Source organism: Rhinolophus ferrumequinum, chromosome 17 (genome assembly GCF_004115265.2).
Source record: "Rhinolophus ferrumequinum isolate MPI-CBG mRhiFer1 chromosome 17, mRhiFer1_v1.p, whole genome shotgun sequence".
Taxonomy (NCBI): domain Eukaryota; kingdom Metazoa; phylum Chordata; class Mammalia; order Chiroptera; family Rhinolophidae; genus Rhinolophus; species Rhinolophus ferrumequinum.
Genome location: NC_046300.1, coordinates 63844126 through 63916214, shown reverse-complemented (window position 1 = coordinate 63916214; position 72089 = coordinate 63844126). Strand labels below are relative to the sequence as shown.

General features: G+C 37.9%; 1 protein-coding gene across 1 annotated transcript; it reads left to right on the top strand.

The window, feature by feature from the left end:
* Nucleotides 1-17014: 17014 nt before the first annotated feature.
* On the top strand, nucleotides 17015-62019 carry MDFIC2 (MyoD family inhibitor domain containing 2). The gene is made up of 4 exons (XM_033131780.1): nucleotides 17015-17138; nucleotides 22365-22403; nucleotides 50791-51012; nucleotides 59447-62019. The coding sequence occupies exons 1-4, from the start codon at nucleotides 17015-17017 to the stop codon at nucleotides 59704-59706; spliced, it is 645 nt and encodes a 214-aa protein (XP_032987671.1). The 3' UTR covers nucleotides 59707-62019.
* The last annotated feature ends 10070 nt before the right edge of the window (nucleotides 62020-72089 follow it).

The following is a 72089-nucleotide window of genomic DNA, read 5'->3' as shown; positions in this document are numbered from 1 at the left end:
TCCTACAGCAACACTGTAAGTGGCATTGTTTCTGTCAGCCAGATGAAGAAAAATAGGCCTTTGAGAGGTTACTTTCCAAGGCCACAGGGCTTATGTTTGCCTTATTCCAATGACCATGTTTTAATCACTGTCTTAGCCAGACTCTGTACATTTCAGGTGCTTGAGTGTAACAATTGCAAAACATTAAGGGTGATGATGGGATCACTACCAAAAGAAGAGGATTCAAATGTACATTAACAATTGGGAGGTAGAGAATGAAGCAATAGAAAATACAGTCACAACCATTAAGGGAAGTTGCATCTGAGATGCTGAAAGGCCACAGCTGATGGAGAGAGTGAATTTGCTGAAGTTTCAGGTGTAGCATGTGTTCCACCTGTACTGTTTTTGAAGCATAGCTGTTAGAGCATGATGAAGAAGGGACAAGCCAGCAGAACAGTCAGGAGAAAGCCACACTGTGCTGATTTCCTTGATTTGAAAGTAATAGTCACAGCCAGATCCTGCCTCTATACTTCAGAGTTACACTCAAAATATAATCTGTACTCATTTCTACTAGGATATGGCTCTCACTGCATTCATTAATTGATTCATTCAACAAAATTTTGTGAATTTGTTTTATGGAGCAGACAATATCTTTGGTATTGGTGGGATAGCCAACAGAATCAATCCTGTTACTTATTCATGCAGCTTACAGTTGTAGTTGGGGAAAAACAGCTACTACAGGATGATATGAAAAGTGAAGGTGAAAGCCTATTTATGACCTACAAGGCTTACATCACCTGCCGCTCCTTCCAGCTTCCTTCCCGATTGCAGTTCTTTTCCTCCTATCACTGCTCACTCTGGTCCATGTATACTTGTGTTCTTACTGTTCCTTTAACAAACCAGGGAGAATCTTGTCTCAGGGCCTTTGTATTTGCTGTAGCATTCTTGTAATGCTCTTTCACAGTCATGATACTATCTCTATTTAGGCATTGCTCAAATGTTATTTCCACAGAGAGCTCTTCTTTGATTCCCCACCCCCTACTCTATTGCCTGCTTTATTTGTCTTCAAAGAACCACTCATATCCATGTCAAACACACACACACACACACACACACACACACACACACACACACAGCTATGCACACATGCATGCACATTTGGAATTGACAATAAAGTCTTCCTCACATGAATATAAGTTTCATGAGATCAGGAATTTTGTTTTCTTACCTGCTATATCTCCAGGACATGCTACATGCTATTTTTTCCATTAATAGATTTTTAAACATCTTTATTGATGTATACATATGTTCAAATTTATCAAATTGTATATATTAAATATGTGCAGTTTTTTTGTATATCAACAAATAGTTTTTGAATGGATTATGAGTAAATAAAAGTATAAAGGGTGAAAAAAAAAAGCAAAAGTCATGGTTTTGATTTTCTGAATTAGGATTGACTCTTGTGAATGACTCAAAGTTTTGACCACTTTGAAATAAATTTCAAACAGTGCAAAAGAGAAATAAATTAAAATGTATTTTCCACTCATGAACATCTGAGTTTTGTGCTTTTATCCAAAATTAATGGAATTAAACTTTAAATATAAGTCTGAAATGCTTATGTTTTTACTGTTTGAATAACTCCTTCTGTAAGGTTTATTTGGTACCAAAGAGAATTTTTCAAGAGATCCACAAGTTCTGCAAATTTTATGACCATGAGAAAATCAGTGATCTTCTCTGGTCTTGGTTTATCTATCAAATGGGAGTATATGAGTCAAGGTCCCAGCAGGAAAAAGAAGGTACATTCTCTAACTGGAGAAAAGTTTCATAAATGTACTATTTTCAAAAGTGTGGGCAGATATCAGGGAAACCAGTAAGTGAGTGTAGCACCTTGGAGCTAGCAACAGTGGGGAAACGAGTCATTACTACCACTCTATCTGTAAATGAAAGGGGAGGAAGCAGTTACAAGCACCCAGGGGCCACATCTGGAGAGAAAAGCTGTAGGGGGGGGGGGAGTGGTCTGACAGAAGCTGTAACCTTTCCTGGAGAGATACGGTCCCAAGTGAACCTGAAAAGAAGATTGAGGAATAAACAAAATACCTATGCTCTCCTCCCACGCTTTATTATCATGAGTGGGTCTCCTTTCCACTGCCTTAACATAATCCAAAGGCAAAGGACAAGGAAACTGTTAGGAATTCACTTGTGTACCCTCAAGGATGTGTTAAGGTGTTAGTTCCCAGCATTTCAGAATGTGACCTCCTTTGGAAGCAGGAACATGCAGATGTAATTAGTTAAAAGGAGGTCATAGTGGAGTAGGGTGGGCCCCTAAATCCAATGTGACTGGCATCCTTATAAGAAGAGGGTCATGTAAAAACACAGAGACATGTGGGAAGAATGCCATATGATCAGGAGGACAGATATCAGGGTTATGCAGCCACAAGCCAGGGAATGCCAAAGATTGCAAATCACTAGAAGTTAGGAAGAGGCAAGGAAGGGTTCCCCTACAGATTTCAGAGGGAGTGTGGCTCTGCTGACACCTTGATTTTGGACTTCCAGCCTCCAGAACCATGAGACAATCAATTTATGTTCTTTTATGCCACCTAGCTCGTGGGACTTGGTTATGGCAGCCACAGGAAAGTAATGTGGGAGCCCACTGATGCAGTCCCTACACATCAGACTTTCAGCGTGCGGATAATAGAAAAGAAGAGAAAGTGAATCTGGTAAAGCAAATAAAAAATAACTGGCAGAGGCTATAATCTGGAAGTCTTGCCCAGCTGTAATTTCTGAGACAGCCATTCTACCCAGACAGGCCCCAGCCCTTCAAGTGCTTCCATACTACTTCCAACACAACCCAGACCTGAGTGAGCGTCTTGATTGATTCTTTTCTTTAGACTGATAAATAAAGGTCAGTTTTCTTGAAGGATAATGTGAAATTCCAACTCTTACTCTTTCTTGTGGGTTTTCAGCATTGACTAATATGGAGTGTATTCTGGGAAATGGTTATAGCTGAGGCTGTAGACTGGACAAAGGGCCACATAATAAAGGGCCTTATCTGCCACCCTAAGACATTTGGAATATAAACAGAACTGTTGGGAGTGACTGGATCATTTTAAGTAGGGACTGACCCGGTAAGTACATTATCTTAATCTAGTTAGCACTAACTTCCGGATCTTTATTATATCACTTGCAGGTTTCTTAATCTTTTTAGTTATTTCTCAATTTTACATGTAAACTTTAATTCTAATATAACAAGTTCACTGTTAGAATAAGCCTAAAATTTTTTAAAAGAAAAAAAGTCAACTATTACCATCACCCACTCTCAGCATTTTTTGTATGCTTCCTTCCAGTCTTATTTTGTTGGACAAATACCATTTTATTATAAGGTTTCAATTTCCTATTGATAGCTATTTATATAATTCCAAAGTTTTCATTATTTAAAACATGCATCAATGTACACTTTCATATATAAATCTTTGTCTACATAGTTTTAGTTTACTTTCTATAAATTTCCAGTAGTGTGAGAACTGGGTTAGAGCATATGCGTACTTTAAAAGATTGTGCCAATCAGTACTCTCCACCTGCAACTGATAGAAATTCATATTGTGCTAATTTAAAAAACGAGGGTCTATTGGCTGTTATGACTACTAGGTAGTCTAGGGTTTGATCTACCTTCAGTTATGGCTGCATCCAGAGTTTATAAGTATTTGGGTGTGTGTGTGTGTGTGTGTAAGTGTGTTCTCAATTGAAGTGCTTTGTCAAATAAATACACTGTAAATATTTTCTCCATATATGACTAACTTTTTTATTTTCTTAATGGTGTCTTTCAAAGAGCAGATATTTTTAATTTCAATAAGCTTAATTTATTAAGTTGTTTTACGGTTTGTACTTTTGATGTCCTAAGAAATCTTTGCCTGTCCTAAGATTCAAACTGAAAAGACTTTCTCCTATGATTTATTCTAGAAAATTATACTTTTTGCATTAATATTACATCTATGATCCATGTCAAGTTAATTTTATGTATATGATGTGAGATAAAAGTTGGGATTTATTTAATTTGTCCATGTGAATATCCAAATATCCTAGTATCAATTGTATAAGAGACTAACCATTTCACCCATTTAATTACCCTAGCACCCTTTTCAAGAATCAATTGACCATATATATATACATTTATTACTGAAGCCTTTGTTGTGTTTCATTGATCGATATGTCTATCCTTACACCAGTACCACATTGTCATGATTACTGAAGATTTATTGTAAATCTTGAAATCAGATAGTAAAAGTTTTCCCATTGTGTTCTCTTTCAAAATGGTTTAGGCTGTTCTAGGCCCATTGCATTTCTACCAATGCCTGCTGCTGGGATTTTGATTGGGATTGCATTGAATCCATAGGTCAGTTTGCAGAATATTGATATCTTAACAATGTCTTCTATTGGAGTCTTCCAATTCATCCATGAACATGGTATATGTCCCTATTTATTTGTGTAGTCTTCAATTTATCTCAGCAGTGTCTTGTAGGTTTTAGTGTACAGGTCTTACACATATTTCCTTAAATTTATTCCTCAGTTTTTATGGTTTTTGATGGTATTGTAAATGATATTTTCTTCAAATTTATTTTCCAATTCTCTCTCTCTCTCTCTCTCTCTCTCTCTTTCTCTCTCTCTCTCTCTCTCTCCACCTTAAAGTTCTGCTTGTCTATGATTCTTTTTTTTTGTCTCTTGGTCACATTCTCTCCTGCCATAGTTTCTCTCCGAGAGGAAATATGGCCACCGACATTCCTGAACCTAATTGTTTAAAGCTCATGATCAAAAAGGAAAAGATTCTTTCCTGTTAGCTCCATTAAGAAATTCCCAAAGAAGTCTATCCTTGCACTGCCTTGAGTGACTAGATGTACAAGGTTTTAACGAATTGGGAAGAGTCCGCCAAAGAAACCCCTTCCAAATACTAAGAAAGCCTACTGGGAAGACAAAAGCACAGTTAGCTAAGTCTTCTACAATAACCATGACATCTATTATCAAATTACTTTCTAGAAAAGTTGTGCTGATTTACCATTCTATACACTGTGCAAATATTCTCTTTTCTTTTACATAAACTGTGCTCTCGTGTTGATTTTCACCATCAAATCTCTGAATTATTATAATACCTACTAGATAATCTCCCCATCACTGGTCTTGCCCTTCTCTCATTTGCTTAGCTCACAAAGTCTCCCCTTTTTTTAGGCGTCACAGTGGGGACAAATTTTAATCCTTTTCTCAGGGAACTGACATTATCTCCTAAAATCCCAAGTCTAAATAAATTTGCTTAAGCTTCTCGTTGCCAGTGTAGGGGGAAACAGCCCATCTACTTTGAATTACAATATTGGTATGTTAAGCATAGAAAGCTTTTAACTTAGAAGTAAATGATTAACAGTGGAATTTCTTATAGTCAGAATAAACTAGAAGACTGATTATTATTATTATTTAACTCTTTCCAATGTTTCCTCATACTTCTGGAAAAGGAGGGGCATGTCTCCTAATCAGGCTTTCTTGTATAATGCATTAGTTAGTTTACTAAGGGAATAGAAAGTGTCAAAGGTTTTCCAATATTATATTAATATCTGTATAGTCTCTAGGGTTTCAATATACAAAACTCAGAAGAACTAATTAAACAATTGGGTTCTGAGATCCTCAAAGAGTTAATATCCCTCTTTAAAGTAAAATTGGGATACAAGTTTTATTAGTTACAGTTTACAGTCAGCATTCTTTCTTAAAGAAAGCGCAGAGATTAATTTATACAATGGATCATCACAAAGAAGGTCGATAACAAGGCCAAACCATGTCTCTCAAATAACGGGTATGTTTCTTTCTGTGTGTATGATTCAGAGAACCTGTAACATAGATACATGTTATCTCGATTCCCAGAAAGTCGCTTTATTTTTACTAGCAGCAGACAGCTTAGATTATAAGCATTTCTATCTGAATTAAAAGGACCCATCTTAAGGAGTTATTCCTTACCATGGGGAAACTAATAGATATTTAAAAAATTACTTGACTTTGTTGGTTCTTGCTCCATTACCTAGAACCCTGAATTCTCAGTATGTTATTACTTTATACTAAAAAAAAAGTTGGGTGGTATTATTACACCTGTGAATTGGTTCAGTTCTAGTGGGGAGAGAGGAAGGGATAATCCTGACTTTAAATTTAAAAATTTATTAATTCTCCATGTAATTAAGATTTGATTTGATAAAATATTCAGGATCCACAATTTATGTATAACCGAGGAGTTAAAGCAGTTTCCAAAGTGATAGAGGCTCCTTTGGCTTGGTGTGCTTGGCTACCCAATCCTCAGCGTTCACACGGTACTTAAGGCATAGTTGAGGAACAGGCCTAGATGACAGAACCTAATTTTTATATACTCCTGAATGAACCAACATGCTCATTCCATATCTGCTTATTATGAACCAAATGTCAAGAAGGACCCTGACTCATCTTTGGCCCTTTTATTCATATAATTGTGATGCCTATAAAATTACAAAATATTTTTCACAGTTTTATTTTGCAAAAATCTATCAGTCATTAGTACAATTTACTTTTTATCCTGTAGTTTACTAAGTATTTTAAATTTCTTTTACTTTTCTTTTAATAACATACCGCAAAAATAACTTCTTTGATACCAAAGAATCGGCCTTGTTTACCCATTGTCACCCCACCAAATTTTAATTGAAAAAAAAAGAACTTCACTTATTAACTGCTTTCATTAAGTGAACCATGCAGTTTTAATTGGCACATAATTTCAACTGCACTTCTCTCTTCCTCAGGCTGATTCTCTACTCGCTCCAAAAATCATTATAAACTTAAAGGAAACAATCTTAATATCCATCAGATTATTACTGGTCAAATTCATAGGAATATTACAAAAGCATTAAAGAGAAATGTTAAAGTGGAAAAAAATAAAGACCATTGCATATAATAAGCTCTCACTGTTTAAATAAAAACGGGGATGTTACATATGCATAAATCAGGTATAGAAGAATACACACAAAGTACCCACAGTTTACTCTGGGGAGGTGATTGAATACATCCATTGAGATGGAGTGGCTTAGTGATGATAGAACTTCTAATTTTCATTTTATAATCTCAAAGAAAAGACTGCCTTTTTGTATTACTGGGATAAACTTAAGTAATGAACTTTGTCATAAAAGAAAACTGCTTTCCATTTTTTGATTTCTAAGTGCAACTACTTTGTTACCTCACCATTAGGGAAAATGGATTTGTATTTACTGTTCCAAAGCCTTCTAAGTAAAAATTAATTTTCCCTAATGTTTAGTGAAAGCAAAGTTCCCAAAAAGTCTACATTTGCTTTTATATCCTTTGTATCCAAGATGGCTTACAGTATTTCAGTTTGTACTCATATCTGTTTATAATAATGGAAAACTTATATAAAACAAAATAATTGACAATAATTGCATAGTTGAATAAAAATAAACAATTTTTTAATGTTTCAGGCTGTGTTTTTTTAAAAAATATTCTTTTAAGTAGTAAAATGATTTAATATAGCCATTAAATTCAACAGAATTCGAATACAAACTTTACAGCTGTTAAAATCGTGAAACTGACACTAATATTTTATCATTACTATTTAGCATACAATTTCTTTTCTAATCGGAACTAGGTTTTGTTACATACAATTACCAAAAAAAATGATGTTCTGAAAAGAATATTAAAAATATAAATATACCTACTAAATACTTATTATTTGAATGAAATTATACAGTCATAACTGATCTTATGTCTGCATTTGTTAACCCCCCTTATTTTTTTCTGCTGAACTAGCTATATTATAACAATGACCGTAATAGAAAAGCTTCTGGATTTTGTTTTGCTTTTTTTTTAGACGTGATTGTACAGTTTTAATACATTTAAATCTTTTTATTTCTTGGAACAGAATTTTTTCTTTTCGATTTATTTGATGCAAGAGTTTCAAGCTTCTCTAAATGGTTTATGGTATAGTCCTCTTGGATGTTTTATGTTATCTTGCTTTTCTTTTGTATTTTCTCCTTTACACTACTTACTACACTCTAAAATACTTTTCATGGTACTTATTTGTTTTTCATGGTCTGCTTCATGAACTAGAATGTTAATTTGATGAAGAGTTCTGTTTGTTTTGTTTACTGTTGTATCTACAAAAACTAGAACAGCTCCTGGTGTATAGTACGTGCTCAAAAAAATTCTTTTAATACATTAAAGGCAATAGAGTGCTTAAATGAGAAAACCAATCGGAGCCAAATAGCTACCTCTTATAGCTGGGCGCATGTTGTCCAGTTTCCCGTGGATTCCCCATTCCTATTACCTGGCCCACTTCACTGATTTATGTTCTTTTTGCCTGATTTTGCTGAACTTTGGAGATTGTAAGCCTTGAATCATGCTCCCGACCTATTTCTCTTGAACTTATTTTACGAGAACTACTTAAGTCAACAATCCATTTGACAGATATCACTACAATATCTTACATCCTCAGTTGAGACCAGTCCCCCACTCCTCCACCACCTATTAAAAAAAAGGTCATACATTGATGCAAATGAAGTAACAGCTGTGAAAGGTTTATGGGACATGGTGTGCCCTACCATATCCCAGTGGGAAATCACAACATATAATACATAAACTTTAAGCTTAAGCGATATATAGGATAAGAATTCCACCCAGACTATGTGTATCTCCATTTCAAAAATTATTTTAAATTTGCAAAAACCTTCTATTTTGTTCTATTTCACCATTTAACAGGTTCAGGCACTGATCAGTCACGTAAGAGTCATACCTATTGAAACTTTGCGAATTCATATGAACTGAAGTCACAATGCAGCTTCAAAGATTTAATTAATAAAACCAAAAGACTTAATTAAGAACAGAGGAGATGCTTTCCTTTAGACTAGTGCCTCCTCACCTGTGCAGAATGTTGTTTTCAAAATACTGGTTAAGGAACTAGAATTGAGCACACTGTTAGTCAGATATTGCCATAAAAATGTTGTATAACAGACCACCCTAAATTTCAATGGCAAGGGACATTTATTTCTTACCTGCATATCTATGAGTCAGCTGCAGTTTGGCTCATCTAGGCTGGGTAGAGTAGGGCTTAGTTTAGAGCTGTAGGTTAGGTCCAGGTCTGCCCTTCATGTCTCCCATCTTTCCTGGAAAAGCAACTATTTAGGCATACTACTCTCAGTGCAAAGGGCAGGCGCCCAAATCTGCAAGTACACTGTTCTCATATTTTTTATCTTGGTCAAATCACAACACTAAACTCTCCAAAAAGAAACAGGGATGAGCCAGAGCAAGGGTGTGCAGGCAAAATAGTATTCAGGGAAGTGAAAATCTAAACCAATAAATCAATCTAATATACACCCACTATTTATTATATGCAACTGGACAGAGATCTGGTATATCTATAATCCCAGACCTCAGTATGCATGGTGAGATAAAATAAAATTCAGATGGCTCCCCTTTTTTGGCAAAGGTGAACTACCAAAACAGAATACGAAGACTGAAGACTGTGCTAAAGCACTCTACCTTCTGGACATGAAGTTCTAAGAATTTGGATATTAGAACTGAAACTACAAAGCACTGGCATCTCAAAATCTTGAGACAGCAATAACCACAGAACCTGAGGAGTCACTTTGTCTCCAAAGATGTGGGCAGAAACCACCTTTTTGCAATTTCTCTAATGGAATTACAATTAACCACAGGCTTGTTGTGGAATAAGGCTCCACTGGGTATTACAAGTTCTGCTTAATGAAAACAATTCAATAATCTTAGAGAATAGCATATTCTCTAAGTCTCTCTGGAAAGTTATTTAAATGGTGATTTCACAAAATATTACTTTTAATCAAATCACACTGGGACATGTCATTATTTTATAGTTCATTTTCCTCTAAATAGATTAAATTTTTATCTAAGATCACTTTTTCAGCCAAACATGCTATACAGTTTAGATGAAGCTTTCTTATTATTTGACAAACTGCCCATTAAACCTGGCTTCCCCTAAAAAGCACTGTGTGCCGAAGAAGAAATACATATGTTTATGTCTATAAATTCAAAGGGAACACAATGTTTTCTTGGTCCCAAATTGCAAGATTTTTCCAGGACAAACAAAGGATTGCCAGTGGAAACTCTGGATATTAGTATTTTAAGTGTGCTGGGGAAGCTGGAAATTTTTGTGAAATAAAAACATAAAGTAATTTGAAATTACACACATTCACAGAACAAACCTTTGCCAAACTGGCTGCTCAGAGACTATTTTTCCGCCCAAATAGTTTAATGGCTTTTCTTTCAAGTATTAGTTGAAAATATTTACCTACAAGCTCAAAGGAATGTCCTGCAGTCGATTGAAATTTGGTTGGAAAATATTCTTAGTTTTAAAAAATGACTCATTATGAAGAAAAATACAAAATGTTTTTTTGTCAATAACAATAAGATCTGAAACACAGGATGTGGCCTCTCCTCAATTACCTAAAAAATGTCATTGACAACAATCAAATTACAGGTAATTTACAGATTACATCCTAAGAAAATAGAATTAATAAATACAATGAGAGAGATTTATGGCTTTCACAACACCGGATGACAAGAATTAAAAGGCCCAACTCAAGAGGTTGCATGAAATTGTTAAAACTCCTAATTCCTCCAAATATTTATTGAACAGACAGAAATAACTAGCAACAGATTGAAAAAGAAATCCCTTGGCTTAAACCACTAAATAGAAGAGGGGACATAAAATTTGCACAACCTGACCACTCCCTTTGTTTAAAAACAATCATTTAATAAATAAGTCGAAGCCAGAAGTTCTCTCTTGATTTTCAATCAAAATAGCTCAACATCAGCTGGACTAGTGGATCTAATTATGTGCTGCAACGTAGGCCACTTGGCGTACTGTTCATGTTTTTGCCAGAAAACTCCCTCGCCCCCTCAAGAATGTTTTTTATTAGAGTTAGCAAATAAAGGAATTTTAGTTCTTTATTTTATGACCACTGGCATCAGTGGTTACAATTTGAAATAACTACTGTATCTTAGCAACTCTAATCTTAACAAAATAAATACAGCAAGGAGCAAACGGGCTTTACTCTACACTAGTGTCTCATCAACATCCAAAAAAGGGAAAGTGGGAAATAAGCGGATGATGAGTCTCATCGTGCTGGTACTCTGGATTTGGCAGCTCTCCCATAGCCAAAAACATTCCATTACTTTCCATTCTCACAGCCGGGGCACCTGCAATGATATACTTTAGGAAAAAATTCACTTAGACCAACAGGGCCAGACATTAAGGAGGGAGGAAAAGGGATGGTTTTTTGAAAAAAGAAAGATGTAAGGGGAAAAAGTGAAATTTAATTATTTTTGCTCTCTTTTCTCCTGGGACACAGTGGTCACAATAATGGGGTATCTGTTAGTTTTCTCCTGAACTGCACTGAAACCAATGTTCACACTTGCACAGCATGATAAGCGCCTTTCTTTAAACACTAAAGCCTGAGATAGCTCCAAATTATGACTAGAATAAGAAAGAAGGCACTAAATAAATATTTAGTGAATGAAAGAACGAATCTACTTCTGTCCTCTTAAGCTGGTTAGGAAATATTAAAGACACAAAGTTCTTAAAACCGACTTCACACCCCTGGATAGATTGCTTAAAGTGTCCCTAATGGAGAATTAAATTCTTGTTCAATACGGTCCAAACACCCACATCCGTCTGAGTCTATGTCGACCTGAGGCTATGCAATTTAAAAGAAAGATCAGGGACTTTGTGGTTAGATGGACTTCAGTAGAAACTGTTATGTCATATTTCCTAGCTCTGTGAACTTACAATATTATATTTAACATCTCTGAGCTTCAGTTTCTTTTTCAGCCAAATGGGATAAAACTCCCTAAGGAAAAGGATGGCGGTAAAGTTGTCAACTGGAATAATGCATATAAAGCTCTCTAGATCATTTCCTTGTAAGTAGATTTAGGATCAACAAAGTTAATTCACTTCCCTTCTCTTGATTTTCTTTCATCTGAGTCATAAAGGCCACTATCAGCAAACATGTCACATATGGCAGTCTACTCAATACTATCCAACCTTGTTGTGCGTTAACCAGGATTATCACCACTTCCCAGGATATTTAGCTGTTGAGATCTTTGGTTCATTAATTCTTGAATCTGTTTCATTCTGTCCATCTCCAATTACAAATTGGTATCTTGTTTAAGGCTTCATTAACTCTTGCCTGATTGCAAGAGCCCAAACATTGCTCGTCTAACCTGATCCTGTCCCTTCCAATCTGCTGCCAGCATTCTCTTTCTAAATTTGACCATGTGTTTTCCTGTTTTACATTTTCCTTTCTATAATATATGAGGCCTCCTATTTCTGAGCTCTCCCTATTTCTCAAGTTCCATGTCCTAGAATTCCTTCTATCCTGCACCCTACACTCCAGTCAAATCAATCTACTTCGTGCTGCTTCATGACTCAACACTTTGGCAACTGTTATACCATCTACATAAAATGCTTTTATGCCTCCTTGATAAACTCCTTCAGAACACAACTCTAGAATTATCTCCCCACTGAAGACATTCCTGCAATCTCTTTAGAAAGTTAATTAAGATCTACACAGGACCATGTCAGTATAACATAGTGTTTAATTACTATGCATTGTGATCATTGATTTCCTTGTGTGTCTCTTTCGTGAGCCCATGAGTCAGAGACATGAGGTCAGAGATTATGTTTTAGTATTCCCACTGCCTGTCACAGTGCATGCATGTAGTAGGTGCTCAATAAATGCTAATTCATCTCCTTCATCTCTCTCCTTCCTACCCTCCAAATAATAAAAGATGGATTAAATTAATTTGTTTGGACTTTTAGTTCAATCATCTTAACTGAAACTTATACTTCAATTGTTAATGTAATGTCTAATATAATCTCTAAAAGTAGAGTAAATCTCTTTACTATAGAAAACAGAAACCTACACTTAAGAAGAAAAATAATTTGATGTTTTTGTGTGCTTGATGAACACTTATGGTTTCTGTTTTCTTGATTACCATAATCCTATTTTGTGGTTTGTAACCTTGAGTCTTCCTTAAGTCTCTATATCACTTTGCTTCTCGCTAGTTTACTTCCATATTTATATTCTTCTTGCTTTATATTTCATTGGCAAATGCCCATAGCATATATACAATAGGAACAAAAAAACTAAGATAATAATGATGAAGATAAAAAGAATTACAATGTGCTATTAAAGAGTCACAAAATTCTGAATTTTAAAAGAAAAATAATGGTATATACTAAAATTTTAACACAATAGAGTTGCAGTTTGGGTCTCTAATTCAAAAGTTAGTACCCAAGATAAAAATTCTATATATTTAAAGCCACCTAAGAAAATTCTTGACTCCTTCATATGATAGATAATATACATTATGTAATAAAGAATACATGTGAAGTGCCCAAGAGTATGGTTAAATATCTTAAGATAAATGTCTCTTTAATTTTCCTCGTGGCCTTAAAAAAGTACTTCACTAATTTTCCCCATCTTCAGGAGAGTCACCCTCAACCATCCAGACTTAATCTAATCACATCCTTATTAGAAATACTGCCTATACCTTATTGCTAAAATGGTATGAAATTTCACCCTGTACATGCTGAAGAATATCTTGAAATAGAAACTATAGAGGGATTATTATCATTGTGTCTGAAAAAGAAATGAAATGACAAAAAGTCAGAAATAGGGAGAGAGAATAAATTCTACGGTCAGAGAACAAATTCATTCAAGCAACGTGGATTGAGCTCCTACCATCTGCTTGGCACTATTTCTGGGACTCAGGAAAATAAATTTAAAAAATTATCTGTCCTTCATGGGCAGTCAAGGAGAAACAGACACCCACCAATTATTATGACATGACCCAAGCTTTGTATTGTTCAAGAATATTCTGTCCAGGACCTTATTAATGAATTATTGAGCAAAGAGTCATGTCAAAATATAATATTATAAATTACCATTTTGTGAGGAGGAAAAAGGCTTACAAATTTTGAAGATGGTAAGGTTGTTTTAAGGATAACAACAAAAAAAATAAAGTTCTATTTTTTCTCTAAAACTTTCTACACCCCAATTATGATCTACTTTCTAAACAGTACACAAAGCCTTGCTTTTATAGTTAGAATTGCTAGATTAAATACAGGAGGCTCAGTTAAATTTAAATTTCAGATAAATGTATAATTTTTTAGTATTAAGTATTCCCACATATTGCATGGGACATACTCGTACTAAAACTAATGCATTTTTTATCTGGAACTCAACTTTAACTGAGCGTCCTGTATTTTTATTTACTAAATCTGGTGATCCTATTTATAGTGGTACTCGCCCATCATCAGATTCCCCACTTGAGCTTACTGTACGTAGTTTTAGTGGATGCAGTGGAGGGTACAATGGCTGAGGCACAGAGCGGCCTGCTTGTCTTGTGTTTACACCTGCATTGTTTTTCAAGCTAGACTAGGCAATTGTGTTCCCAGCTCTCCTTCGCAAACTGTTTCTGGTTTATCACAGAAGTAACTAAGTCTGACTTTTATCCTTTCCTCTTCCTGAAGAAAACAGTTTTTCTAAGGGGTAAAAATATCAGAAATAAAAAATGACTGAACTGTTCCAGAATCTTGAGGCTGTCAATACTTTATGCTTTTAAATAGTTGCCATGGTTCACCTCAGAAGCATCTGCATGTTTCTGTGGGTTTTTTCATGGTGTGTAGTGAACTTTGAGATCTTTGGGGAATAAAAGAGCTATCTGTCTATCTACACACACACACACACACACACACATATATATTTAACAATGCAAGTTATTGTTATAAAACGTAGGCTGTTGTCAATTTCAGTTCCCTGCCATATGAAAAGAACAAAGCAGGCAGGAAGAGCAAGAGGATGATCTAACATGCCTACGCTAATAACAAAGCCAGCGTCCTAAATTGGCAATGGCAGCCCTCTTCTGCGGAGATTGTTTTTAACACCATAAGTAGACATTTAAAAAAACTGGATGGTGACAGGAAGAGTACATTTTAAATTGTCAACCTTCATGATGTCCTTTTGAAGAATAGCAATTACATAACCAGGGAGCTTTATTTTGCATTTGAAAAAAATATGTATATAAAGCACTTTGCAGTGTTATGCAAGACTCAATATTCTGAATTCTTTGTAGAAATCACTTATTTTTTACTGTAATCTTTTTTCTCTTTATTACCCAATTACTAGTTAAGGTTGGCATCAATATTAAGTAAGAAGTGCAGAATTACAACTGTTTTCTATTTCAATTATTGACAAATTTATTTTAAAAGGCTATTATTGACCATATGTCATTTCTCCATCATATTGAAAGTCCAGTTTGTAATATTCCAAGGGTCACACATTTTTTTCATCTTTATGGCATTGAAATAATTTGTTAATATTCTAACACTTTGTTAAACTTCTAAGTCACCTCCTCTTAGGCAACGAGAGAGGGAAATGCTATCCAAAGTAATTTTATATCACCAAAATGTCATTCGGTCTTTTATTCTAATTCTCATCTCCTTTTCAAATAATTTTATATATATATATAAAAAAAACACAGTTTTTTAAAAATGCAGACTTAATTCCAAGAGAAACGCATTGTAAGTACCCTAAATAGTTAATGTATTTTCTAAATGAATGATTTAAAATAGCTATTATAGGAGAGGAAATGAGCTTAGGTTTCTAGTAATGACTTCTCTTCAAAATGAAATCTGTAAATCCCTGATCGCAATTCCAAATCCCTAAAGAACGGGCAGTTCTGGGACCAGGGCTCACTGACTTCACATCTAATAGTACCCAATGAATAGTATGTTCTTTATATATGTAATTTGGGACAATTTTCAGAATTTATAGTCCTGGAGACAATTTATGAATGAATTTCCTTTTTAAAGTACATTATTCTAGAAATCAACTTTTCCACCAAAATCGTAAGACGAGCACATAGGAATCTGCAAGGCATGGATATATACGTACAGCGGCATATGTAGATGCGCTTATATATGCATGCACACACATGCACAAAATATAAGTACCGTTTTATTCATAAAAGCATAATGACTCAGCCTGTGATTGTTAATAAAAATGCATTTCTAACCATCAAATTTGAGTCTATTATTCTAAGTTAATTGCATTTGCCCTAAAGAGACTTACAGCTGGCTGTCAGCCTGTTTGTGTCAGTTTCATTTTATTCATCAGTCAATCTTGTCTCCTCTTCTTTTTACATCCATATATTGATCAAATAGATTTGTGAGCATACCTCCACAGCTTTCACAGCATTTAAAAATATAAAAAATAATCTTGATATTATCATCAGATGCATTTGATTACTTCATTCATTTGTATGTTATCTTAATTGCTATTTCAGTAGCCAATAGATGCCCTTTTGACAGGCCCATAAGATTTCCATTAAATATAATAAATGCAGCTCACTCAAAAAGGCACTGAGTAAAAGTTAAACATGAAAAAGCCTACAGTGCAGTGGTTGGTGGCATCTCTGCTTTTGAGTTGAGACAGAGGATACTCATCAGGGTAAAGTTATTTCTTTACTGGAGTGCATTACAGAGGAGAAAGCATCTTGTTAAAATTCATCCTCAGAAGAGAATGTACTATTAGGTGGTGAATGGATTAAAGAAATAAATGGGCACCATGTTTCCATTTGAGCCAAAGAAAAACCAGTGGGGGAAATAGGAGAACAGGGAGGTTAGGGTAGAAAAGTAGTTAAGGTGGAAAATCGGAGAAGAATTAGAATCTTCTTTATGTGAGTCAAGTCGCATAGAGGGCAGATAAAAGGCATCACAGGGTGAGAAGATAATTAGCAAATCAGAAGCAAAGCAGTTAAAAGGTGACCCTTACCTCCTCTGTTACTCAGTCTAAGAAACTATAGACAATTACCACAGTATTTTCTCCAGGGATGTGTGATACACTTCCTCCACATATCCTCCAAGACACAAAGCTTTCTCAGCACTGTCACTTGCAGTGCTTGAGTTCAGTGCTTTTTATGGAAATTCCTGTACATCATGGCAGCCTTGCCTTTTAACCTTGCTTTTGATCGGAGATTCTCAAATGGGGTGATCTTACACACTCCCCCAGGGAACATTAGGAACGCCAAGAGACATTGTGGGAAGGTGCTGCTGGCATCTGGTGAGTAGAGGACAGGGAAACTGCCATATATCTGACCATGCAAAGGATAGCCCTCTCCCAAGATAAAGATTTACCCAGCCCCAAATGACAATTGTGCCGAAGTTAAGAAATCCTGCTTTATATGGATGACTGAAATGTATTTAAAGCTAAAAAACAAAACCTACATTACAGTTTGGTGGCAGTGCAGTGAGTAAAATTTAAGCAACTCTGAGAGAGAGCTGTACAGCTGCCGCACACAGAATTTCACTCTCACCTATTAAACAGTACCATTCATTACCTGGACCCCAGGAACAGTTGAGCAAAAAACAACCCCAATTTTGAGGAGAACAAAGAAAAATGAAAAATCATTGCTTGATAGAAGACGTTTCAAAAACCTCCAAGACAAACCAACTAAAAAATCCCCAATAAAAAGACTCAGCAAGAAAATTGTGCTACGGCCCCTAATCCTCAACAGACCTTAACAAGATGTTCATGAGCCAACGACTCACGTCTGCAGAAGACAAAAGACATAGGAAACAATATAGTCCAGAGAAGGATTATCCAAAGGAGGCAGGAGAAAGATAAAAAAGATTCCTCAACCTTACTATTAGAACTCCTGAAAAGAATAACCAGGAATGTGCTAAAAAACCATGTCACAATAACTGTTACATCGTTCTGCTCTTGAGAAATTAACATTTAGTTTAGGCCTGGGGCAATATTTGTAAAACCTATTTTTTTTTTTTTTGATGGATGCTTTTCACCCCACCTGACTAGACACCCCCGCCACAAAACCACTCCCTGGCACAGATGGCTAAGACATTTGCTTTTTCAAATACTCCATATTTCCACAGCCACCCACCAGACAAAAATTAGATTACCAATGCTTGTGTAAACTTTCCAATCTCTGACACAATAAGATTCCAGAAAATGTACATGCACAGCTAAAAGCAGCATTATACATAATGCACTGTAATTCCAACAGACAAGTTGCTATCTTTGATAGATATACACATTTTCCATGCCAAACACATGAACGTCAATACATTTTTCTCAAGTTAAAATGGAAACCATTTAACAGATATAATGGGCACAATGACTTTCATTTTGCATTACTAATGCAGCAGAGAAGGAGGGAAGCTTTGGCAAGGATTGCAGTGAGACCAAAAAAAAAAAAAAAAAAAAAAAGGAAACAACTTAGAAGCTATCACGGCTGCCCAGGCTATTACCTTCAAGCATGTTCATGGAACCCAAGGGCCACGAAAACTTCATGTTCTGCAAAGTCCAATTCCACATAATCATAGGTGATTATGAGAAAAACGTAAAAAATGGACACAATCGTCTTCACACTTTTGCAAAAAGATCAAGAGCATCACTGTGCGTTTTCCCCCGTTCCTGAAGAGATATTTATCGTGGCCAACTTAATTTCAGGGGAGATTAATTTGAGGTAAATGAATTAAATGATGTATCATGTAAAAGAGAGTTAGGAAAATAATCCAGGAGCCCAAATCCACACTCTCTACTTTCACCACTGGAAATACATATTCGCCAAGACTCCTTTTCATCACTCATATAAAAATGTCAAAAACAGCAATACACATCAATGGTCCTTACCCTTACCTCAGCTCTTTCCAGCATCTAAGATAGTTACTTCAGTAATTGCATACTGAAGATTTTTTTTCTTTTGGTGCTATTTACTAGATTTAGGCAATACATTTTAAAGCCCTAAACAAATGTTATTTTTTGTTTTGTTTCTAGGGTTTTGTGCACAGGATTATTGGAACCAGGCAGGCCTCACTTCAAAGCCCCTCTGCACTCCTTACGAACTGAGTGAGCTTGGGCAAATTATTTTATCAGTTTCAGTTTCTGCATCTATAATTTGAGTAAAACAAAAATAAAGATCTTAACAATTTCTAACATAAAGCTCATTACATATTAGCCATAATCATTCTTTCCATTATATTTACAAAGGGGAATAAACATCTTTAGTATAAGGCTCCAAAATAGTTGGTGAAAGTATCTCAACATGTAAATGCACTTTTAGAGACAGACTTAAGGAGCCAACTGGAGGAAGAGCATGAGAAGTCCTTCATTATATTTGTCAGGAGTTCCAGCCATGATTTGCCTTTCTCTGATTGTATTTTTGCCCTTAGAAAATAAAAACACATCTCTATCTAGCGAACTTTTCTAAGTGGAAATATGATAATATTCAGGAAGATCAGACCTAGCGATTCTTCCAAAATATTTCCACTCACAGCAACTGTTGACTTTTCTGGCTAATGTGCCATAGGTGGTACCTCATGTAAGTACAGAAGTCATATCATCACAGTCCAATGGCTAAAAACGCCTTGACAGCAAATGGGTTACAAGGTGCAAAAACTGGTTGACAGAAAAAAACGAAGAATATCTTTGACTGTGAAAGGTCAGGATGAGTTAGTAAACTATTAACTTGGCTCATTTTTCAAATAAGGAATCAACTTTTATGATAAATATTCAGTGTTATCCAACTGCTTATCAAGATCCTTACTCTGTTACCTTATAGACTTATTACTAAAATTTTGTGAACAAGACATATTTTTTGAAGTATTTTAATTGTTAAATTACAGTGATGTGCCCTGGAGTATGAAAATAATTCAAAATTTTAGCTTGTTTTGGTCTTCCCATGCAGAATACACTTTTCAAAATGAGGGGCTTCTAAGATGCGCCATGCTTACCCAATGAAAAATAAACCAGATAGGCTTGATAGTCAGCAGTAGAAAGAGAAACAAATTAAGTACTTACAATTAAAGCTTGAGGAATGAAAGAATTCACACTTTCTTAGAGCTATTATTTCAGACAGTCTGGTGTCAGAATGAAAAGCCAACCAGTGCATCTGTTTATATTGCCAAGGATTTTCACAGTAAGAAGGGCTAGGAAACACATATTTTTTAATTGGGGTCCAAATTCCAAAGAACACCAAAAAATAGTATGTCTAAAATATATGTTCTTGTGATTTGTATTGTCCAATGTCTAAACAAAGACAAAAAATTATGTTTCTTCTCCTTCACAAACACAAGTGAAAGGATTAAAAAATAAAGTAATTCTGTTGCTTTGGCCACAGACTCCTTTTTTTGTTATACTGCTTGCTTCTGGCTCAGCTACTGCTTTTCTTTCCCAGGATGAAATAATATAGGAAAGCCGATTAAGGAAGGCTTCATTCATACAGAAGGTTCACCAGGCTTCTCAGTCATGAAGCCTTAAAAGCTGAATTACAATGGCCACCTAAAATGAGTGTTTTACACGTTAAAGTACATCTTCTATTTTTCAAATCTGCTTATCTTAACTCTGCTTATCTTAAGCTTTGAATTAAAAGAAAGTCTTCTTCAAAGTCCATGCGGATACATAGAAGTTTGTAGTACTCAAATCTATTAACCTACTTTTACTTCTCACCTGCAAACTTAGAGGTATTTTCTGCAATTTCAAAGATAACTCTTTTGTTCAGTTGGGTGGGGCCGGGGGATAAGTAAATAAAGAAAAAGTAGTATTCTGCACATCAAAGTGAATCAACTTCATTCCTTCATTTATTTATTCAGCAAATATTAATCGATCATCTACCATTTCCCAGACATTGGGCTTGTTGTTGGGGATACTGAGATGGACGAGACATCACTGCATCTAACACAATCAAAACACAGGCGATAGGATCTCCAATAGGGGAAGTACGAGGTTCTAGTGAAGTGCCTACCAAGAGGAGAGTGCTGAAACAGACTGCAAAGATGATCAAGTTTCACATCTTTTATTTGACCAAGCAGGAAAATAAGATGTAAAAACGTTGAGCTCCATGATCAGAGGTCTTTAGTGAAAAAACGGAAAACAAAAAACAATCAAACAAACAAAAGAATCATAGGACTGGAGTTCTTGTCACCAAATTCAAGTCTCATACTCTCTAAATAGCAATATACTTCTTCCCAGAAAGTGGTTGTTTTTCCTCCCAAAACAATAATCACCAAGCCACGAATATCAAGACAGTTGACTAAATGTTGAGAACAGAACACAAAGCTAATATTCATTCCAGTTACATGGCATCATGGATGATGGAGAGGGAGGTTTTAGAAGTCACAGTCAACTGAATTCTAATTTCAAATCTACTATACCTAACCAGCTAGGTAATATTGGGCAAGAATGGAACTCTGAAAATCATTTGGATTACTAAAAATATTTCAAATTAGGATCACAATATGACAGGTGTAAATTTCATGAAATAGTTCAATTGAGTAGGTACTCAATATATGTAAATTCCTGCCCCCTCTTTCCCCTGACGTAAATAGAACTGATGAAAGACCAGGTCAGCAGAAATCACATCTCAGCTTTTATTACATCATTTTAGCATGCGATCCAGCCTTCAACTTTAAGCCATTTTTATAGATGTTTTGGCATACCTTCACAAAATAAAACATTTCTACTCTGTGAACATTTCGGGAGTTAGAAAGCAGAGACTAAACAATTAAATTTAGAGCATTTCTTCTTTCCTTCCTTCCTTCCTTCCTTCCTTCCTTCCTTCCTTCCTTCCCTCACTCCCTCCCTCCCTCCTTCCTTCCTTTCTTTTTTTAAGAGAGTTTCATCAGTATGTGTCCTCTCAGAAAAGATGGGAAGGATACAGAATCAGAAGAAATATTTAAAATTAATTAAACCTTCTATGTAATTCTGCAAGTCTCTTTCCATAGATCATAGAAACCCAACTAGCTTAGGTAAAGGGAATGTGTAGGCTCTCATACCTAGGATGTCCTGGAGTCGACAAGGTTCAGCAATGAGTAAATCCAGAGATCCAAAGGGTAAATTCAGTGCCCTGCCTTTACCTCCTCTACTTGGCTGTTTGGACCCCCTTTGTGGCTTTAGACTTTTTACACATGGCAGGAAAGATGGCTTCTGTCAGTCACAAGACTACGTTATCTTTCTATCTCACAAAAGAGGAAAGAACCCTCATCTCAGCATGCTGATCTCAAGCATCAGGAAATGCGCTGATTGGTACTACCTGATTCTCATAACCATTAACAAAAAAGCACGGCTGGAAATAGAGGACACAGGGTACCCTGTCTGTATGCATTGAGCAGGGGTGCAAGGTCATTCCACTTGAGCTGTATAGAACAGGTCCTCCACTGGAAAGTAGGGTTCTCTTTCCTGAAAAAAGGGGGGAAAGAGATCCTAGAAAGGAAAAACCAACAAATAGTGAATATTTGTGCAAATAATTCTTTTTAATTTCCCTTATTTTAGGATTTTCCAGTTCAATTCAAAATCCTCTTGGAGATCCTGGTAGGTACATCCCTATTTCTTTGTAATAGCTTCCTATATTGACTGATGGGCACTTTGAGTGCAATATGATAAGGGAAGAACTCCACCTTTGTCCACATTCACAATACAGGTCCATAGCGCTGGCATACAGTCATAAAACACCTACATTATTCAAGGTATGTTGAGATGCATTTTTGCCTTGAAGGTGCTTATTACTTATCTTTGCATACATATTAACTATTTTTAAGGTTAAAATGATGTATTCCTTTATGCGGTACCTGGTTCATAGTCTGTCCTACATAGGACCCTGTGCTTAACGCTGTGGGGTATGAAAACCTCGATCTCTGTCCTCAAAGGATTGAAGAGGAAGAGGAAGAGGTGTACAAGATCACTTTAAGCTGGAGTTGACATAGAAGACTCCAAGTGCAAGTTCCCATCCAAGCTGCGTTTTGGAGGATAAGTAGAAGTTTCACTGTAAGGAATAGAAGAACAGTCTGCACAACAGAATTGGATAAAAACCAGAATTCTACATTAAAGAAGTCAGGGACGAAGCTGTGGGCCTGACTAGCCATTATCAAGGAGGAGGGAAACTGATTAAAGATCATTGATTTGGTGATTAGAAAGTCATGTGCTCATTTGAGTATTTACTTAACAAATATTTATTAAGCATGCCTGCAGAGGGAGGACAGAGTGAAGAAAATTAGACTGAAAATACAGGGAAAGGGGATGACGGTGGATAAAGACACATCTTGTGGCTGGTGAAAGAGATAGAGATGTAAACTCCTGATGCAGAGGTTTACCTTTAAAAGGAGGAAGGCCCCTTCTCCTCTGATGGTGAATAGAAGAAAATGTACAGAAACAGATATTTTGCAGTAAAATGCAGAGGAAACTGGACCAAGAAATTTTATTTGTACCCTGTGGACAGTGGCTCACATCCCTGGTTACACATTAGAATCATCTTGGCAGTTGTTGCAAATTATGCACAGACTGCACTCCAGACCAATTAAATCAGAAAAAAATTCAGATTTCTTCAGGCTGAGGATGTCCAAGGCAGGCTTTAAAGAGAAGATGACAAGATTTGACTAGGTGGGGAAAAGGAGAGGCATTACATGTGAGAACAAATTGAGCAAAACTCAATCAAATCTGAAAACTTAGGAGCCAATAAAGAAGTTAATTTGAATAAAACAAAGGAAACAAGGAAGAAGTGGGGAAGAAAACAGAAAGGCTGGTCTGTAGGAAGATCACAAGTGATGCTTATAAATTTCCAAAATGCTGCAAAACAGATATATGTATATCCCATTCTTTATTACCATAAACTGTACCAAATTTAGGTACCTTACCATTACTGTATTTCCAGTCCCATCAAAATTCCTTGTACAGTTAGTAGATGTTCAATAAACATCCATTGAACTAATAGCTTAATAAGTAAACAAGTGTATAACCCAGATATCAGCCCAGCACTCTCTTCAAGGGTCTAGGACACCTGAGAAAAGTGCAATTGTCTCAGGCCCAATCCTAAGTCACTCATTGCAAATACGTTTCCACGTCTCACTCAGCTCTACCCGGACCTCAGCTGGCTTCATGGGCTATGTATGACTCCAATAAATCTCTTCCTTCTTACTACCATCAGTAATAGATTTTCACTAAAGTGTGAAAAAAGTGAAAAGTGAAGAAAACAAGGGAAGAAGGGCTTTGTCATCAAAGCACCAGCTAGCAAATGATTTAAAATTAGATATTCGATAACCACATTGTTCGCTGTGTCACTTGGCCGTTCTAATTGGCCATGATTCCATGCTGAGACCTTTCTTCCTGCCATCTTGCTGCACACCTATTTCCTTCAAGCTTTACCAGTACTACCCAAACCACACATTCCAGTTTTTTCTTAGATAGAGCAATTTAACTATGATTATCTCCTATACCAGGGCTTAGGGAAAACTCACTTTTAGTACCAGAAATGATTTTGCCAAACAAAAGGTCAGATATTAACCCCATCCCTTTCAGGGCCACAAACTTTTATAGCCAATTATGGTTTTAAATGTCAAATTTTTTTTGTTCTCTCTACACAAAAGAATGAACCACCCAGGGAAGACAAGTGGAAAACCTCCAACCCAATAACCAGTGAGGCCCCATGAGGGAACATTCGCATTGGACGTCCACGAAACAATATGTATTCATATTATTGTTGTGTATAACCCACATCCCCCCGTTAGGGACACTCAGAATCACTGTCTTTGTCTTAGAATGTCATCACCGTATCCAGTCACATGAGTGGTGGCGTGAATACAGTGGATGCTCGACACACGTGCACTAATCATGAGGATAAAGGGTAAAGATGAGATGCTCTCTGAGATTTTATACCTTATAATAATAGTGGTAATAATAGCTACTTTGTGTGTCCAAAGCTGTTGAAAAGCATTAACATTTCACATGGTGCCCATCCTGAGAAAGCAGATCAATATTTATTCTTTCAAGTGTGTCGACTATACAGCTGGGGCACCTCTAGGTGAAAGCATCACCCTGCCAGTGTCAGCCTCAGAACTTGGAAATCGCATCTCCCAGTTCATTATGTCAGAATAATCAAGTGACCCTGGCCAGTTGAACATATTCATTAATGGTTAGAGGGGAACAGGGTGGAAGGAGCAGACAAGAAGGCTCTGGGAGCTTAGAGTGCTAAAGAGCCGTCAAGAGAACAGGACTATTATTTAGTTCTGGAAGGGAAAAAGACACACACACACCCCCATAGCAGGCCTGTTTAGTCCTTCCAGAGGAGAATTTATTTTGTGACTTCTGGGCCAACTGATTTCATTGCCACTGAGGGAAAGTAGTGGGGACCCCCCTCTTCTCTCTCTCTCTCTCTCTCTCTCTCTCTCTCTCTCTCTCTCTCTCTCTTTCTCTCACTAATTAAGCAAATGAACCTTAATTAATAACTAACTAGAAAAAGACTGCAGGATTTAGTTAAGCAGCACCAAAATGACCATCGCCAGAGGTAATCATCCAGAACAACTAACGAGTCACTCAGACCATACTTCTGGAATTTGGCTCTTTTATTCCGTCAGTTGGAAGTGTGACTTGGTGATACAATTTAGAAGGGAGATCTTTCGGAGCTTTCACTCAGAAGGCGGTGGGAGCTCTGGGATAGGGCTAAGCTCAGGGAAAGGGAAAGAATGTAAGTTTGCCTTGACAGCTGGATCCCAGAGAGAGGCGGCTGGCTGCTCCTGTAAGCACCCAACGCCAGGTTGGGTGAGGCGAGCGCAGCGCAGGAGCCCTCGCTTGTGCAAACGAGGGAAGGAAAAATGCGCAGCAATGTTAAAAGAACAATTACCGTCCTGTGCACCGCTGGCTGTTGGTACTGCTGTTTCCTTCAATAAAACCCTATTCCACTTGCCAATTGGAGCCTGCCAGGCAATAATATTTTTCATGCACGATACACATACTAAAATGTCCCTGTGTGTTTTTAATACATTTACAGTTGGTAACAATGGGGCTGTTTTGTCAGGAAAGGTAAAAAAGTATTTCTTCCAAATGCAGAGCAACGGCAAGACAGCACATTCCTGTGCAGCAGTGCTTCCTGGCCGTAAGGGTCACGCCGGCTTCTACCAGCAGGGAAAAGGGGCAAAAGGTGGCCAGGCTGTGGTCTTTTTATTCAAATTGAAGTTTACTTTTTTAATAAAGACCTTTGTTCAGACAAGCAAGGTAGAGTGGGCACACAGCATCCTCATATTTAAATGTATCCTTGGCCATTGCATCTAAGTTATTATTATTTTTTTTCATCATGGAGCATTGTCTTCAAACTTCAAGTAGGAGGAAGGGATGGGATTAATTTTTCCATAGATAAACCACTACTTAGAAGAGGTATCCACCGAAAAACTAGAATCTTTGACTCATAAATTACAGCTGGCTGTTATCATAGGTCAATTTCTACCAGCCAATTTCAAGAGAGATTTCTGTTGTTATTCAAATATCCATTTGGCTAGTTTTACAAGGTGTGGATAGATGAGTCATCTATTATTTACCTAATGGTAACAATGAGTTGGTAGAGGTTTTGAGAACCAACTAATAGTTCTAGTGGTCAAAAATAAGGGTTTGATACCAACTCACAAATAAACACATATCTTTATGAAAGCACATACTGTTAAAAGAATTTCTGTTGTTATACTGGAGGTAAAATGGATCTCCTACATTATTCTACAGATTAAAGGGAATTTTACTAAACATAGTTGTTAAATTATATTTACCTTCTTGAAAGAAATAATATGAGATATTTGTTGCTCAACATATACTATGGTACCTACCAGTGGGAGACGATATAGAGTTAAGTAGACGGCTCTCTCATCTAATATGGATTCAAACCCTATTGTTAATTCTATGATCTTAAGTAAATGTCTACAATTCTCTGAGACCCAATTATTTAAACACTATAGTGGAGATACTAGTAATAGTTCCTATCTCATGGCATTTCTTATAGGGTAAAATTAGATAATAAATATGTTGTACTTTTGCATAAATCCTGAAATTCAATAAATAGTAAATATTCTTATTATTTTTCTATAATAAATACAGAGAACTATTTATTGCTTAATTCACATTTGAGTGGTATTCCATATTATGATATTATTAGCCAGATTTATTAACAGCAGATGCTGTGAAAAACAACCCCCAAGTTTCCATGGCAAATTAATAAAAGTTCATTCCTGGCCACCCAAAGCTCAATGCACATAAGTATTTTTGGGGTTGCTCTCCACCACATGATGACTCAGGGATCCAGCTTTTCTCCATCTGGTGCTTCTGCTATCCCCAAGGGTTTTTCTACTGCATTCTTTGCTTAAAGGTGTCCACTAAATACAGAACAAAATGTGGAGAATCATGTGGTACATTTTAGGTGACAAACCTGGAAGTGAGGCACATCATTTCTGTCCACATCCCTTTGGCCAGAACTATTTACACGACCCCATCTACATGAAAGTTGGCGGGGAAATGTAGTTTAACTGTGTGTCCAGAAAGAAGAAGCAGATTTGGCTCAGTACACAACCAACCAGTCTCTGTCATCAACATAAATTTTATGATCTAAAGATAATGTAATTGAGAGTAATTTCCTTAGCCATATTTGAAGCAGAGGATCCCCCAATATGTGCAAATAAGGAGCTTTCTGAATGTAGAATGTTCCTATTACATGCACTGGCACTGTTGACCACTAAATTCTTTTACACACTCACCTTCCTTGGCTTTCTCCAGGTTTTTCTTCTACGTCCTGACTGTTCCTCCTCAGTCTCCTTCGTCGGTTCACCTTCTAATGGGAATACCAGGATGCTGATGATTGAAAAAAAAATCTTTTCACAAAAAGTGTCACACTTTTTACAAAAGAAAACGTGCATCTTTCCTACTCTTCCTCAGATTCAGCTCTTGATCTATCTTCTCTGGGGAGACGTTTTCTGCTATGGAGCTTGAGCTGGGTGCTCCTCACTGGTATCTCTATAACTTCAAGTGTCAGCATTTGTTACATGGAATTCTCAGTGTCTCCTAATTGAACTTTGCTACTGTACTAGAAGCTATTTGAAAACTCACTTACATCTCTTTATCTGAGTTTCTCCTCATCTAGTTCAGTGTCTGTCTCATAGTAGACACTCAATACCGTTAGCTGAATGAATTAAGGAATTTCGAGGTATAACCCAACTGTACATCTTAGTAAGTAAAGCCAGAATACAAGTGAGACTTGAGTACTGCCTATCAAAGAATAAATCATTCATGAAAAAAATTAATGGGAGGAATATACATTTTCCATTATAAAGGTATAAAACTTTTGTATTTTTTTTGGTTTGCTTTTAGTTTTCAACATTTAGAACCATACTTACAAAAAGTAAACAACCTCGAGTGTTGCACCAATAAACTGACTTTGGAAACATTTTCATTTTTTACATGTATTCATTTACTGTAACTAGGAGAGAAATAGAACAAACTACTTAGAACAGGCACACGACAGATCCTTGTCCCAAAACTTTTGGGCTATATTAAAAATAATAATAATAACAGAGACTATCTCTGAATCTCTATTAGTGAAACATTTAAATTTTTTGGCAGCCTAACATCAGTTACAAGCCAAACAATTTCTTTTGAGAGGTAGTAAAGAATACTTATGCTGAAGATAGATTACTTTTCAAATTAAATTTTTACTAAAGATGTTTTTGTCAAGATTTTTCCATTCGCAGTGAAACACAAAATAATATAGTGTTGTATTGTATTTTTACATTATTGTAATACTTCAGATGTTATTGTAGATATTGACTTCCAAAAAATGTCTTTCTGCACATCAGAACTTCTACAACTTACAGGTACTATAGACTACTGTTAGCACCTTATCCATTTCAAAATATTGAACTATTTATCACATGTTATTATAATACCAGGGGTGACTAATTCAAACTGATGTCATTAAAGTTTCTCCTTTGTGTATAATTTATATTGCTTACTATGTTACTGTTATAATACTGTTATCAAATTATTTTATTACATGTACTAGGAATGTTATTTACCGATTAAGTCTACTTTATCAGAGGCAGTGCATAATAGTAGTTAAAAGTTCATCTTCTTTTCTGGAACTAGATTTCATGGGTTTCAATCCCAGCTCTGCCACTCATTGTCTGTAATTATAATTCACAATTTACATGATTTTTTTTGTGCCTCAGCCTCCTCACATGTAAAATGTGGATAATGATAGCCTTTAGCCCAGAGGGTAAAGGTGAGGATTTATATAAGCTTATACATTAAAAACTTCATAAAACATCTGGCACATCAAAAGCCTCTAGAAATATTTAGCTATTACTTATTGAGGCAGTAATATATTCAGCTTTTCTACTTTCTTACTTCTGCTTTCTCCCATTCACCTTACGTTAATCTGTCTTCTAGCTTTACCAATCTATTGAAATTGTTCTAACAGATGTCACCAAATTGCCAAATTCAGTGGTTTTTGTTTTGTTTTGTTTGGATTTGTTTTGTTTTTTCCTATCCTGAAGTATTCTTACCTTTTTTGTAGCATTTGGTCCTTTTAATCACAAACCCCAGCCTTTTTTTGTTTTTGAAATGTTCTCATCTCTAGGACAAGGAAAAGAAGTACAGACAAATTCAGAAACTGATAACACAGTAGCCCAGGGAAAAACAACGTAAAAAGGCTGTAATTGGTTCACAGGTTAATTTGAAGAAGAGTAGGAGAATAACTAGAATCCTGCACTTCAGTCTACTTTCCCTATAATTCATGCTCCATATTGAAATTTCTCACACAGAAATATGAACTTGTTTTATTCCTCCTTAAAACCTTTATTTCAGATTCTTAAACAGGAGTCAAGGGAACTTGAATATAGTTTGCATGTTTGGGGGCAAGGGGTGAGGAATCCGTATTGTATGGCTGCATATGGTTCATTTTCCTAAGGTGAGAACCCATATATTTCCTTGGGTCCATCCCCCTACCCCAAATCAAGAACTAGTACTCCAGTAGCTAAAGTTTAAAATCCATAGGTAAAGAGAAAAAGCTTCACCTTAACTCCCACCAGTACCTCTTCTCTCCTCTTTGTGTCCCCACCATGTTCTTACCATGTTCTGCTAAACACTGTTTTTCATACTTCCATATTTTACAAACTTGTTTCTTCTTCCTGGAATAGCCTTGCTCCTCACTGCTACCTGGCAGTTGAATACTAATTATTTGAGATCCTGTGAAAATTGCATCTCTTTTTGCACATTACACCAAGCATAACTGCAAATTCCTGAATTTTGCACTCACCTAACTGTGCACATAATCGCTATTATTCGTTTCTTGTACGCTATTGAAGTTATCTGAGTGGCTGTCACCCCACTGAAGCGTCAGCTCTGAAGGCAGGGCCAAGTCTTATCTTACTCAGTATTGGGTACCTACCAGTAGTTAGCACACTGCTGGGTACCAATGTAAAGAGTTCATAAATGTTTTCTGAATGAGTGAGTGAATTACTGATTATAGTCTTGCTTTGAATACATCTGTTAGGTAGAGTCATGGATGGATGGGATCTTTCTATAGTTATGTTATTTTTTGTAAATTTTGGTGAATTCACATGACTACCATACTGTTCCATACAGAGATGAATTCAGGAATAAGATGTGTGTTTTACACTTTTTCTAAATTCTTTTAGATCATGTAAGCATCAAATCAAGAAACAACTTGGTAGTTGGTGATGAAACGAAGATTTGCTACCATGGCTTTAAGTCTTAGGAGGCCACCACTCTTTCGACTAGAACATTGGTCTAAATGGGACTCACTGTAAAGTTAATTCAAGAATAGGACCACCATATATCTTGAACTGAAATATAGCATTACTGCAGTAAAAACCACATAAAGATGGATAAACTGAGGCAGAAACAAATGATATTTTTTGAAAGACGTAAATCTAAAATTCTTTTGTTCTTATCACTAAAATGTATTTTCATTTTATTGTTTCGTGTTCGTGGATTTAAGAAACACCAAACCTTTTCTGATACAGAAGAGAAACAAAATTTTCTTACAACTGTGTATATGCTTCTGGCATCTTCACTTTTTATGGAGAAGATGACTTTGAAGCAGGGGGAACATCTAAACAGTACACACTGACTCTTGACACGCCATCGCTTTCTTAAACTAGAATAATAAAAATTTGCAAATGAACAAAAGAGTGGGAGGCAGATATCTGATTTACAATGTTTTTGAGATAAAGAACACTATAAAAAAAGATCAATGTGAATAATAAAGCATTGTTAACTGAGTCATGACATCTCTATTCTAGAGACGACTGCAACAGCAGAACTGCAAATGAACACCTTGTGCCACTTTCAAAGTGGGAGGAAGACATGTAATTATAATTCTAACACTGACGAGGATTCAAGAAAATCTGGAGAGAAGTTTATTGAAAAACATATTGACATATCAGTATTATAAATTACTTTCTCTTATTAAATTAAAAAAAATTGTTTTGTTGGCTATCTCATCGTGGCACAGAGGTGTAAAAGCCTTCTCTTATATTGGAAAAATATCTGCCATATATTTATTCCGTATTTTTCTCGACACACAAGGTATATTCGAGAAATATATTTTCAAAATAGTTTTAACCTCCATTGTCTTGAGCACACGTATCGACATTGTCATGTCATTTATTGAAAATCCTTGTTGGAAACCTTGTATTTAGTCAAAACGAATGAATCTGTTTTAACACCGTTTGTGAAAGTAAAAGAAGATATAATATTACATTTTCACTTAACATACCTTTTTACCCATCTCCTTTTTTTGTTGGATGGTTGAGGGGAAAAATAACAGCAAAAATTACAGTGATGTTATGTATCAATGTTTTAATAGAGAACAGAACTGGAAATGGCATTTGCTGAGTGAACTTCTAAATGAATGAAAAAAAATACAGCAACAGAGAGGTGAAGTGTCAGAGGACAGACTTTTAAGTGTGGCAGGAAGCTCTCTGCCTGACCCCATTACTGCCTCTGGCACTCAGAAGGCAGAGGGACCATTGTAAAGTCAGGCACTGAGTGAGCGCTGTGGGAATTACAGTTTTGTGTGAACGTGTCCTCTGCACGGTGCCTTCCTATCTTCAGAGAACACACTCATTAAATGCTGCCAACAAGAAACCTAAGTGTTTTTCTTTATAAAAAGTGCCACCTTTTATGGAACATCTGGAGCCCATCCAAAGGGCTTCCAGAATAGCTGATAGAACATAATAAAGCAAAACGGCCCAACCACTGAGGTTTCAAATTCAGCTGAAGCATAGAGTCATTTCTACACATGCACCGAGGTTATATATCCGCCATTATGATGAGCTCGGGAGATGGAAGAAGAATGTACTGTGTCTGGCCCGTGTAGGGTTCGTAACTGGGACTTAGGAACAGTACGCAAAAGGCCTACTTTCAAACTTCGAAGAAACTGTATATTGGCTGTTTCTTGCAGTTTACTAATCCCATTTCATCCACAATCAGTTGTTTTCTCTCTACCTGTTATTGATAAAGATACACACAGGGATTTGGTTTTTACACTAACCTGGTGTTTCCTACAATGTCTGTTGTGATAAAGAACAAAGATTAAGCTTGTCGTGAGGGGCGGCCTGCAGGGTCTCTGCTCCCGCTCCCCACATAAGAACGCAGGATATGGTGAGGCCAAAAAGGAACACCATAGGTAACGGAGCCATAGGTAGGGGAGTCATACCACTGTAGTCGCTGGCAGCTGGGTTGGAGACACAGGAAGCAGGAGCCACACTGTCTGCAACCTGCTGTCCACTTCTCTGCAATCTGCAACCCGCACTCTGCCGTGCTAACTGCAATTCGCCCTTGCCAGCCACCATCTTCTTGCTAGCAACCATTTGCTGCTAGCGTAGCCACAGCAGTTATATCAGAGGCCAATAGCTCACTGGTTACAGCTGACGGCCAACTAGCCACAGCTGATGGCCATGCAATCACAGTTGATGGCCGTTTACTATCTGAGTCAGCATCTTTCTATGTGAGGCCGAGAGCCTGGAAACTGCTCTCTGGGGCTCTGTCCCCACAAAGCTACATGGGGAACTATATAAAGACTACAGATACTGAGCTCTTGTATATATCCAATGCAGATCAGGTTATAGCCAAGAAAGAAAGAAAACTACAAGGTAGGGGGTGGAAAGGATGATACAAAAGTCAGATTGACTAAGTGGTGTCAGCGAAAGAGCACAATAAAAGAAGACCAAAGATAAGGTCTACAAGAATAATAACAAATTCACCACTGAGAAAAAAACACACTAATAGAGCCCTAAAACAGCCTAATATTCATTTGTATGTGAATTAAATTGATTGCATAGGACCTTGTTGTTGAGCCTGGTTCTGTTCTAGAATGCTCTTAAAATTGGGTAGCATGTTGGGGAAAGAAATTTCTTAGACTTAAGTTCTGGAGATGAACCTGAGACGGGAACCAGGAAACAACCTTTATGATTCATTGTGAGAGGTCAGAGTACAAAAAATTGTCAACAGATTTCTCATTTTCTAGAAGAGAACTTCAGTCTTTCTGAACTGAAACACTCAACCAGTTTGCTTGAAATCTAGCAAAGTAACCTTTGCTCGGAAAGGAAAAGATGGAATCATTTTTAATTCTAACTCATAACTTTAAGTGTATGCGGGCCCAAAATACCGGACACAGTGTTTTACAGTGCTCTGCACCTATCTCAGTTGATTTTGCAGAATCTGTGCAGAGATAGATGGTAGCAAGAGACAGGACTTTGGAGTTAGACCAAACTGGGTTGGAGTTTTGCTGTGTGACCTCGGGAAAGTTGCTTCCTCTCTCAGTTTTATTTGCCTTATGGCTTTTAATAGGTGCGCAACGAATAAAATGTTTGAACAAAGTGTTGTTTTCACATATTAACATCCTGCTGTAAGTAGACTAAAAGGATAGTACAGAATAATGAGAATCATTTGAAGCAGGTGGCAGAAGTTTGGCCATGAGACATGCTAGGTTTCCCATCACTCTCTGCTTCATGTACATATTTTCAGTTCCCAGTTGGGAATCCGTGGACGCAGAGGGCCAGCTTACACTGTATGGGGATTTTTACCTGTGGGGGGGGGGGGCTGTTGGTGCTCCTAAGCCCCTCGCTGTTCAAAGGTCCATGGTAAGGCATTTGAAATTAGAAATCTGCCCATAGCTCAGACTTACAGAATCAGAAACTGAGATCGTAACACAGCAATCCATGTGACTCTGATGAATGCTAAAGTTTGAGAATCAATGTCCTAGGTATTATTATATTATATTATATTATATTATATTATATTATATTATATTATATTATATTATATTATAAAAGAAGGTTTAGGTGGGCTTGTGCCAACATGACATATAAATTATGCACATATACCAGTTGGACTCAACAAGCTGATCATCTGTAAAGGTATACCTCTCACAGGTCCCTGACAATAGCAAGTGCATTTCCTTTAAAACATCAGAAGAATCTTCTGATGACTTATATAAAGAGAAAAAGACTCTTTCTAGTCTGCCATAATTATTGAATTGGAATCACCTGGTATATTTATACTTGTTTGTATCACCAAGGGACAACTTCAAACAAAGTGTGGCTGGCTCATTTCAGGTTTAAATATTCCATTAGCTAAGTGGTAAGGAAGTTCATATAACCCAGGAGGCCCTCTGGTTCCATCTTAAGTATTATTCCTTTGGAGTTTCTGTCACCGTTTTCAACCTTTTGAGCTTCTGTAAATGTATTTGGCATTCAATTAAAGTGAGATTAATCCAAAGCAGATGTAGCTATAGTAAAGAAGTGCTTTGTTGAAACGCTACCCATCCAAAGTACTAAATTACAAGTACATGGACCAACAAATCCATAAATATCAATTATTTAAAATGATTTAAAATGCATAGTTTTATATAACTCATTTGAAAAAATACAAATGCCAATAAGCTCTTAACAGTGAGCTAAAATTACAAGTTTTGTCTTATGGCAACATAAGAACGTTTCTAGAAGTCAAGGACCTAGAATTTGAAAGAGTCTTCATGTCCAGTTGCCAAGAACAACTCAAAATTTTACCCGAATCTCTGACTCTCCATTTCATTGACTGTTCTCCTACCTTAGATCTTAGGTGTCCAGAGAAAGAAACCAGCAGAACTTATTTGTCCTGTAAGCTTGGAGGAGAGTGTGTGGGACATAAAAGCACCTTGAAAACTCTGGCGCCTAAAGCGTGGATGTGGTAATGGTTAATAGTGTTGTGATTTTCTAAGAGGGGTAGAACCAGAGCCCTCACCTATCAGACGCACGGGAGTTCAGCCAGGTCGGTTGTTCTTATGCTGTGACAACTGAATGGATAGAGGCTCTTAAAAGGGAACCAGGTGACTAATTGACCCAGCTGCTGGGACACTGACCAGCACTCACCACCTACCTTAGCAACACCCTGTAAATATGGAAGAACACCTTCACAGTGACAGCTTGACATCACCATGTGCATCAGAGTCCCAGGGAGTGGGACAAGGTAGCCAGACTGTCTTACCTCCCATCGTGTAAGATCCATCTCTTTGTCCTTCATTTGAACCTGGGCCTCGGAGGAATTCTAACCAGCCATTAGTCGGTAAGGAGAAATACACTGTTACAAAAATCAGGTTACCAATGGCACAGAAGGGAGGCCTGTGAACAACCTATGAGCTGACATGTTTGTCTCCTTTAAATAGACCACACAGTTCCCAAAGGCACAATTATACCCCACTTATCTTTGTATTTCTTACACATACCAAAGTGGTTAAGAGAAAGAACTATAGCCTTCAAATGCCTAAATTCAAATTCTTACTCCAATCTTTACCAGCTTAAGGATACAACAAAGAAAAAAGCACAGCCCCCTTCCACTCTAAGCTTCATTTCCTCACTAGGAAAACTGAACTTGTAATAACTTCCTCCTTGGGTTATTGTGAGGATTAAATGAGAATTCATTTAAAGCACTTAGCCAAAGCTTCTCATAGTGTGAAGCAAATGTTAGCTATCATTATTTTTATTATTATAGTAGGTGTGAAACAAATGAATGGATGGATGGATGAATTGGTGTGTGGGAGATGTAGCTGACATCTGTGGTTTATTCCACATCTAAAATTCTGTAATTCTATTCAGTTTCCACAGAAGTTCATATCTGAAAACTTCTTATTTGAAAACATTTCACCAGTGCCGGCTATCTGTGTTCTGGATGCAATATAATATAGGAGAAAATACATAGGACTAGTGCCAAAGAAGCAGAATTTAGACATTTCTTTACCTACCACTGAGTTGATACTTCTCTACATTCATTCAACTCTGATGCCAAGCATTGTGCTAAGCTCAGGAACAGCAGAGCAAGGGCCCCTTCCTTTGCAGTGGAAAATACATGCTTAGTATGTCATGGAAGAACAGAAATGACTTTTTTCACAAGGCCAGGAAGACTTCAGAAAAACTGAAATGTCCATGCAGGTGGGAAATGGGTTTCATCCATTCCATGTTCCCAGAACCTTGCAGGGTTTCCTAGTACAGTGGCAGTTGACAAATACTTGTTGACTAAGTAAACTATCATTTCTGCCAAGTCTTGGGTGATGGTTTGGACTCCAGTAAAATGAGACAAGAAGAAGGAAGTTCTAAGCAGGAAGGATGGCACTTGTGAAAGCATTCACAGAATTGGGAGCTGCAAATGTGTGTGTGTGGGAGGGAAGGAGTGCAGATGGAATGAGGTGGTGGCCATGAAAACCAGTGTGGATGGAAAGCTCTGCTCACAGCTGGATTATTATGGCACTGATCACCCTCGCCCTGACGCTTTGTCATCCCACATAGTTCGGAGATGGGCTCCTGACTCAAATATTCACCAGCTCCAGGGCCTTCTTCATTCTCTCTTTCTCCTTTCCTTCTGAAAATATTTTAGAGAATCATCAAAGAATAAAGACATATAATACTTGCCTTAATCATTCCTTTTATTATATAAAGAAAATACAATACTTTCCAAAGAAAAAAATTATCAGTGTAAGCATACTGACCATTTTAGCCACCAATGTTTCCATTTATCTCGGTTTCTAACCCATGTCATGACATTAGTACTTTACAGCACTCATTTTAAAGATTCTTATTTTTAATTTGTCATTTTGAAAAGGAATATTTCTTCAATGAGGGAATATATTTACTTAACTTTATGAAGGACTTTTGCATTGAAATGCTCATTTATGAAAACCTGAAAGATTCAGAAAATTTAGAAAACTCATGCTTATTACAAACATGTAGAAAATTCAGAGAATGCTTTTGTGAACGGAGGTTTTCTCAGAGAATCTTTATTATGTATACTTTCCAGGCTACTTCCATAATAAAGAATAAAAATTAATAATGAAAAGGTTTCCTTGCACATTACACCTGGATCCCATCCTAAAAGGAGACCCTGCACATCCGAGCATTCCTGGATTCTGGCTATGGGCATCTCCAGTCAGTTAGGTGTGAATGCAAAGTTCACCTCAATGCTTTCATTGTAATTTTGATTTTTGTACTAGTTGGTGGTTCCTCAGGACATTTATCATTTTTTCCTGTCACAGCTTTGCAAAACTTTGTTTTGTTCTTTCAGTGAGTGAAAATATGGCTTTAAATATTTTTTCAAAAAAGGGTTTTTTGTGTTTTTTTTTAAGCATAGTATATTTTCTTCTGACAATGTATCATGAAAATATCTTATTCTACCTTCACACAGAAGACAAGCTGATGGAGGATAAAATTATCAAGGAATATTCTTATTCCCTCAAAATCTCTAAAATGTTGCACCACTGTTTTCTGGCACTTAGTTTTGTGCAAGAACAATTTGGGGACAACCTCAGGACATTTCTTTCTTACATGACCAAGTTTTGCTTGTCTGCGTGCTTGAAAAAGATCTTCATTCTTGTAATTCAAAATACTTCCTAGGGCTGTGGGTCTCTTCTTACTAAATTTAAGGAGTGAGGTCCACAATCAAAAATTGTTTCTACTCAGGCAGGTACTTCAGGATGATCTTTGAACAAAGCTAATGTTTAAATTGTCTTAGTTTCTCTTTGTGAAACTATATCTCTTAAGTGAGATCTATGTGCTCTGATCTCTATATCTAGCATTGTTTTTATCATTATAACTTTAAATCTTTGTCTCTTACTTTTCAACTATGGGGAAGTTTTTATATATGCTCCCCACATTATGCTCGATATTTTCTGCAGCGCCAATTCTGTGTTTCACTGCCTCTAATGCAGATTTTAATTCTGTAATCACAACTTTGACTTCTTCAGAATCTCCCTTATTTCACAATGTCCCTTTGAATCTATTCTGTAAGCTTTTCATCTCTGTTTGTTTGATCCTTAAGATTATCTTCTCTTTTCTTCAGAGAGTTCTTCATGCAACATAATTATAATAAAACCTCAAAAATTTTTTGAAAATTTTCCTTTGTTTTTGTGACAAATCATATCTAGATTGGTTAGAGTGACAAAAAACTATAGCTCTCTGATCAGATCAAAAAGCACTCATCTTCAAAAGAGATGGAAGCCTAGTTTTCTGGTTGACACAAAGTACTGATGTCTGAACCAGGAACAGGAGAAACCAAGGTTGCTCATTCTACTCTCAGCAGAGCTAGCGTAAGTGCCAGACTGACTGGATTCTTCAGTTCAATTCTAATGGGTTGGTATGTAGAGAAAATTTTTCCCAGGACTATCAAATTTACAGTTTTCAGATTGTGAGCATTTTTCTTTTTCTGTATTGTCAGAGGTGTTTTAGAAGGAAGCCAGAAGAAAGTGTGTCAAGGATTGCTATAAAGACTATTTTAAATTTGGAAACCTTGTGCACAATGACTGTTGGGCTTTGGAAATAATTTTATAAAACTTATCATTATTAACAGATTCAAAAAATGAACACCCTTTTTTAAAGGAGACATTTTTTCTTGAAATGGCCCAAACAATTCATAGAATTGTCCTGTTGTTTTTAAGACCTGACATTTTAACCTAATTTTGTGCTAGCTTCTTTAACACTCTAAACTATATTCAGACTGGTCCACCTTGAAATGCTTGAGTGCTGAATATTTTATCCTCGGACAAAGAGCAAATTGTAGGTCTTTGGCCAAGTACAGTCACTGCGCTGGAGTATGGGTTACCAAAAACGCCGGAGAATTTTTTTTTTCTATTTATTGTTATAGCTCAAATCCTTGTCTCTGGTAGGCTTTAAGTGACATAAATATGCATTTCCATCTGCACATCCTTGTCAGGAATAGTTCTGCTGGGAGGTGTTATGCCACCCAAGTACTTCCAGAATAGAGTCTGTTAATCCTGTTACCACTATAGAAATTCAGAGAAAAAGTCTACTCAGGCCACTACTGCAGCTGCTGTGGCTGGAAGTGTACCAGCAACCACACCCTGGGTACCAACAGGAAGCATAAGCAAATTGAATCTCCTTCAGGGGGAGACGGATGTGGAGAGCTGATCTCAGTCCATTACTTAGACCAGTGGTCCCCAAAGTTTTTATTGTAAACTTTCATTAGTAAAAAAGGGGGAAATAGCAAGCCTACTGTGTGTGTGTGTGTGTGTCTGTATGTGTATACATGTATAAATACATGTATACATATGCATATATATATGCATACACACACAGTGGATACCTATGCTGCCATATTAACTGCTATGTACATTATAAAATATGTAAAAATAGCTATATTACCATGTAAAAAGAATCAATGTAAATAGATGCTCTAGCTCCATTAAATACGCTTGTACCTTCCCTAGGTATATATACTATATATATGCCACTTTGGAGGTCACTGGGCTAAACTCCCATCAGGTGGGCCACCAGAAAAATATATCTTAAGCCATCAATCAGGCCTTTGATAGATTCCATGATACATCGGGCACACACATGGGCAAAATGTGGTAGTGAAAAAGCATGTGATTTGCTTCTCCAATCCTCTTGTCCTTCCTTATAGCGTGGCTTGATTCCTGGCCTTTCCAGGACCTTGGTATAGATTGCATCCCATCCTATGTTTGTATACGTGTATCATGGATGGGTACTAAGCCGTCAAGTCCTAGAAGCTGGCAGAGAGCCTCCAGAATCTGTCAGAGCGCTCATGACACAAAGGCAAGAACCAGCTAAACAAACCCAATCCAATCATCAATCAGCCAATAAATATTTTCTATAAGATCTATATGATCTATACACACAGAAGGAGTGTTGTTAACTGCCTAATTCCGTATAATGCAGGAGATAACAGAATTACCCATGAATCAAGCTGTGGAACAAAAATTTCCCAGAAAGGCAGAAAATATGAATAAAACATCTACCTCTTGTGACAGTGAAAGACTATCTTTTCAGATGTTGAAAATTTGAGATTTGAATCAAAGCTCTTTTCAAGTTGATAAAAAAATAAATTACTTTATTGATAAAACATAGAATTGGTCAGAGAACAGCAGGCAAATCCAATCACTGTTGGCATGTGTACAAATTGACATTGTCTTTCTGGAAAGCAATTAGTAAATTATATGAGAAATTAGAGCTTTAGAAATTTGACCATTAATTCAATAAGTCCTTTCCTATGAATTCAACCTGTAAAAACAAATAGATATATGAAAATAATGTTTGAAAATATTTATTATAGCAAAAATTGGAAACAATCTACATTTTAACTGAATGGAGGAATTGTTAAATAATTTATGACATACCATCCAAGAAATGCTATTGATTCTTTGATTCCTTTTTTGTTAAGAACATACGATGTCCCAGGTACTGTTCTACAATATAGCAATTAATTAATACAAACTTTTCATAAAGTTGGTATTTTAGTCAAGGGTAGAAGACACATATACTTCATACGCAAGTAAACTAATACATAAACAAAACATTTTCAGAATACTGAAAAGCACTATGAAGACCACAAAACGGTAATGTCATAGAAGTGGCTGGTGGTAAGAGCTTGGAACCAGTGCTGAATATCACTACGGTCACCTTCGAAGTACTCCCCTTGGGAAGCTATGCACCGATGCCAGCACCTAGTCAGTCCTTCAAAGTAATTTTGGAACTCTTTTTCTGGAATGGCCATCAGAGCTGTGGTCGTTCTACCCCTGATGTCCTGAACATCATCAAAATGTCTTCCTTTCAATATTTCCTTTATGTTCAGGTAAAGAAAGAAGTCACTGAGGGCCAGATCAGGTGAGTAGGGAGGGTGTTCCAATACAGGTATTTGTGAAAGAAGTCACTGAGGGCCAGATCAGGTGAGTAGGGAGGGTGTTCCAATACAGGTATTTGTTTACCGGCTAAAAACTCCCTCACAGACAGTGCCATGTGAGCTGGTGCATTGTCGTGATGCAAGAGCCATGAATTGTTGGCGAAAAGTTTAGGCCGTCTAACTTTTTCCGCAGCCTTTTCAGCACTTCCAAATAGTAAACTTGGTTAACCCTCTAGTTGGTACAAATTCATAATGAATAAGCCCTCTGATATCAATAAAGATTAGCAACATCGGTGCAGCAAGGTCATGAACTTAATCGTCAGCCCTTGTAGAAGATTTCTCAGCCTTGGCACTATGACATTTGAAAGCATATTCTTTATGGGTTCGTTTGTGGTGAAGGGGAGGGGTTCCTGTGCACTACAGGGCGCTTAGCAGCTTCCCTGGCCTCTACTCACTAACTGCACCCACCCCAGTCAACACCATAAAAGATGTCTCCAGTCATTGCCAGATGTCCTGCGGAGGACAAAATCTGCCGGTTGAGAACCACTGCTTTAGATTTAGTGTAAGGGAGAGTGTCTCTGCCGAGGTAACATTTGAGCTGAGACTTGAGTATATTTTTAATAATCTTTAGGATGCAGGGAAAGGCTCATGATATAATGGTAACATAAACTATAGTATATTCAATGAAATCCCAATATTGCTTTTCTTTTTAAATCCCTATCTAGATAGAAATTATAGCACAATGGTTAGGAACATGAACCTGGAGCCAGGCTGCCTTAGTTAAGATCCCAGCTCCATCATTTCCCAGTTGTGTGACTTTGGGTAAGTTATTCTACATCACTGTGCTCTTGTGCCCTCATCCAAAAAATGGGATGACACTGGAAGTACCTACCACATAAGGTTACTGGGAGTACTAAATGAGTTAATATATGCAAAAGGACTTAAAAGAGTTAGTGGCATATCTTCGCAGCACTATATATATCTTATATACATAATGCATAGTTTATATGCATATTATATATAATTAGAGTGAGTGACACCTTGGAAGCATTTTGTGTGTGTGTGTGTACATATATATACACACAAACATGTATAATATATATCATATGTATCATATATATTATATGTGTATATAACATGATATATACATATAATATATATTAATATATTCCAATCTAATACATAATATATATAGTCCAGATTTCATATATACAAGGTCTGACAATTAAGTTTGCGAACTTGTTACAACGATGTTGCTAACCTTTTTTGAAATCAGAGGAATTATTCATTATGAATTTGTACCAACTGGACAAACAGTTAACCAAATTTACTATTTGGAAGTACTGAAAAGGCTGCGTGAAAAAGTTAGACGACCTGAACTTTTTCACCAACTATTCATGGCTCTTGCATCACGACAATGCACCAGCTCACACGGCACTGTCTGTGAGGGAGTTTTTTGCCAGTAAACAAATACCTGTATAGGAACACCCTCCCTACTCACCTGATATGGCCCCCAATGACTTCTTTCTTTACCTGAAGATAAAGGAAATATTGAAAGGGAGACATTCAAGACATCAAGGGTAATATGACAACAGCTCTGATGGCTATTGTAGAAAAAGAGTTCCAAAATTGCTTTGAAGGGTGAACTAGGCACTGGCGTCGGTGCATAGCTTCCCAAGGGGAGTACTTCGAAGGTGACCATAGTGATATTCAGCATTGAGGTATGTAGCACTTTTTCTAGGATGAGTTCACGAACTTAATTGCCTGACCTCACATATATATGTGTATAGATAGATAGATAGATAGATAGATAGATAGATAGATAGATATCTCCCCAATATTTCCATTGAATTTTTGTGAAACAAATACAATAATGTGTTAATAATGGTAGAATTATAGGGGGTTTTAGTTTCTTTGTCTTTAATATTTTTCACAGCTTTATAGGTACAAATGCAAATGTTGCTTTAAAATCAATATGTATTTTAGCACAAAAGAGAATTTTTAGACTTTCACCAGGATCAACTGGCATATCAAGAACGGGGGAGGAAGACCTATGGAAGATGTGCTCAGAAAATCTGTCCCAGGGAAAATGAGTCAATTATCAACTAACAGCCAAAATACCCCACATTCAATCTGTCAGTCAGTTGCAGTCTTCTAAAATTTATTTAACACTTGCTTTCTGCCAGACACTGTGGTAGGTGCTGGGAAATCAAAGATGAATGGAGATGCATTTCCTCAAGGAGTTCATAACAGAAAGGGAAGGGGAATACATCCACAATTAACCTTAGTACACAATAACTAAAGTAGGGGCTATCCTGCGTTTAGCAACCCAGGTCCCTGGGAGCTCCCAAAGGGAACAATTCACTTCAATTGGAGTGAAGGGCATTGCAGGAAGCTCCACATAGGAGATGACACTTGCATTGGGCTTTGAGGGGTAAATTTGGAAAATGCAATCAGTGGGAGTTCTGGTTTTGAGCATACACATAAAGTGCCTTCTAATCTAATAACGGCAAGATCAATTACCCTGGAGAGAGGAAAGTCAAAAGGGACAAAAGAGTTATACTTCAGAAAAGTAGCTGGCTCTCATATTGGCGTGCCTTGTTTCATAAAGCAATTTGTGAACATGAAGTTTGACTACTGTGGGAATTAGGAGACATCAGTTCAAGTAGTAGCTCTGCCCCATGCCAACTGGGTAACCTTGGGCAGACCGCTGAAATCTCTGACCCTCCGAGCACTTTCTCATTCACGTGATAGTGATAATAACACTTTGCAAAACCGTCATGAGCCTCAGATGAGATAATGCAAGTAAGAGACTTTAAGTGACATGCAAATAGTTGGGATGAATAAATTGTCATGGTTTTAACATAATAGAGAATATTTTGTATAATTATAGTTTCATTTTTAACATTTATATTTAAACACAGTTAAAAAATCAACTGTATGTGTAATACCAATTATGCATGAGTTTATAGCCTGATTGGCTTCATTTTTTTCAGAGCCCTAAACCTATTACTAATCCAAGTGAATCAAGCTATAAAAACTGCTAACCAATTTTTTTCTGAGATAACATAATCTTTATTTCTTGAGACATTTCATACAAATATTAAAGTGAAGGTAACTGCATAAAAATGAAATGGAGACTCATAATTGCAAACTGTTTTCATGTCTGAAGAAGATTTAACCACCTCCTAGGACTGAATTGCTCCTTGTTACAGCTTTGGAGCTAGCTATAAAAGTATATCACTTAGCCTGTGTCTGTCTACAGGTGTAACATATAGTGGAGAGCAAAAGACAGGTAATTATCTAGAAGAGTTAGGCCAAAAAACCCACTTCAGACCCAAAAGTCTGAAGTTCCTTTGCGGGGATCAAGGAAGTTTGGGGAGGGGACTGTCTTCAACCTCCTCTTAGTTCTTTCCACCGTTTAATGCTTTTCACCTTGCACACTCTCTGCTGTTATTTCTGGAGAAATAATGTTCTTCTGCTTTTTCTCTTTTTTGAAAAAAGAGATTTACCAGGACTGATTGAAAAGGCTTAAAATGTGCTCTCATCACAGCTTTTGATAAACATTTCACCTGAGGTTTTTTAAGGCACAGTTTTAGTCAAAGTGCTACAGAAGACAACACAAAGCAAGGATACGAGTGCTGCTTTACTGCGAAAGTCCTCAAAGGACATCTCCCAACCAGAGCTGGCCTCTGAAAATTAAAGAAAAAAATGTCCAACATATTTGTCTTATTTATTCCTCTTCCCGCTCCCTCCCCAATAAAACATTTAATGAATCCAAGATTTTATTTTGTTCAATTGAACTAATGGGATATAACAATGGAACACTCACTAATTAGTTATTTCCATTCATTCCAAAAAGGTGAGAATATTTTAGGAAGCCCTCATCTCTCAGCTTGAGAAAAATTATCCCACTCGGCTTTGAAAAAAGAAAACGTGTTTCTTTGAGTATGCTTTTGTCACTACCGAGGATTTTATCTCCCAATTTTCATTATGTCTTTAGCCATACATCAGTTCTCAAATTTTACTCCATACAATAATAGTGCTCTATATATGTAGAAAATGTGATTCCAGCTCTTTCTAATAATTTTCAGCATGTTCAATCATGTTGAATGCTTTACTGTATTTTGTGTTTTGTATTATTACCTACCAAGCTGGTGAGAATATAGTCCATATAGTCTAACAATAACAACAAAAATTCATTTCTGACATTTGTGTGAACTTTACAAACTTTACATACAAAGGAAAACATATTTTTTCCTATACAGTGTCACTTCAACTAACTACTTTTGCTAACCTTACTTACCTGTTAATGGTTTGGTAGTATATACCTTAAAATTTCACTTGTCTGCTTTGATCTGATTTCAACCACAGATAATTACAATATTTAAATTCAAATTTAAATAATTGAAATTCGAAATTATAGTTTAAATTCAAGGGAAAATATAATTCACCATTGTAACTTTAAACATGGTCCACACATTTGAAATACTAAATCACCTTAAATGTTTTGGTCTAGAATTAACATTAAAATCATTTCTTAAAAGTTTATCTAATAATTTTCATCTGGGCTTGTGGAGTTTACCATTCAGAAGAAAAATCTTAAGAAAAAGCTACCTTTTTCAGTGGGCGATTTGGCAATAGATTAGATACGTTAACTGAGAACAAGAGAATGTGAAAATATCCAGGTACTAATGAGCTATTAACACTTTTTGTCTGTGTGTTTTGTTTAGCTTTTTAAAATGAGTAATATAATCAGAAGAATATTGTTGAAAACATCATTTTGATGTCAGTGTAGGAGATGTTTTGGGGAGGGTTGTCACTACAGTTGACACTAATGACTCCTGAAACAGTCCAGATTTCAGAACACATGATTAAATCTGAGGTGTAGTTTGGGGAATGAAAACGCAGAGTTGGACTTGGGAGATATTTAGAAGGAAGGATAAATAAGAACTTGTAAATAAACAGTTGGAGGGATGGGACAAATCAAAGAGTATTTTTAAGTTTAGGAAATGGAAAAATAAAAAGAAATTGAATTGTGAACTCTTCAGTGATATACAGAGTTATCCAGTTTGGGAAAAAGAAGGAGGGGCTTAGTAGGAAGAGACATAATAATTGAAAGGATTTGGCTGATACATCAAATAAAATATCCCGTAGTCAGTTACAAGCGTGTGACTGAAATTTGTGATGCCTGCAGGCCTTGTGACCAGGACTATTCGTTTTTCTTACTCAGTTTCCCCAGCACTTAGCACAGGGCCAGGTGCACAGCTCCTGCCTAGGAAAGTGGCCGCTGGCTGGCTGGCACTCTGCGTAGAGATTTGGGGGCCAAGTTCACAAAGAAAATAATGAAGTTGTGAATACGAACAATACAATCTTGAAGGTTAGGGTACAAAGAAAGAAATTAAGAGGACAAAGTCTTGAAGGATAAATATAGTGGAGAGCTGGAGGGGAAGAAAAGGGAACCAGTAATAGAGACAGGGAAGGTTAGTAAAGAATTAAACCAAAAGAGAAGGGGAAGGGAGGGGAGGGGAGGAATAAACAAGAATAGAATCAGAGGAGCCAGGGAAAAGAGGTGTGTGTGTGTGTGTGTGTGTGTGTGTGTGTGTGTGCGCGCGCATAGATTTCAGGCTCACACTTATAACTGACCATTGGATAATTTATTTGACCTACTGGCCAAATCCTTACAATTATGTCTCTTTCTACTGAGCCCCTCATTCTTTTCCCCAAACTGGGTACCTCTCTCTCTCTCTCTCTCTCTCTCTCTCAACATATAGATATAGATATAGATATACAGAGAGAGAGAGAGATCTATATAGAGAGATATTCAAAGAATACATGGATGCAAATATTATAAAGTCACCTTTACTGAACAAAAATGAAAATCATTAAAATGTTCCCTTAATAACTTGAAGTAAATAAATTAGTAGTTTCTGTCACACTGATTCACCTATTGCATGTGGATATTCAATAAATTGTAATTGAATTAAGTTAATAACATTTGCTAAATGGTAATAAATAATTAACTGTATTTTTTGTTATTTATGTTTATACCCATTGGTTCTGCAATTACTTCTAGCCCAAAAATGAATTTTTTATTTAATTGACTTTATTTTTTTCCCTTAGAAATGCAGTTGAGCTTCTAATTGTGGTCCTAATTTTAGAGAAAAAAGTTATTTTCTCTGTTAATATCAAGACCTCTCTATAACATCCCTTATACAGTTTCACGTGTTCCCTGTTTAATTCCAAAAGTTTTCTCTGAAGAAGATGTGATACCACTTTTCATGTGTTTCTCCTTTTAGCTTATGCTCCTTTATAATACTTTGGGTACAGTGTCAAATAACATCACAAAATAAGGGATCTGGGAAAATCATTGTTAGCATGCTATCTATAAAAGACGGAAGATGTCAGAAACATTCACTGAAGATTGTGACTCACTTCAGATGTCAGGATTCTGGATTTAACAGACTGGGTTCTGAAGCGTGTGTATGTCAGATGATTTTCTAATGAGCAACAGCTAGTTCCCACTAAGGAGTGAAAAAATAAAAATATAAACAGACATATAGAATTAAAATAACTTTATGAATGGCAGTTTAACTTCTCCATAAAATTCTCTCAGTACAAGCCCAGTGTCTCCAAATGGTTGCTTAATGTAGCACACCACTAAGATTCAAATGATATACGAGTACTTAAAATTGCCACAAAATTAAAAAGAATCATACACCACTTGGCTGTATACAGTATTCCCTGCATGTTCGTACATACCAGTAACCTCCATCCAACTTTTTTTTTGTTGCTGAATTACTTTGTGCAAAAGCAATTTGAATTCCATGCAGCCTGACTACGTGTGATAATTTGAACTGATTGTTAATGAATTCTGTGAGTAAATAGCTGCTGCAATCTCCATACTCATCAAGCTTCCGTTATATATCAGCTCTTTCTGAGCCGCTCTGTGATGTACAGTAGTAAGTCGCTGTACGTGAAGGGTACGTACGGTTCCCTGAGTGTACGAGAAGGTAGTCTTGCTTTGCTAAGATGGCTCAGACGGCTCAGAGAGGGGCATGTTTGTAAAGGTGATTTTGAGGCTTGGTTTTGGGTAGGTGACACATCATGGGATTTAGGGTGAAAAGGGTTTTGCTTATGTGCCATCTTAGCAACTAGAGAGCAGAGATAAAAGCTAAGAACAAATTAGAGGAAATGCTGTATAAGGTAAAAGACAGGATAAGAGAAAACTTTTGGAATCCACCAGTCCTGGGTTCAAATCCCAGTTCTACCCTTTGCTAAAGAGGAACCCTTGGGCAACTCATCTAAATAAACTCTCTAAGCCTTGGTTACACTCATTCATCTGTTAACTAGGGATATGAATTCATTCAGTTCCCATCTGCTCAGGGAGACTGACAACACCTAGAGTGTTTTTTATGCTTAAGTTAAACAAGGTATGTAAGTGGTAACACAGAGCTGGACATAAATGCATGCAACTGTGTGTGTGTATAAGCCGTGGTTCGCTTTTCAACCTGGGCGATTTTGCCCCATAGGGGAAATTTGGCACTATCTACAGAACTTTTTGTTTGTCACAATCTAGGGCGATAGGGGCTGCTGGCATTTAGGAGATAGACGAGGACAGGGGTGCTGCTAAACATCCTACAGTCTCCCCAGGACAAAGAGAGACCCGGCCCCAAAAGTCAATGCTATCTGTTTGTGACATTAGCCGGTTACTGGACAGTTTGTACCCGAGTAAGAAAAATAAACTATTGTTATCATCACTTTATCATTAATTTGGGGAATCTCTTTTGGGTTATAGGAAGCGCAGAGCTTCCCAATCTGTTGAGCTAATTCTATCCATTTAATACTCTGTTAATTGTTATCAACAATAGTTGTTTTCCTAAACCCCTATTTCTGCCAATCCTTTTTAGGGTGAATCAAACTGCAACCACGAGATTTAAGGCCAGCAGCATAAGGGGTACAGAAAACAAATTAAACACTGTTGAAAGCCAAGGCTGTTTGGAGGCTCAGAAAGAGATGAAAGTGGCCTGAAACAATGTGTGCAGCGTCCCGGTGGCTCCCGTACCAGTTAGGCGTCATTGGAGAGCAGCTATCTCAAGACTGGTTTCTGAAAACCAGTGACGCACAGATCGGCGTGCTGTTCTCTCCCTTTCTCCTCTCCCCAAAGCAGAAGGCCCCTGTGGCAGTGGCTCCAAATTTGTCTGCATATTGAAGTCACCTGAAGTGCTTCAAAAATCCCCCAGGGACGGTGCGGGGCAGGGGATGTCTGAACTTCAAAAAATTCCAAACTTTTAAAAGTTTTCCTGGGTCATTTTACTCTGTAGCCAGGTCTGGGAAACACTGTCTTGCGAGGTAGGACCTAGTAGAGATTTCCATCTACCCCGAACTAAGAAGAAACTTTGGAAAGAATGATGAAAAGGGACTTAGCAAGAACCTATTTCTTGCACTGAGGTGCGTGAGCACAGTAAAATCAACTCAGGCTGCCAGCTGTATTCTTTATTCCAGTCACTCAATGAGCATTATTGAAGCAGGCATTGGGCCAGCAATGGAAACACAATGCTGTCACATTCACCTCACCACCTCCCCAAAGTGCCACCAAGTCACCAGGACTGTTGCTTGTTGAAGTCTTAAGATGTCCCCAGGAGTCAGCCTAGCTGCATGTTTGAGAATACTCTGTTTCGTGTTTTCTCTATCTTAGGATTCTTGTTTAATGCATCTAGATAAGTAATAATGTAAGTGCCCCACACCCAGTCTGCTTCTGTCTCTGAGAGGCTTCATGATATGCTTCTTTCTAATACCTTCTTCAATACTGTGACTTAAGCAGTTACTTTTTGCTAACTTGTTGGATGCTTGTGAGAGCCAGGAACCGTGCCTGTGTCATCACCACTGCATCCTCACTGCCCAGCCCACTACCTGTCACATAACAGACCCTCAATTATCATGTACGAAGGAATGACTAAATATGGCAGTTCTAAAATACCTGACGGCCCAAAGTCTTCTCAGCCTTCTCTATGCCTCTCCAAACCAGAATCTCAACCAAGCACTTTGCTAGAGGTTCCCTGAACATCTCCAGTAATTGTGCCCAGTGATTATATGGAAATACAGCATGTTTCCAAAAAGCACACTACAGCCCTCCCCCCAAGCCCTATAGACTTTCACCGGAATAGGGAACCTAAAAAACACCAAAGCAGAGAAAAGGGTAGCAACTTGGCGTCTTTGAGGGCAGGAGTAGAGATAAGCGTGTCAACTATTTCGTTATAACCACTTTTCTTACACAGGGGAGAAAACTGAGGTTTGTAGAAACAAAGAACTAAAACAACCTGATTGAGGTCACATCCCATTACTGAGAAGTGCTGCTCAGGATGGCGACCCCTTGACTGCGTCCCCAACCCATAAAACACAATGACAGTAAGCTGACAACACACTATCAGATTTTATTCATCCAAATGGACAAATTCCTTGATTCTCTCCACCTATCATTAGAAAACCCACAGTTGAAATAACTGTCACAAATTACTATGATAGGTAAAACTCGGAATGTGTGTAAAATTTTATAATTACTGCACTCTTTTATTCTTGTGTTTTCATTCACAATTTCCTGCTCAATAATGCTTCATTCTTTTTTTAAAAAGACTTTATTCTTATGAAAGTCTAGAATGTAAAATTTTCAAAAATGTCCATTCTTAGATTACTAGATTGTGTCAACTCTAGTGGGTTTGTGTATGTGTTTTCTTTTTTCATCTAGATACCCAACTTACAAATGAAAAACATGCAGAAGAGAAACCCATGAATGCTATCGTTATAAATTCCGTATCCGAATTCAATATCACAGATGGACCAGGCAAGGAAACTCCCAGTGAGAAAAAACTGTCAGAACGCAGCACATCACTGTCCTCCCTTGAAGAATGCCAGACGAGATTTTCTTACCTTCAAACTGATACTTCAGTTCATCAGAGAGAGACTGATGGTATGTTTCTCAGAATCAACCCATCTCTAAATAAAGCTCCCCAGCCCCCAACCCCTGTAAAATCATCACATATGCTGTTAGGGAAAAAAAGGCTTTATTAATATTAAAGAGGAAGACTTGGATTTGAAAACCCTGGTGAATGACACATGTCAAGGTCACTTTGCAATTACGAGGTACTTGGCAGATTGTTTGCTCTCAACGCTGGAAATCAGAGGCAATGTGTTTTAAATAGCTGGGGTGAGGTGTAATCATTCTTGCTATGGGGCTACGAAATGGATAAAGAAAAATGCAAACTTTCTTTTCTCAGGTCTGGGACTATTAGCACAAGACTCTAGGCAGAAAGGAGAAGGAGGCAGAGTGAATGCTATTGAAATGCTGGAAAGGTATAAATACAGACTATGTAAAATATCAAGATGCTTACTCAGCAACCTGTGACAAAGGGTTGGTTCCTCTCGGTGGTAGTATCACTTCCTAAGCTCTCTGATCAGTGCAAACCTACACCCAACCATCCCTGCATGTGACAGAAAAGCCAAGTTCCATTGTAACGCCAATTTCAAATTGGTTTAGCACTGAATGATCAGCATAGTCAAGTTCAAAGTCATGGACTCCATATAAATTTTACTCAGGCTAACTTCGCAGTGACCTTTACAGGAGACATAAACCATTCAAGAATTTTGAAGTGTTCAATATCTACATTTGCATTTAAATAAAGCTAGGAGGTGATTCTCAAAGGAAAATGTACTAGGGTATAGTTTCTGGTCTATGTTTAAATTCATATTTACTTTTTCAAAACAAGGAAAAAAAATTAAATAAACTCTGTATGAGAGAAACTTTGGAATCACATCAGTTTCAGTCCTGGCTCTGAAATGTATTAACTGTATAACACTGGGTACGTTTTTACCATCTCTGCATCTTAGCCTCTGAGTTATATGAGGGAGCTAGTCACACACCAGAGGGTGTTTTCAAGATCACATGAAATAACTAGTGTAAAGCAGCCAGTACACAACATGTCACATAATATATGTTCAATTTTTGCTTTTATTATGATCGCAGTTTTAGAAAGTGAGGGAGGAGAAGATTTCTAGCACATGTTACATACATACTGTCTTGTACAAGCGTTGTCATGGATTCTTTAGACCAGAAGCTGCAGACACAGTTGCCTGCGGTTGCCAGGAGACAACGTGAATAATGAAGTAAACGAGAAGTAACAATAGGGATTGGCGAGGGCTGTGGCCAGGTGAAGAGCCCTGCCTCTGCTCAGCTCCAGCTAACTGTTGCCGGAAGGAAATGTAGGCCCAAAGCTGCCAGATGTAGAGTGCTTTGTGAAATCTCTAAAATTTTAAGTGCTGCCAATAGTTCTATTTCTTTTATGAAGCCACAGACACCCCCAATTACACACAGCTTTGGGCCAACTCTGGCCTGTAGACTGCCGGGTTACAACCCCAAATCCAAGATGCTCATGTTTCTGGCTTTGTTAGAGTTTCACACCAATTAAGAAAATAGGCAAAAAAAAAAAAAAAAAAAAAAAATAGGCAATACAGGAGAGTTCTCTGAAAAACATTTTGATGCCAGAGCATTTTATCAGAAAGTATTATGCATGCTTGGATCTTACTGGTAATGGATCTTGGTTGTTTGATCCCAGAATTAGAAACCGCCATTGCACAGACTCACACCGTAGAACAGAATGCAGCTCCAGAACCACTCTGATCTGTCCTGGGAGGGGCCAGTGAGACAAGCGTGACACCTGAACCCTTATATTCTCAGGGAAGGGCCAAAGTGACTACTTCGTTAAAATAGCAACTGATACGCAGGACCCTCATTCAGGAAAAATAACCAATTATTCTTTCTTCAAAAGAGAAAAGGAGAATCATGAGGACAGTTGAATTAGATTATTTTCTAAAGGCCTGGACTAAGGCCAGTACGACACAGGAAATTCTGGTTTTAAGCTAACAGGATAGATAATAACCCACCCTTCCTTTACCACATTGTAAAAAAATCCTCCCATCGAGGTAAGAGCTTTTGGTACCTGGATAAAAAAGAGAATAAAAAACCCAGACTAAGGCCGCAAATAACGATGAGAAACTCTCATTCTCCTAAAAAATAAATATCAAGGAAATCAAGAGTTAAGTCAGACTCACTTGATTTCAGAGAATTTTTGATAGTAATTAATTTAAGGATGTAGAAATTGAGAGCTGGGGTCATTGTTTGTACTGAGATAAATACAGAAATATCTTTCAGGAACAGCAGGAGAAACAGAAGGGAAAAGAGAAGATTGCATCCACTTTCATGTAGTTTGTGGTTAATTTATTTTCAAATGTATAAATGAGTGCATAGGAATGGATGCTTAATTGCTAATATCTATTATTTATATACATTGCCCCACTTAAAGCAGGATGGAAAAGCCTCACACATGCAGATTTTGTAAAATGTGTTACATCCATTAGCACAGTTCATGGCGTGTGCTCTGATGGGAATTTAAAAGGATCTTTACTGCACATCACGCACTATATGCTGCAACATTACTTTATTATTAAATCGTGGCTCGTCCTGTGTGGTCCCTTTCCCAAATAAAATGGAAAAAGTCCAGAGCACTATTTGTGTCTCTGCTTCTGTTTCTGTGTTCTGATTGCAAAAGCATCCCCGTGGATAATAAAACCAGGGATACACATGATATGAGAAAACAGCCTCCTTAAGAAGGATCCTGAGAATATACTTAATTGATGTATAATTTTGAATTTGAGACATCTCATCCAGGTGGAAGAGGGAAATCATAAATACAAGATACCTCAAAAGAATAGTCTTAATTACACCATGGACTACTGAATAAAATGATTACATTTTCTACACAGTAAATTTCATACAATTAAATGCAGTAGTGTCACCTTATAAAATGTTTCAATTTTATAATTATTTCAGTTCATTTGCTCAGAAAAAAACATAAGCACAAATTTACTAAGTATCACCCAAATCTAGTCATTCTAGATCTAAAGAACTGACTTGAATGTTAGTTGTGCTTGTCTGAATTTAAATACATCTTGACATATTTAAGTAGCTATTAAAATTGATAACATCAGGGGTGATACCCCAGCTAGAAAATGACATTCAGTCATACTTCATTTATTCGCATTCTACATTACAGATTCAAAAAAAAAAAAAAAAAAAAAAAACTTAACGTTAGAGTGGGAACCAATTTTTATACTTTTTAACCAAAAACTTTTTGTAGTCAGAGACATTTTATCATGAATCTATTATTATGCCAAATTCTCTGTGATAGCACATTAACTGTTAATTAGAATACTGGATTTGGACCAGGCTCATTTTGCCTTTTTTTCTTACTTTGTCTTGGGAGGAGGAGAAGATGGGTGGTTGTTGTCTATCTGGAGTCATTCTGAAAGAACTATATTCTTGCTTCTTTGGATAATGATTCTCAAAGTAGCAGGTAGTTTATTTCTGGAATTGAGGAAAGCTACAAGAACTACAGTTCGCACTAAAGCTGCCTCTTCTTGCTCCCTCCCCAAATCCTGGGCATCCTGGTGGCAAGACAAAAGCTGGGAGGGCAGACTCAGGAAGCACAGGGCCAGGACCACCAGGCTGATATTTGCAGAAACTACTTGTCTTGTGGACTTTTCCACTATAATTAAACATGATTCTTTCTCATGAGGCAGGTTCTCCCTCGTAATTATCTAATCCCCAGTTGTACATTTAGCACCTGTGGAGCCTGCATTAGTCCTTCAGCATCGTTAGGGTATCATTTAGCACATTACTGCTTTGATGTCCTAAAAGTACCCTAGGGGTGTGGAAAGGAAATGACACAACCCTGAGAGGGCTTTTGTCATGGCTTCTAGTTCACAGCTAAATACCAGCGTGGCTGTAAGAAGGTAAGACATGGAGCAGTGCAATGGGCACTCTGAGAGCAGTGATCCGAGACCTATGCCAGGACACGAGGTGGCTCAATAAAGGAAATGTAATATACACGGACTGTGGTACAAAGGCTCTAGGAGAGCTGAAGAGCCAAGTGAGGGGACAGTGAGGCCACCCAGAACTTAGACAAAACATGAAGGCTCTGCCACCTCTTCTCTTGGTCCCTCCAGGCCACCAGGAGGCCACCAGCACCAGCATAAGCTCATAGGCCACTACTCACTAGTTATCACACAGACCACTAGTAAGTGGAGTTAGCAGGAACCACAGAGAGATGGGCATTCAGAAAGAGAGAAAACCAGGAGAAGATATGAACACTGCTTGACGCCACTCAAAGCCGAGCACGAGAAGGGGAAATACCCCAGGCTTTTCCTTTTTCCACCCTCCCATTTCCCATCACTGCCCCCTATTGGCTGAAACTAGCCAGCAGCCTCTTAACAGAACCTGGACAAAGGAACCTACCGGTCTTGGAAATACAGAGCAGAGCAGGGTAAGAGCAAGAGAGCAGGCCATCAGTGCTCAGTAAGTGCATGCTCAAACATGACAGAAGGAAGGTTAGAGTATTTTGAAGGGCAGGCCAGGCTTCAGAGTTAAGAGCCCTGAAGGAGACAGTCTGGATGCAAATGACAGCCCCACCATTTCCTATGTTTCTCAAACTCCCTGAGCCACAGTTTCCTCATCTATAAAACAAGAATAATGGTACTCAACTCAGGGTTACTTCAAGACCTATGTGAGATGTGCATAAAGTGTAGAGGACTGCAACTTTCCTTTATGTTAAACAGTAGACACATATAATAATGGGGAAGAGAGAGCATGGACTTTGGGTCCAAAGAGACTTAGATTTGAATCTCTGCTCCACAACCTTACAGTTGAGAGATTTAGGAGTCAGTGACGACTTCTGAGCCTTAGTCCTTCCATCTAAAAAATGGGGACTACTTTATTTATCCCTTATTATTCATTTATTCATTCATTCAACAGAAATAAACTTTCTTGTAACTTAGGTTCTAGTAGGGGAGAAACTAATTAACAGAATAATTAGTTTCGTATTATCCTGTGGTTAGTGCTATGAAGAAAAAATAAAGCAGGGTGCTATGAGAGTTTCAGCAAGGATGTGATTTAAGATGCTTTAAGCTAAAGATGCAAAGGTTGAGTAGGAGTTAGGTAGGGTTGTGAGGGGAGAGTATGCAACATAGGCCAACGGGCGGGCATGTGCAAAGGCCCTGAGTTGGGCGCATCCCAGGAACTAAACTTTTTCCAGTGTGGCTGGAGTGCAGTGAATAAGAAGGAGAGCAGGACTGGCAGTCAGAGAAATAGGCAGGAACCTGATCACGCAGGGGCTTGTAGGCCGTCGCAAGGATTTGGCACTTTAAAGAGAGAGTTGTTCTCATTTAAGACTAAAAAGATCATAGTCACTGATGAATTTGAGGTGGGCTCATGAAAGTAGTGTCCTCCATAGGAGACTGTCACTGTTGATGTGGTGGTGGCTGGTGGTGGCTCGAACTAAGATGACGACACTAGATGTGCACAAGGCTGATGGGTTTCAAGTATGAGTTTGAGATCGAATCAGCAGGGCTCAGTGAGGAATCGTTGGGAGAGTCCGATCACGAAGAAGAAAATGACATGAATGTGTCCCAAGTTTCTTCTGAAGTCATAGGAGTGTCCAGCAGCCATTCACAAGAGAAAGCTGGAGGAGGGACAGGCTTTGGAATGGGGGCAAGAGGGAGGTCCATGACACAGCTTGGCCTTGGTACGCGTGAGGCGTCTTGAAGACACTGTAGAAGAGATGCGAAGCAGGCGGTTGTTGCGTGGCAGACTCTTTAGGACGGGCTGAGGGGCGGGGCTATGGTCGTGGGCTATGGCTTTGACTACCATGTTCATTAAACATGTTTATTAACCATATTTATGCCCCAATAAATAGTGTAGGGAAAGAAAACACACCCATTCAGGAGAAGGGGAAGCCCCACTCTCTTTTCAAAGAGTTGTACATTTTCCTCTGAATTGCTTATGTTACTTTTGTGCAAACAAAAAGTGGCCATATGCAAAACAGTTTAGCCTGCTCATGTAGAATTATTTAATATGCCTTTTAGGAAAAGTGTGGAACACACTTGAAAGTTGGGAAAAATCTGTTTTCAATTCATTAATGTTGCCGTGTTTTTTTGGGCAACAGTCACCGCCTTTTATAACCAAATAAAAAGGACTGACTTAGAAAAAATGGACTCTATTCTCAAGTGCAAAATAGAAGGGTGGAAGGAAACAAATGCCAATTTGGCCAATGGATTAGGCCAAAACATTTTTTTTATAAATAAAATTTACGGTAGACATCAGAAGCAGAGAACTCCAGAGTCTGCCAACTTGCAAAGACATTGGCAAGAGGAATTGAACCAAAGGTTATGTGCCCTCAGGAAATTATAAGGCGCTTTTACAAACAAGTTCTTCACACTCTGATAGGAAACACCAGCTCCTATCTTCACAAGTCACCCTGCACCCAACCCGACTTACCTCCATGCCGAACTTGCAACATTGCATCTACAAATGACAGGATCTAGTGGGATCCTTTTTCTATGGTCATGGCTGAGTAAGTCTCTTGAGCCTCCAGCCTACGGGATCATGGAGCATTTGCCTAGAATATTTTCCACCGAGAGGCTCTTCTTTGCCAGGGATTGCGGTAGCAGCAGTCTTGGCATTGGTAAAACCTGATGAGGTTTTATGCCCCAGATCTCTGACCGCCAGCACGCCCTGCTCAGAAATGCATACGCAAAATAGAGTCTATGTACTATGCTAACTTACTCCTGACTTTTTGTGGGTGGTTTGTGGTGACTTACAAGATATGGGTGAGCTGGCCACATGCTAGAAGCTGGCTCGAAGTGAATTAAAATACACCCAGTCTGGCAAAGAGAGGAGAACGGACACCATAGAGGTATTATGGAATCTGCTGCCTGAACTATAAATATTAAGTAATGGCCACAGCACCTGCAACAATATATGGCAATTAAAGTAGTCGTAAAAGTCATGATGTGGTTCTTTACCACCGGCTTATTGAGAAGAAAGGAAAGGAGGGCGGGAAGGAGGGGCTGGGATGCAGGGAGGGAGGGGCAGAGGGAAGAGGAAGACTTCTGTTCGCCCATATGCAGGACTCCCTCCCTTTAGACATTGATACAGTGTTTTCAAAAAGAAATTAAGATGGCTCTCTTTAAAATATTTGTTCTCTTTCAGAGCAAGTTTCCGTGTGCTTTCTTCTCTCTTAAAGATTAACAAGTATATGAACAGTAAAAGAAAGAAGTTTTCTGAAAACTATTGTTACAATTAAATGAATGAGACTCTAAGAACTTAGAAAAGTCTCGCAGACGACTCAGACAGCAACGTCTCTCCTGCAGGCTTGTACAGGCTCAGTCGAGAGAAGTCCGTAAACCAACAATTATTACATTCTTATTGGGAAAAAAATAAATCCTTAAGAAAGTCTAACTTTAATGGATTGATAAGCCCATCAGGAGTGGGACATTTTTCTCCAATTTATGCTAGAATGCTACTTTCAACCATCAACAATTTTCAGGACACTGATTTTTAAATAATTGGATATGTCATGTGAACACTTACATAGGTTTTACAAAACCCTCACATGTTTTTGACTTTAAAAAAAAAGGAAAGAAAAGTTATAATTTTAACAAGAGAACTGCTACATCTTCTAACTAATTCCCTTTATGGAAACAAAAAATATAATAATCTATAACCCATCACAGCTGTTTGGCAAGAATTACCAATTACCTTCAATTCCTTAGAGATATTTTTTCAGATTTTTACAAGTCTGAGTAGTAAATTTTTAAACTGATTTTCTTAAAGAGGATTGATAAGATTTATACCCTTTTAGGAATATAATGACGTATTTCATCTAACCTGGATGTAAAACCAAGGTTTTATATAACTGGAGGAAAAAGGAGACAGGGATTAAAACTAAACTACAACCAAGAAAAAACTGTGACTATTTAAAAAATTATTTATATTAGGTTTTGAAATGTGTTTTTTTCACTTGAATTTGAATATGGGTGTGGCAAATTTATGGGACTCCACATCAAACCAACAAGAAAGCCTTGTGACAAGAAGTTAGAAATCTGTAGTCTCTCCTTGTCTCCTTGCTCCTGAATGCTCCTGCGCATGGGGAGGACCTGCTATTTTTCTGACAGTTGAGAAGTTTCCAGATGCACAGCTAATTCTGGGGCTTCCCAGCCCCTCTGCAGACAAAGTAAAAAAAGGAGTTTAGAAAAGTGACAGCCCTTTAAATAACCATATTATGTGGAATCAATAGGAAATGCTCAAGAAGTTAATAAAGCAATTACTTAAATAGAGTGAGTACTGCATGGGGGTTGGGGCATGGGAGAGAATATGGCGCACATTACTCCTAATGTGGATGAATAATTAAGAGCTGGCGATAAAGCTATCACGCACACCACTGCACATGCCTACCTTTCATAGCTGAGCCCACATGCGCCACTAGTAATTGTCTTTCTTCTTCTTTAAACAGAGGAGTGTGCCTCCCTTATCCTCACCTGTCTGTTTTGCCAGTTTTGGGATTGTCTCCTGATGCTCCCTGACACCTGCGAAACAGTGTGCACCAACCTGTGCTGCCCCTCTCACAGGTACCACCACACCTCGGACGAAAGCCATTCTCGGAATGATTGCAACTGCAACTGTGACATGGATTGCAGCCTTTTTGAATCTTGCCACGAGACCAGTGAGTGTCTGGAGCTGGCCATGGAGATTTCAGAAATCTGTTATCGCTAATGCAGTGAAGTAACCATGTTCCAACAGACCCTTTGGCCTCACAGGGAGATTCCATTACAGTAAGACTGATTTCCCTGTGCTGAAATGTAAGGGTTGTGCACATTTCTTGAATGCTATAGACCATTTTATTCTACACCTGTCTGGGAAAGCTAGTATTGTCAACTCAATGGTCTCATTCCAAATTTCACAACTGCATGGCTCGCTGAAAAATAAGATCTTGACCACATGTGATGAACAAATCTTAAATACGTCTTAAATGCCATAGGTACAAGATGTTTCCTGACTATACAACAGCATGCTAAACCGCTCGGTGTCACTGCACTCATTGGCTTGCATCATGGATTCCATTTCATTCACAAATTCAGGACAAATTAGTGCATTCGTTTAGAATTGACATATATTAGCTTGTCTTTCTAATGGACTCATGCATAAACATTATGCATTGTTGGTTATTATTAATAATGTATTGTATAACATCATTTTGTAATTAAAAATTTATTTATACAGTCTCTTAAAATTCACTTATATGTACAGTTTAGGTAGGAAAGGGAATTAAATGAATTAGAAACCATGTTCCTGTAATTACAACAGATGTCTTTAAGACATCTCCAGTGAATTTTGAATATGATGTACTTTGAGAGAGTACTATAATTCTAGGCCATATTATTATATGTCTATGACTATGTCATAACAGGTTATGCATTTTCTTAATTTGTTATAGAAAGGCTCTTCTTCATCTAATGAGCATAAATGGGAATTATGTGCAAGTTTCATGAAAATGACCCCAGATAATCAATTCTTCATTTTCCTCATTTCTATTTGTCAGGTACAATAAGCAACAAGACATTAAACCAGGATCAGTTCATCTTACTACACTATCACTTGTATAGGCAGCCCACAGAAATACATGTGCACATATTTACTCAGCACTGGAATGTCCTAATACAGCATGTGCTTTTTTCTTTTTCTGATAATTAAAGTATTAAATGATTATGTTGAACACTTCCTCATACTTACAATTTTTTGAAAAATATGTGATATAAATTAGGAAGTAATTTCCAACTCAACCAAATTCAAACAAAATATTTGGGGAAAACACATGTAGGTTGAAGTTACTTTGGAATCTTCTTTACTGCCTGTAGCCATGACATTACTCATTAATGTGCGCTTATATATTCCCACGGCGATATGGCAACATATTCATTAAACACACAAAAAAGGATAATATATCAATAACCAAACAAAAAAAACAAAAGTGAAGTGGAGAGTTGAGGGAACGTTTTGCAATCTAGGCAAACAACAAAAGACTTCCAAGTACCGGTTTTGCTTGACTTAAGTAATTTCAGACGAAAGCAACATTTGTTTTGTGTCTGTAGTAAACAAACACGTTTTTCTATTCTGCAGTAAATTCCTCCAAACACTGCAAACTATCAATGTTTAGAACAGATTTTTAGGTTGCCTCTCAGAAGACACTTGCCAGCTCTTGTCTTGCTCCTGAGAGCGCAGTGTATCTGTGGTTAATGCCATTTCCTTCCTCTTGACAATCATGTTATTCACAGACCAGTCATGTGAGTGCCCCACATTCCTCATGAAACACTTCAGTCTCCCTGCTTTTCAGAAGCTAAGAGACATCCCTATACTCTGTGCATTGAACCTGCAGATCATTGTGGAGGAGTAGAACACGAAGGGTCCTTCAGGCTGTTCTTAGCCAATATTCTTATTTTCATAAGAGAAATATAGGCCCCAAGAACTGATCTATCTGAGACCATGCAGTGAGTGAATGGCAGTATCAGGAACTCGAACCGGTAGTCTAATTCTTGAAGTACCCTGCACCACTTCCTAACTCTCCACTTCTTAGTCCAGCTGGTACACAGTGGTACAGCTGTTCCCATGGTTCAAATATTAAAATACCAGCAGACTGGCTCATAAATTGTTATACCTTGAACCTCCTTAGTGCCTGCCCCATGCCTACAGCCACCCTTGCCCCTCTCCAAGCACCCACCCACCTCCCCATGGTCCAGTCACTAGAAGAAGCCCACCTGAGCCTGCAGGAGGTCTCCGGGATCCTATCTCAATAACATGGTACTGGGCATCATTGATCAGGTCATGCGATGTTGGTGTTAAATATTTTCACCATCATCCCTTATTCTTTCTCGTCTACCTACCCTCAAATTGTACAAAGATTATGCATTTTCGATGTGAATTGGATGCTTGTCAATTAGAGGCATAAATATCACCAGGTCTTATTTTATAACGTGGTCAGAATATTACATGATCTTTCTGTGGCCTCTCTCCCTGGTTTGCTAACTTGTTCCCTACTTTCAGAATTCGCCATGCTATAACAGAAAGGGTCGGTTATACAAAGTGTGAAATTTCTTTTCTTTATAACCAATAATAAAATATCATCCTTTTTGCAAACATGAATGGCTCTTTCAATTGAATTCTTACACAATAAAACATGCGTGGCTGGGAAAATGCAATTGCAGAGATAAGATAGATGAAAAAGGAATGTGGTTATTGATTAAACACAAATATCAGAATCTGAGAAGGATCAGAGTTTTTCTGCAATGATGAAGGCCTGCGACTACAAATAAAGATAATGTTATTCTGTAAGGTAGGCTTCTTAGAGAAAGAGTGTTCCTATTTAAGGAAGCACGTAAATAAGAGACATTTGAGAAGACACAACCTTTATAGAGAACTGAGAACAGAGATTGTTCCCACAGCAATATAACCCGACAGGTACATTGTCTTTGCTCTGCTGAATGGATTTTTATAAAACCATTGCTTCTCTAAAAGCCTAAAAAGTACGGAAAGCAATGAAGAAACAAGTTACATGTTACTTGCTAATGAAATTTTTCCACCATGTAAGCAGATAGGCCTACAAAATTAATTATCAATGCTGAACAATCAAAGCTAAGAAAGCGAAAGCCACTTCAGTTTTACTCAGCCACCTGAGTATGAAAACATATTCAAACAGAGAAACTTTACAAATAGGAAATATCACATGAAGGCGTATCAGCATTTTTTCCAGGGATAAATGTGTAGGTGGAAATATTTGAAGGACAGAATTCATTATCTAATGCTTCCAAGTTTCTACTTCTACAATGCAGAGAAAAGAGTAATATGTACTCTTTAGTGAGGTAGTTTGACTATAAGAGTTTTGCCCATTAAATGCTAAATTCACCGAGGCTATACAAACTGACGACCTCTGAGGAAATGTAAGTACTTGGTTAACAGTGTGTTGCGTGTTCTTTGAAGAAGATATCTGAGTTAAACCTAAACAATTGTCGGATAGAGCCTCATGGGAGCCATGTAGAAAGGCAAAGCAAACAGAGAATGATTTTCCAGTGATTATAATCCACATGGGATTACAACTGTGTTGGTGGGCTCCTCTACATAGGTGTACACAGTCCCTAACGTTCTGGGGAAGGAGCCCAGGCTGTGCAGAGGAGGTGAGGAGGCAGGTAGGGGCAGCACCTGCATCATTGTTTGGATAAAAGGCCTTCTGGTCTACCATGGGACAGGCTTCACAATCCTGCTTTTGCCACCTCTAAAGCAGTGGTTCTCAATTAGGGGTGACTCTGCCTCTCCCCAAGGGACAATGGGCAATGCCTGGAGACTCATTTGCTTGTCACAATGGAGAGGGGGCAGGTGCGACTAGCATCCAGTGAGTAGAAGCCAGGAATGCAAATAAGCATCCTTCAACAGTACAACTCCCCAACAAAGATGCATCCAGCCCCAAATGTCCATAGTGCCAGGGTTTTAAAACCAGTTCTGAAGCCTTTCTCTCAGTCTCAATGAACCATCACAAAACCAACCTTAAAAAACTATTGGAAATAGGGCTGCCAGATAAAATATAGGATGCCCAGTTAACTTTGAATTTCAGATAAACAGCAAATAATATTGTAGCATAATCATGTCCAAAATATTATATTTGACATTCTTATACTACAAAATGATTGTTCGCTTATCTGAATTCAAATTTAGCTGGGTGTCCTATATTTCTATTTGTTAACGCTAGAAGCTCTAGTTCAAAAGACTCCCGTTTTGATAAGGGATCTACAGCAGTGATGATTTTTCAGCTCCCTCCCTGCCTCCAAGAGAGGAAGAGTTGTTTACCTCTTTGGTCAGAGGCCAGTACACTCATTGGGCCACATTTTACAATGCGGTATAGGGGAGCCTGGCTTAAAGATCAGCTCCAGAGCAGGGCACTCTGATTTTGTCTTCTGCCCCACCCTTACTACTGCTTTGCACTGAGCTGGCCATGGCTCGTTTTCTTTGCTTCCCATCTCTACTGGTTACTGAGGCACCTCAGCCAAAGGCTATCTTGATTCAAGCAGAAGTCCCACTTAAGCTTTGAGATCTAAATCACCTTTTCTGAATCAGTCTTGGCCAGAAAGACCTATCTTGAGAGGTGCATATGGAGTATTTTCCCGCTCTAGCTGTTTTTCTTTCCAAATAGCTCCCTCTGTCAAAATTCTGTGGGAAAAGGGATAAGTGGGAGGGTGAGATTGAGGCATTTCTTGGACCTGGAATGCAATACCATCTACTAAGACCCGAAGTCCACAATGCACCCTTAGTATATGGTTAGGGGTGGACCAGAGAGCCTGAATGCGTTCCCTTTACTATATTATTCTTATTTATTTTATAGATGAGAAAAACATTGACTAGATTAAGTAGCTTATATACATTATTGCAATTCTCTAAACAGCCCTATAAAATAAGATTCTATTACTGTCTATTTCCATTTTTCTAGGGGAAATAGAGACTGAAAGAAATTAAGTACCTTGCCCAATGTCATACACCAAATAAGCAATTGCCACAAGGTTGGAACCCTGGTTTGTTCATTCCAAATCCTATACCTTTAATCACTAAGCCTAAAAATTGTATATATGAAAAATGATGAAATCACGATAAAGTTCAAGTATTCTCTTCTGAAGCAAAAGCAATCAGAAAAATATGACTACATTCAAAGAAAACCATTCACTGATAGTAAATGTTTTAAAAGTTGTTCTCTTGTGCAATGATTAAAATTTGGAACATCTTCAAAATGCTTTTAAGATATGTACTCAATAAGCAATAAATGCAAGTCAATGTATTGCAATTTCATCTTCATGTCAGTAGCTTTGCCCCATTCAGCTACGGTTACGAAGCCTTACATTTCAGTGTCCATTTCAGCAAAGCAAGTCTGATCGCTGCCTCAAGACTTTATCCTGCACATGGCACATGGGCCAGTCCCTCATCAGCATTCCACGAGAGGTTCTAGGAACATGACTTGTTTTTAATCAGTCGACAACACTACGGTCAACCAAATGCATTCTGGTACTTAGACCTTTTATCTCAAAAGTTATGCAGAAGCCAAGGTCACAGTAACCTCTTTTATGGTTTATTGTTCCTCAAATGTCCTTAGAGTGAATTTACAAAGCCACAACTTATTTTGTGGATCCAGAGCTTTCACAAGGTTCAGCCTGCTCTGACATCCTCTTTGTTTCCCCTTTCAGCACTTTCTGCCTATGTCCTCATTTAATATCAAGTTCACGTAAATTAAAAATAAATAAATAAGAATATTGAACAAGATTCTCACAGTAACTAAGCTGCTCATCAATTGTAATTGAGGCTCTTCAGAAAGGTGCATTAATGTTTCAAATCCCTGCTGCACAGCTATGCAATACTAGGTGAAGGCCTGTGCAATGGGGGAGAAAGGCAAGAAGGTGGGATGGTGCCAGTGCCATCACTCAGCCATTGTTACAATCAAACAGTTGCCAGTGTAGGTGTGGCAGTAACCACCTACCTCAAGAGGTGAGTTCCTGGAACCAGCCCTGGGAGAAGAGGCGAAGATGGGGTCTGATGTGAAAGAGCCTCAGCAGATCCACAGTCTTCACGAAGACCTGTAGCTCATTTTCAAATATTTTTTAAGTTTTCAATTACAACTGACATACAATATTATATTAGTTTCAGGTGTACAACATAGTGGTTAAGCATTTATATAATTTATGAAGTGATCACCCCAATAAATCTAGTACCCACCTGGCACTATACAGTTATTACAATATTATTGACTATATTCACTAAGCTGCACTTTACATACCTGTGACTATTTTGTAAAACCCAATTTGTACTTAACACTTTTACCTTATTCATTCATCTCACCCAAGCCCTTCCCATCTGGCAACCATCAAAATGTTCTCTGTATCTATGAGTTTCTTTCTGTTTTGTTTGTTCATTTGTTTTTTAGATTCCACATATATAAGTGAAATCATATAGTATTTCTCTTTCTCTGTCTGACTTATTTCATTTAGCATAATATCCTCTAGGTCCATCCATGTTGTTGAAGATGGCAAAATTTCATTCTTAATTAAGGCCAAGTAATATCCCATTGTGTATATATATATAACTCGTACACCATTTCTTCTTTATCCAATCGTTCCATATCATAGCTATTGTAAATAATGCAGCAATGAACATAGTGATGCATATGTCTTTTTGAGTTACTCTTTTGGGTTTCTTCGGATAAATACCCAGTATTGAAATTACTGGGTCCTTCTTTGTCTCTTGTATAGCCTTTGTTTTAAAGTCTGTTTTGCCTGGTATAATTATTGCTGCCCAGCCTTTTTTTTTAATTTCAATTTTCATAAAATATCTTTTTCCATCTTTTACTTCCAGTCTGTGTGTCTTTTGATCTGAGACTTACTTTTGAAGTGAGTCTCTTGTAGCAGCATATGTAAGGTCTGTTTTTTGTTTCATCCATTCAGCTATCCTATGTCTTTTGATTGGAACATTTAATCCATTTACATTAAAAGTAATTGTTGATAAATATGTAGTAATTGCCATTGTTTAGTCATATTTTAAAATTATTTTTCTTCTACTTTAAAAAAGTCCCTTTAACATTTCTTGTAATACTGAACTCCTTTAGCTTTTTCTTGTCTGGGAAGCTCTTTATCTGTCCTTCAATTCTAAACGACGGCTTTGCTGGGTAGAGCAATCTTGGTGTAGTTCCTTGCTTTTCATAATTTTGAATATTTCGTGCCAATCCCTCCTGGCCTGCAAAGTTTCTGTTGAGAAATCAGCTGATAGTCGTACTGGAGTTCACTTGTATATAATCACTGCTTTTCTCTTGCTCCTTTTAAGATTCTTTGACCTTTGACATTTTAATCACGATGTGTCTTGGTGTGGGCCTGTTTGGATTCATCTTGTTTTGGACTATCTGTGCTTCCTGGGCTTGTATGTCTATTTCCTTTACCAGGTTAGGAAAGTTTTCCATCATTATTTCTTCAATAAGTTTTCAATTCCTTGCTCTCTCTCTTCTCTTTCTGGTACCCTATGATGTGAATATTGGTTATGCTTGATGTTGTCCCAAAGGCCACTAAAACTATCCTTGTTGTTTGTTTAATTCTTTTTTCTTTTTGCTGTTCTGATTGTTTTCTGCTACCTTATCTTTAAAATCACTGATTTGATCCTCTTCATCTAATCTACTATTAATTCTCTCTAATGTATTCTTCATTTCAGTTATTGTGTTTATTTATATCTGCCTGGTTCTTTTTTATGTTTTCTACCTCCATTTTTATGTTTCCTATCTCTCTGTTGAAGTTCTCCCCGAGATCATCGAGCATCCTTATAACCAGTATTTGAACTCTGCATCTGATAGATTGCTTGACTCCATTATGTTTAGATTTTTTTCTGAAGCTTTGCCCTGTTCTTTCATTTGGGACATGTTTCTTTGTCTCCCCATTTTGGCTACCTCCCCATGTTTACTTCTATGTACTAGGTAGAGCTGCTTTGTCTCCCAGTCTTGGTAGAGGTGCCTTCTTTAGAAGGTGCTTTGTGGGGCTCAGTGGTACAGTCTCCTGGTCACCTGAGCCAGGTGCTCCATGTGTGTCCCTTGTGTGAGTTGTGTGTGCCCTCCTTTTGCAGTTGAGCCTGGGTTTTTGTTTGCATGTCAGTAGGAGGGATTGACCCTCAGGTTTGTTGTGAGGACTGGCGTGATTACAGTGGAGGAGTGTGACTACAGTGGAGGAGCTGTTGTGCAGGGGCTGACCCTACAAAACAGGATTTGCTGTAGCAGGGCTCTGGTGCCTGATCAGTCTGTTCTTTGGGTGTGTTGTTTGTGGAGGTGGTTGGATGGTGCTCTGGTGTGGTCTGAAGCTGGCCACCAAGTATGTTTGCTCTGTAGCTTCTTGGAGGGGATCTCTTGCAGGCCAAGGTCATTAGTCCCTGTGCCTGCTCAGGGCCACATGATATAGGCTAAAAAGTGATCTGCAGATGGTTGCCACTTTTGCTGGGTTTGGAGGTACCTGGGAGAGACTAAATTGAGGCCAGTTGCCTCTAGTGCTGGTCTTGGGGCTGCTTAGCAAGAGGTATGGGGCATGTTGCTGCCAGATGCTGCTTGTTTGGGGATGGGGAACCTTTGAGTGATTTTAGGAAAGTCTGCAGCATGAGCCAAGATAGGCCATTAGTAAGGAAGAGCCATTGGAAGCAACTTGGGTGGGTCTGCAAGTTGGGATGGGCAGGGTCTCAGAGAATCACCAGGGTGGAGCAAATGGTGTTAGCCAGGTTGATGGAAACTCAGACATGGCACCCATCTGTCAGTGCAGGCTGGGTGGGGAAAGGGTTCAACAAAGGAACAATGCTTTCTGTCAGCACTTCTGTGTGGGAGAAAGCAGCTCCTTCAGCCCTCACCTTGCAGCCAGACAATTCAGTTCCTCCTGTATGTTCCTGGTGCCTTTCAACCTGCTGGAGCTCAGAGTGAGTAATTCCTTCAGTGAGTAAGTCAGTGTGTGGACATTTTAGAAGAAATGCCTGGTTTCTGTCTCACCCAGCCACAATCTCTGCTGGTTTTACAGCCAGAAATTATGGGGACTTCTCCCCCAGCACTGGAAACCTGGGTTTGGGAGCTTGGTGTGGGACTGAGATCCCTCACTCCTTAGGGGGAACTCCACAGCTGGGATATCCCTTCCAATTTTTAACTGCCCCTTATGCATGTGGGACCAGCCTGTTTCACATCTCCACCTTTCTAACAGTCTCAATGTGGCTTCTTCTGCATATTTTTACTCACAAGACTTCTGTTCAGATAGTCTTCAGGTGATTCTCAATGGTGATTGTTCTGTAGTTTAGTTGTAATTGTGATGTGGTCATGACAGGAGGTGAGCACAGCATTTTCCTACTCTGCCATCTTGGCCAGAAGCTTAGCTCAGTTTTTTGATGACTCTCATTCTAAGCATAAATTCATAGTTTTGATCTACTAGTAAAATGTTTACAATAACGTACAAGTATTTGCAATGTGTTAGAAATAATTTTGGGAATAAAACTCTCTGCATAGCACACAAAATCATCCTGCCTGCTACCAGTAGTACTTGTATAACATACAGGGAAACACTAGGTTAAATGAAAGTAAGAATGAGACCAATTAGGTGACCATTGCCCAATTCCAGGTAAAACCTAGTAGAAGCTTGGACTAAGGTGGTGGTTGTGAAATGAGTGGTTTTGGGAAAAAAGAAGAGGAAAGAGTCATGTCTAGAAAGGGCCTTGAGTCCTAGTTAGTAATTTATTTAGGAGCAGATGAAAAGCCACTGAAGAATGGCAGGGGGTTACATGATTAAAGTGGTGCGGGAGGAAGACGGACCATGCAGCAGTGTGCAGGACAAATTAAAGCAAGGAGAGACTGGAGACTGACAAAGGAGCAATTGCAAAAAGGCATGGGGTGACAAAGGCCTGAAAGAGGATGGTGACAGGGACACCAGGAGGGGAGAGACGGATGGGAAAGAAATTAGAACAGGACCATTAGTCCTTTTTCAAACTCTTCTTATTTTAAGATTCAAATATTCCCTACTGTCTATCACATACATGAGTCATGAAGCCATTATTTTCATTAGGAAAGAAATGGGTTGGGGAGAGGGGAGTTCTGTTCCAAATGGAAAGTCAAGGAATATTTTTAGCTACATTAAGCCAGCCTTCTGCTGCTCAGCACACTGATGTAATTCCAACATAAAACATAATCTATAATATTCCAGGGGAACAAATCCAATACTTGGTCATATAAATTTTCATATAAGTCCATCACAATTCATTCCCAAAACATCTCATTCTCTTTGAAAGGTGGAGCTGCAGCAAGTGATCAAAAAGAGTAGTTTAAAATTGCTCAGGAAATTCCAGAGATGCTAAATCTAACCTGCCTACAGAGCAGGACCAATCCCTCAAACTTTAAATCAGAGGTAAAGAATTTTTTTTTAAAAGATATATTTCTCAAAGTTTATCACAGTGTATTAAAGTCAAATGTGAGTTATTACTTACCAAATCTGGAGCTGATGTCTATCCTTGATTACCCTAGGTAGGCAAGAATAAGTATCTTCCAACCAACATATTTTTTACCTTTTCATCTGCTTCTTGCTATTTACAATAGAGTGAAAAATAATAGCCATGGAGTGACTTTGCAAGGTTGGACGAAGTGCAAATCCCATCTGACTATAGCCTAAATTGTATTCCAGACCCCTGGCAAGTTCAGCTACTTGGAGAAGAATAATGGAAACTGACTTCTCAGTAGCTGGAATGGTCCTGTCGGAATAATCAGTGAAAATCATCTGACATCTGATGAACTTGCAGCACATTTGCATTGGCTTAGAACCCAGTTGTATCTATTATTGGTCATGGCTGAAATGTGCTTCTCTCTGCCTCTGCTGGGGCTTTCTGCAGGAGGGAGACAGCTATGCCATAAACAGGGTGCTCTGTGAAAACCTAGGATGAGAAGACATTTTATAACTAGTACCATTTATACAGAAATATCGCTGTCAATCCTGGTTTTATCTGTTGTAAACACTGCAATGATTCAAGAATCTCCCTAGGGGCTGAGAAATGTGGGAGAATGGAGGCTATTCTTTGGTTTAAATCTATCTCAGAAGTCCTACACTCTCTGTGGGTGGGACCAGAATATTTCAAGGCACTCTGAAGTAGAGGAATGTCCCAAAGGTTCACTGTCCCAAGCACCCTTCCTTCTGGTTTTTGGAGATTTGGGCTATTAGGAGACTCCAGATCCAGAATGCCCTGTTGTAATACAAGCATATTCCATGAAAAGACTTTATATTAACCAATATACTAGTAGATAAGAAGGTTGAGGTCTAAAGACAGACATGAATTCAAATCCTGCCTCCACTATTTATTAGCTAAATGCATTGAGTTAGTAATTTAATTTCTCTGAGCCTTGGGCTCCTCATCAATACAATGTAGTTAATAACACCTGCCCTATTGTGAGGAATAGAAGAAATAATTCAGCAAAGCCTTAGTGTAGGTTTAGTACATACAATACACTCATTAAATTGCAGCTATAATAATGATTAGTACCACTACCCAGTTCACTTGTTTCCCTAACACATGAGAAATGGCTATGCTTTATTTCTGCAATATCACACATATCAATTTTTGAGGCATCCATATAACTCCATTTTTATTATTCCCTGGTTACTCTTCCAGAAAATGAGCACCTCTAATTCCCATATCTCTTTATTTTTCCTCTCTTATGACCCTGTAGACTTTTCTCCAAGATTAGGGTAATACTTATCATAGTAAGTAATTTTAATAAGCACTTACTACGTGCCAAGCACACTATGAACAGCCTTACATACATTATCTCATTGAACCTCCTCAACAAACTCTGAGGAAGATAGGATGATTCCTCCATTTTACTGATGAGAAAAGTGAGGCTTGCAGAGTTTAAATAACTTGCTAATGACAGAGTGGAGATTTGAACTTAGGCGTTTGTGTGATTCCAAAGCCCATGCTATTAACCACATAAGCTATAAGAGGACCATGACTGAAGGTCAAGTTGGCCAATTCACTCCTTTGAGGATTTAAAAAGTGAAGGCAGTGAAAGTGCCTGCTTCCTCCTTCATCTGGTGAGAGGGACTGTAACGCAACTACTCAGAGAGCTTGACATGTACCCCTGTTTTCTGGGGAAGAAGTGGACTGCGCCGACTCCATCCAGAAATCAGACAGGTAAGCTGGCCACTGAGTGACGGAGAGTGCCCTTCACCTGGAGAAAGCACTCCAGAGTGAGTCTGAGCAAAGAGTTGTGCGGGTGCTTCTGATGGACTGCCTGTGGCTGGGGCGCCTGGGGGAGAGCTGGGTACCTGGGGAGATCTGGGGTGCCTGGGGGTAGAGCTGGGGAGCCTGGGGGAGAGCTGGGGCGTCTGGGAGCGAGTGGCCCAAGAGCTACCTCAGGCCTTGTCTCATAGGGCCATCCAATGTATCTGAGATTTCAGCAGAAAGGAAATTAGGTATACAGCATCAAGTCCTGGGGCAATAAGGTTCATCTTCCCAGGTTAAAGAAACTGCAGGTGGGAGAATATTCTCCACGATGGGGTCTCTGAAGAACACACAAAAATCACCATTGATGT

Coding starts and splice junctions, on each gene's coding strand:
- MDFIC2 (XM_033131780.1), top strand. CDS start 17,015: ATGGCAGCCTTGCCTTTTAACCTTGCTTTTGATCGGAGATTCTCAAAT. Junction 22,404..50,790: donor AAATCCTCTTGGAGATCCTG/GTAGGTACATCC, acceptor TTTTTCATCTAG/ATACCCAACTTACAAATGAA. Junction 51,013..59,446: donor TCATCAGAGAGAGACTGATG/GTATGTTTCTCA, acceptor TTCTTTAAACAG/AGGAGTGTGCCTCCCTTATC.